Consider the following 70,642-nt stretch of genomic DNA (forward strand, 5'->3'; position numbering starts at 1 on the left):
CCTGCAAGACTGCCCCCATTTCAGGCGCCAGCTACAAACGGGGTCCCCAGACTACTGCACTTCTGCCAGGCCCACCTCAGGTTCAATAGAAGGACTCACAGAACTTAGGAAAACGTTGCACTTAGGACTAGAGTTTATTACAAAAAACACAAACGAACAGCCAGATGAAGGTACGTAGGGTGAGGTCAGGAAAGGGTCCCGAGTGTGGGAGCTCCTGTCCCTGTGGAGTCAGGATGGTCACACTCGTTGTGCACGGATGTGTTCACCAAACCAGAAGCTTCCTTGGTCTTGTTGTTTTTATCAAAGTTTCATTATGGGGACTTCCCTGGTGTTCAGTGGTTACGAATCCGCCTGCCATGCAGGGGTCACAGGTTCAATCCCTGGTCAGGGAAGATCCCACATGCCGCGGAGCAACTAAGCCTGTGCGCCACAACTACTAAGCCTGCGTGCCTAGCGCCCGTGCTCCGCAACAAGAGAAGCCACCACAGTGAGAAACCCACGCACACACAACAAAGAGTAGCCCCTGCTCGATGCAACTAGAGAAAGCCCGTGTGCAGCAACAAAGACCCAGCGCAGCCAAAAATAAATAATTTTTTTTAAAGTTTCATTATGTAGGTAGGATTGAATCAATCATTGATGATTAATTCACTCTACCTCCAGCCCCTCTCCCTGCTCAGAGTTGTGGGGATGGGGCTGAAAGTTCCAACCCTGTGACTACATGACTGGCTCCTCTGGAGACCAGATCCCATCCTGAAGCTACCTAGTGACCTCATTAGCATAAACTCAGGTATGGTCAAAAGTTATGAATAACACAAGACACTCCTATCGGGAAATTCCAAAGGTTTTAGGAGCTCTATGCCAGAAACCTAGGACAAGGAGAAAGTATATATTTTTCATTATACCACAGGTAAGGACTCTTATTATCCCCATTTCGCAGATGGAGGAAGCGAGGAACAGGTGTTAAGTAACTTGCCGTAGGTTACACAGCTAGGTATAGCAAGAGCAGGATTTGAACCCGGGCAGCTCAGCTCCAGCTCCACACCAGTTGCCTTGCTGTATGGGACTCTGGGGAATCATGGAGCGTGGCCTTGCTCAGAAAGGAACCCTAAGTGTAGCTCCCATCAGAAGGCAGGGCAGATAGCCTCCCTGTCGGGGAAACAGAGCGTAATCAGGTACAGTGCGGATGCGGGTAAACAACCAATTTACTGCAGAAAAACAAAGCCCGGATTTGTAGCCACTTTCTGTGGTGTAAATAATCTCACCCAGTAAAGTGATGGATTGGGAGATTGAGATTAACATATACACACTATATATAAAATATAGTATAAAATACATGTAAACTATGTATAAAATAGATAACTAACAGAGACCTACTGTATAGGACAGGGAACTCTACTCAATATTCTGTAATAACCTATATGGGAAAAGAATCTGAAAAAGAATGGAGATATATATATAACTGATTCACTTTGCAGTACACCTGAAACTAACACAACACTGTAAATCAACTATACTCCAATAAAAAATTTTTTTTAAATCCCCCCCGGGCAGATGTTAAGCTACCAATCTGCCATCACTGAGTGTGGAGTTGGGAAGAGACGTGCTGGGTTGGCCTGTCCTGCACTGACTGCAGGACGCCTGGATACCACATCAGGTAGAAGCTTCCTCTTATGGTGTGAGCTTAACGCCCACTCAGAGCTGGGCTGAGCAGGCAGCCTTGATTGTCTCTGGCTCATGGGCAGAGCTTTGTAGGATCCCTCCCCACTGATGGGGAGGCCTGCCCAGGGCTACAGTGGCAGTCCTGACAAGGGCATTAGAAAGTCCTTGACCCCTGACCTCACCCTACATCAAGCCCAGTCCTTCTATCCTTTCTGGAACCTGCGAACCTCCCATGTTTTATAGCTTAGCTATCCATTTAACCCACTGTGGGCTGTGTTATTACCCAGCATTTCCGTGTGTTGGAAGGATGGGAGTGTATATGAATGTGTGTGTGAGTGTGTGTGTGTGTGTGTGTGTGTGTGTGTATAAATGTGAGTGTGCTGGGGTAACAGGCTTCCCACTCATTTGATCCACCATATTGCTTAGGGTGATTTTTATTTTTACTGTTATTTACGTTTCTTCTTTAATATTTTTTTGGCCACGTGTTATGTGGGATATTAGTTCCCCAACAAGGGATCGAACCCAGGACCCTGCAGTGGAAGCATGGAGTCTTAACCACTGGACCACCAGGGAACTCCGTTATTTACTTATTTTTGCTTATATGTATTTTCTGATTTGTTACAATAATAAGAATCTCTCCTGTGCTTTATTTCCTGCCATGCTTTTCCCCAATAAATAGATTTTCTTTAAATATCTGCAATCATTATAGAGCAGGTTTTGTCTGTGTTTCCTGCCCAGCATCTATTTTGCCTTCTTTTGGTAACAGCACCCCAATTTCCTCTGGGGACCAACTTGACTACCACTTATAGGCCTTATGTTTCAGTGGAGCTGACCCCACGCCCCATTCCAGGCCTGACCTACCAGGGTTTTGTGCCCAAGCTGTATAGATTTCTTCAGAGAAGGCCACAGGAACCCATGAGGCTCAGGGCCTGAGGTCTGCCGTAACTAGTGAGGACCAAGGTGTCTACACTGGCCTGAAGCTGCTAGCAGCCTGCACCCGGAGGGATCTTCCCAAAAATCTGGACATCAGTGAGAAAGGAGAACCAAGGGAGGGAGAGAGAAGACTGAATCTTGACAGCAACACTGAACTCTGTGCAGAAACTTTCCCTTAGACTTTAGGTTTCTGTGAACCAAGAAATTCCTTTATTTGGATTATTTTTGCTCACAACGGTTTGAGTTGATTTCCATTCCTTCCAGCTGAGAGTACTAACACATCTACATAGTGCACATTAAATATTATATCCTGTGTTTAGGGTGATATTATGTACAAGCATTTTGCCATGTGTCTATGTAAGCTTTATACAGTGGCATAATACTCCATAAGCTGGGTTTACCCTAAGATAAGAATATCTATTTAATAGGAGAGTCATTGTCCCTATGAGACAGGAGTTGAAAAGAAATCAAAGACAAATTTTTTGAGACGAATTTCCTCTTCCAAACACTACGTAACAAAGGCAGGCAATTTTTGAACTGAACTAAGAAAAAAAGCTCTTTTAGATATATGTTCTTTTATATCTGTGTGTATATATGTATATTTCATGTAACAACAGAATATACATTATGTTCTACACCAACATTATTTAATACTTATTTATAAACAGACAATATTTTTGTCCCCAAATTTTAATAATCCTCTTTGCTCTCTGACATGAATCCCTCTTTATTCTCCTCTGTCTTTCCTCAGCACAGATTTTTAAGACATGTGAAACTTAACAAGGGTAAGTGTAAAGTGCAACATGTAGAATTGAAAATCGAATTCCAAATGGGAGGTGAGGACAAGCAGTTTGACTTAAGTGCCTATGAAGAGTGCCTGATAGCTGTAGCAGGTCACAGGCTGTCCATTAGGTGACATCAATAACTTGCTGTGTACTTAGTTTCTCTAAGTCTCAGTTTCCTCACCTGAAAAGTGTGAGAATAAAACCTGTACAGTGCCAGGTACACAATGGAATATGCCGACCTTGATTTTTAGGACAAGAAGATATCAAAAAAACACTGAACAACCACCTGACAGGAATCTCATAACTGCCAGAATTGGATAAGGATTAACTTTAGCTGCATGTAATAGAAGACCCCAAATAACAATAGTTTGAGCATCTATGTGATTATTTTCCCTCATGTAAAGGACTTCTGGAGGACAGCAAGAGTCTGGTGGCTGGTGTGGCATCTCTAACCATGGGGCCCAGATTCCTTCTATCTTTGTGCTCCACAAACTGTGTGGCACTTCGTGTGTCCCTGCAACCGCACGGTTACCTCACGTATCAAGATGGCTGCTGGTGCTCCAGCCTTCACATTCTTGATAACAGGATGACAAAGGGGAAAGAGCACAAAGGTGTTCTGCTCTTTGAAGGATCCTTTCTAAAGTTCCTCTCAATATTTTCTGCTTACATCTCATTGGCCAGAAGATCTTACCTAGCTGCAAGAGAGAATGGGAAATATACTCTTTGTCAAAGCACATAGCCACCCTGAATAAAACTGGGTTTCTGATCCTAAAGAAGAAGGGCTACTCAAGTGAGCAATGAGCAGTCATCTCCATGATTCTTCCACAAAGTACAAGGTGGTCCCACCCCAACAAAATTGGGTTTGCCCTGTGACTTCCGAGATGGCCACAGAGTATACATAGGGAGAAGAAATACTTATTGAGCATTGAGCCTGGTGCTGGGAGAAATGACAGCAACTGTTACCTACCGATGTAGCCGGATGATGGCAGGCCTCTCTCTGCGTTAGCCAGTATCCTTAGCACGCCAGTCATTCAACATTTTAATATCCCTTCTGGGTGTAAAATAATGCTGGAGAGCTTGACTTCTGAAGCCAGACAAGGTTCAAATCCCAGATTCAGTGCTTATTAATAGTGTGCCTTTGAATAAGTCACTTATTCCCTCTGAGGCTAAGCTTCCCCATGTATAAAATGGATATAATAATGGATCCGCACCTACCTAGAGACGACGGGGTAGTTGGAAGGATTAGATGTTTAGCTCCTTCTCCTGCCCGTGATAAGCAGGCACGAAATGTTAGCTGATAACCCCCAAGGGAAGCACAGACACAACAGACTAGAAACTTCACTGCAACCACATTCTTAATGAAGAGCACAAGCACAGGTAAGTTTATCTGGGTCTACAGGTTTCCAAAGAATACTCGAGGGTTTACAGATCTTTTGTTATTCTCTGCCCTCCCAGCCTAGTTAAACAGGGAGAAGATGGAGACTGTTTATCCTGAGTCACAGAGTAAAACTCTGTCTTAGCTCATTTGGGCTGCAGATTCAGTGTCCAGTGAGGACCTGCTTCCTGGTTCATAGATAGCAGTCTTCTCGCTGCATTTCACAGGGAGGAGGGGGCCAGGGAGCTCTGTGTTTTCCCTTTTATAAGGGCGCTAATCCCATTCATGAGGGCTCTACCCTCATGAACTAATCACCTCCCAAAGGCCCCACCTCCAAATACTATTACGTTGCGGATTAGCTTTCAACATATAAATTTTGGGGTGGGACACAAACATTCAGTCTGTAGCTCCCCACAACCAAAGACAGTCAGGGCTGGGAGCTGCCCAGGCCCTTAGCCTTGTTCCTACTCATCACTGCTGCGAAACCTATCTCTGCAGAAAGACTGGCCAAATCAGTCACCAGTGTGGACAGAGAGGTGCTGGGAGTGGTCCCTTATAACATTTATTATAAATCAACACCTGCATCCCATTCTCTTTCATCAGAGTCACAGCCATCCGGATTCCTCGTGGGCGCTGCTCCTGTACATAACCTCCATGCTTTTCCAAGACATTTGCCTCTCTCTCCTTAGATACCCGCAAACTTGGCTATGAATAGTCCCATAGACTCAACCCACGAGGGCAGCCACTTCGGAGGCTCAGGACCCTTGCTCTGCAGGTGCCTGTGACATCACCAGCTTCAACAGCCCCCGGTGACCTCACCACCTGGACAACTCAGCCCACTGGGGCCATGGCCACTCCCTCAACCAGCACAAGTGACAGAGGGCCTAGATGACCACCATGCCCTCGGGAGAGGCCAGAGCCTCCAGCGTCCCCGTGCATGGTGATAGCAGGTTTACAGACATCCCAACAGTGGGGTCCCAAAGTCAGGTCCCCCTCCTTGCAGATGTCCCAACAGCTCACGACACTGCACCATCAGCTGAACAGCAGGATGTAGATCAGTCTTCCAAGCCAGGCACCTTGGGGGCCACGTCAGCGTCTGGGGATAAGGACGAGCATGAAGCTGCCGCGGGGCATGCCCAGGAGCCCAAGGAGCCCACAGCCCTGCTCGCCCCCCTGGCCCCAGGTGCCCTGCAAAGGTCCATGGGCTTCCAGAACCTAGCGCAGAAAGTGCTGGTGCAAGATTCGAGTATGACTCAGAATCCTCAGATTTTCCAACTTTACTCCCTGATTAAGGAAGAGACTGCACAAGCGTCAGGCATCCCAGACAGGGAACAGGAACTAGCTCCATCTACCCCAAGCGCTGAGGTACAGCCCCCGCAAAATGTGGAGGCTCAGCCTGTCGTGAGCACAGCAGATGCCAATGACCAGCTTGACACTCGGGCTGCTGACACTGCTGAAGCTGTTGAGGAGAAACCTGAGGGTCAGGAGGCCTTGAACCCTGACATTGGTGCTTTGCCATCAGCCCCAGCCTCGCCAGGCCCTGGAGTGGGCATGGCCACGGGCACCCTGGCCTCCGGCCACGGCTCCATGGCAGACCTGCTGCACGACACGGGGCCCAGCCTGCGCTCCATCTCCAGCATCCTGGGGAGTGCCAGCTCCGCCTCGTCCTCCGGGCTGGCAGTGGGGACCGGTCGGCCCTGCACTCCGTCACCCACATGCTGGAACCGGTGCAGCAGAGGACCGTAGAGGGCATCCTCTCGGCCATGCACTACCTGACCAGCCACCTCGCCCCATGCCAGGCCCATGCTGGCCCCAACTTGGACGAGGCCCCGCGCTCGGCAGCCTCCCGAGACCCCGGGAGCACTCATGCCCTGCTCTCTCACGCATCCCTACCCTGAAAGGCTCTCCCCAGACCGGGCAATAAATCACCGGCGAGCGTTTATTTTCCAAGTGCCAGCCTTATACCTTGTCTGTGCAGCAGGCTCAGGGTGGAGGGACAGGAGGGGGCTAGGGTATTCTGGAAACAGAAAGGTGTTCCCTGAGGGCTTCTCGGGTTGTCCCATTCAGGGGCTGGGGGCCAAAGTGCAGAAAGAGCAGGGCCTGGGCAGGCCTGGGAGGCCAGGCGTTGGGGGGCTCAGACCTTCAAAAATTGATCTTGGCTGGACCTCTAACCAGGTAAGCGCATTTCTGAGGAAGTAAGATCTGGTCCTTCCCCAGGGCCTACTGGCTTAGCAGGCTCAGGACGCCCAGCCGGGCTCTCTGATTGTGGGATTGAGAGTGTGGGGTTGAGAGCGGGAACGAGACCAGTGTGGGCTCAGACCCCAGTGTGGCTACTGGCCACGGGCCAATCCCTTCACCCTCTGAACCTGCACCTCTCCTCTGCAGAACAAATAACGATCCCACGCCATGAAGATGTTATGAGATGGAAGGGAAACAACGCAGGTCCTAACGCATGATGTCTGGCACTTAATAAGCTCACACACTTCAGCTGCCATCATTATTATCCTCCAGCAGGCTGGGGACACAGTGGGATTCAGGGATCTACGTAGGGTGACCAACCACCCTGGTTTGCCTGGGGTTCCTGGGTTATGGGACTTTCAGATTGAAAACCAAGAAAACCCCAGGCAAACCAGGATAAGTTGGTCACCCTAGACCCGGGTCTCTTTACGTGGTTTTTTGTTTGTTTGTTTGTTTGTTTGGCTGTGTTGGGTCTTCGTTGCTGCGTGTGGGTTTCCTCTAGTTGTGACGAGCAGGGTTACTCTTCGTTGCGGTGCGCGAGCTTCTCATTGCGGTGGCTTCTCTTGTTTCAGAGCACGGGCTCTAGGCACATGGGCTTCAGTAGTTGCGGCACATGGGTTCCAGTAGTTGCGGCACATGGGTTCAGTAGTTGCGGCACACAGGCTCTAGGGCGCGCGGGCTTCAGTAGTTGTGGAAAGCCAGCAGCCCACCCTCTGGCTGGACACAGTGCCATGCTGGCCACATGACTTGGTGAGTGAAGATCTGGCTGGACATCAGCCCCGAGTCCTGCCCTTGGCTGGGTGCCTTATACAGATCACAACCCACACACCTTCACGCTGTAGCCCTGGCTGTGGATTCCTTCATTCATCCATCCCTCATTCCCAGCAGTGTCTCCAAATGGGAGACCTTGGCTGAAACCAGCCCACTGATGGATTTGCCCTACACGGTGTTTCTTTTCTTTTCTTTTTTTAATATTTATTTATATATTTATTTGGCTGCGCCGGGTCTTAGTTGTGGCACGCAGGATCTTCGTTGCCGCTTGCGGAATCTTCGTTGCGGCATGCGGACTCTTTAGTTGCAGCGTGTGGGATCTAGTTCCCTGACCACGGATCGAACCTGGGCCCCCTGCATTGGGAGCGCAGGGTCTTAACCACTGGACCTCCAGGGAAGTCCCCCTTCACAGTGTTTCTTAAATTGGGAATTAGTTGCTAACACTTAAAAGCCAGGAGATTTTAAATAAAAATATGGATTTCTGCTTCTCTTGAGAAACCTAGGGGCCTTATTTCTTCTGGGCAACCGGCAGCTGAGCTGCCCACTTTAGAGGGAACTACCTGACCTACGTCAGTACTGAGTCACCTGCCTGATCCCCAGAGGCATGCGTCTACCACCCTACCACCCCTACCCAGCAGATGGCTCCTGTGAGGAAGTCTGATGCCAGGCCCCAAGGGGATGAAAAGACAACCAGGCATGTCTATCCCCTTCCCTCAAGGAGCTGCCACTTTCTGTAGATGAGACGTGAACTGTCCCCATGTAGTGAAAGCAAAGAATTCAGAGGGAGATTGTCAGTTCAGATCCCAGTATCAGGGCCTCCTCGAGTCAGACCTAAAAAGAGAGGAGAGATGGTGTCCCCAACAGAGGCATGGACAACAAAAGTCGAGGCAAGCGTGATGGGGGCTTGGTTGGGGAGGGCGGCTGAGCAGCTCAACCTGCCTGGAGCCCAGAGCAGAGCATGGGAGACAGTGCTGCCAGGGTGGACTTCAAATGCTTTCAACAAGTATTTTCTGAACCCGGTAAGTGCCACTGTACGCCGGGCACTGCTAGATACTGAGACTGCAAAGGTGAATGAAAGATTGAAACCAAGCTCAACCCAGGTCCGGGGAAGGGCTGAGCCAACTAGCACAACTGCCAAGTGCGGGCGTGTTTGGACCCAGGGCTCAGCCGTGTCCTCAGGGCTCTGTCTTTCCAGTTCAGCCCCTCTGTGCTGGCTCCATTTTCAGGCACTCAGCCACCTTCCTGGAAAGAGAGAGGCCCTTGTTTCCACTGGATCTGGCAGGAGAGTCCCAGGTGAGGACACTGCCAGGCCTGGCTTGGCTCCCATGCTCTCTGCTGAACCAATCACTGAGGCTGTGGGAGTGAAATACCTCGTTACCTGACCTGGGCCTCATGTCCACCTCTGAGGCCAGGGTCAGCCCAGAAATGGGGGTTCCCCACAGGAAGGGCTGCTGGACCAACACCATTTTGTGTGTGAAAGCCAGTAGAGTTGTAAAGAGCATAGCTTTGGGGGTCAGGCTACCTTGAATCCTGGCCCTACCTCCTTCTAGCTGTGTTACTTTCATCCCCACCCCCGGGCTTCGGTTTCCTCATCTGTAAAATGACAATACACCTACCGCGTCAGGCTGCTGTGAGGATTAAATGAGTCAAGTGCTTGGAAGGGTGCCTGGCGCCCAGTTGAGTGCAATATAAGTGTCAATGATCATTGTGATTATTAGGACAGAAGGGTTCTGTGGAGCTATGTACTAAGAACGGAATTTCCCTGCTTGCTCCTGGCCTTCCTCTTTGCGGTGGGATTACCAATTGTGTTGTCAGATATGCCGGGCAACACATCTTCTCTGCAAGTGGGACCTGCAGGCAGCCAGGTGCTACTGTACCTGGGCCAAAGGTCGGGGCTGTGCACTCAGGGCTGAGGAATCCAACTTGAAGAGAAGTGGGTGCACCTCAGCTCTGGCCAGAGCGAGAAAGAAAAGGCCCAGAGGCAGGAGCTTGGAGAAATGCCCCGTTTTATAGGCAAGAGGAAGCAATTCATAAGACACAGGAGCAATCAGCAAGCGGGGGTGACCCAGCCCATCACAAGCCTGTGAGCCCACCGTGTTGGATGAATAAAAACTGAACAACTATTGAACCATTGGGGAGAGGCAGTTAGTAGAGACAGAGGTGGTGTGTAAGGGGAAAAAGAATGAGCAGTCGTCAGAATAACAGGGTGGCTGTGTGTAGGGTACTCTTTGGTGTTGAGAACTGAGGCACAACAAAGTTATAAATTCACCCCAACAAAGCTGGTGCCTCCGCACCCCTTCTGGTTTATATGTTAGGGTTAACACCTGACAGCCACCAGCGTTTCTCTAGGATCAACAACAGTCTTTTTGGTTGTATGTTCTGCCACTGAGAGATCGGCCAGTAAGCAGAGGTTCTGCTTAAAGAAACGTTTAGGCTGAGCTAAGAGCCATGGGGCAGGCACAACATCCTAACCTCTGAGTCCAGCTGGGGCATGGCTAACAGCAGGAAACCGACAAGTCCTGGGAGACAGCACAGGAACACTGTGGCTTCAAGGGTAGGGCTTGGCCGAGGAGTCTCTGGATGGGCTGTATCCACTGAACTTGTGCTGTGGAGTCCTCAAGTGAGCACTGCAGTCCTAGAAGATGGCCAAACCTCCATTTCCTCATCTACAAAATGCCTCACAGGGATGCTGTGATCAAGAATGCGTATAAAAAAACAAAAAACAAAAAATAGCATTTAACAGTAGGCATGGGACACATGTTAGTTTTCTTCCTTCCTTGTGGTTTTCTGCACTGTCTGTATATTGGGCAGGAGTCTCTTAACAGAAAGTGACAAAAACCCACGGATTTGGTGGGCTGGGCAGAGAAGGGCTGAGAAGGAGCCGGCTTTCAAGATGCCTGGTGTCAGGGACTCAAAGCTAGCAGGATGCCTCCATTGTTATGTCCTCTGCCTCCATGGCAGCTCTGCCCTTCCCCCAAGCTTCTGCTTCTCGTGGGGAATGAGGTTCCTGGAGGCTCTGGGCCCACAGCCTTGCGCTTCCCAGACCAAGAGGAAAGGTCTGGTTCCCTGCTCCAGTCTGATAAGTCCTAAGGGGAAGGACTCTGGTTGGCCCAGCCTGGATCACATGTTGGAAAGGCCTTCCTCAGCCAGTGCCCGTGGTACCTCTCTGAGCAGGCAGTTCTGGGCACCCTGAGCCATGCCCCTCCCAGAGACAAAACGAGGGAGCCAGGCAACGTGTCCTCTCCTGGCCTGCCTGGGTTCCCCACAGCAGGTGGCACAGCCCTGACCTCCCTCCGCACCTGCATCTGAAAGCCTCCTGGCAAATAATAGTCACTTTTCCCACAAAACCAGGCTGGCACTCCGGATGAGATCAGCTGTTTGCACAAGACCACACAGAGCCCAGTCTTAGGTTCTAAGCCCTGCAGAGCGCCCACTGCTACATGTGAGCTTGTCTGTGAATGTTCTGCGAATGTTCTGTGAATGTTCTGCCCACAGTCAGAACTTTCCCTTAACTGTGTGCTTCGGAAAGATCTGAGGCATTGTGAAGTGTTCTCCCTCCAGCTCCATGGATTGAAAATTATTCCTTTGGATCTCTGCATTTTAAATATCAATCAATGAGGGCTTCCCTGGTGGCGCAGTGGTTAAGAGTCCGCCTGCCGATGCAGGGGACACGGGTTCGTGCCCTGGTCCGCGAAGATCCCACATACCACTTAGCGGCTGGGCCCATGAGCCATGGCTGCTGAGCCTGCGTGTCCAGAGCCTGTGCTCTGCAACGGGAGAGGCCACAACAGTGAGAGGCCCGCGTACCGGGCCTCATTGATATATATATGTATATCAATGAGAAAATAGGATTCACCTGAAACACATGGTTTTGTTTCTGACCACCTGTATTTTATGAGTGCTTGTCCAAATGCAGTTTTTGATGGCCTCTGAACGATTCTGGGCCTCATCTCCCAGTCTGCACTTGGGGATTTCAGCACTTTATAATCTGCTACGGTGTGAAATGGAGATGGGCAGGGAGATGCAGCAGCCTCGGAGCAACACCCATGCCAGAAACTCCGCCAAGTGGTCAGGTAGGTCCCTCCCTCTCCCCCCACCCAGGGGTGGCCTGGCCAAACCGCACCCAGCACAGCAGGCACGGAAGTGAATGCCTCAGCACAGACGCCAGGGGAAGGCGCAGGAGTGGAGGAGGGGACCAAGGATGGGAGCAGAGTGCCGTGAGCAGGGCCCACTGTGTCCTCCGCCGAGGCAGATGGCCTAGCGCGGCGGAGATGGCCTAGGCGACTGGAGGGGAGGGGAATGGAAACGCCCCGTGCTGCCACCTGCTCCTTGTTTCCAGAGCAGGAACCCAGGTTGGGGCCTGGTGAGAAACACTGGAACCAAAAAGGGGTCAGTCAGATGGGTGACGGTGAACAAAGGCCTTTCTCTGGGGGAGAAATCCCGGCTGGCTGCGGGGCTCACTTAGGCCACCACGGGGCCCTCACCGGCCGGCCCGAGGCCAGGCGGCGCTGTTTCCTCGTCTGGGGCTGGTCCCCTTCCGTCGCGGGCAGGAGCAGCACCGGATCGGAACAGAGGGTGCGGCCGGGAGGGCGAGGGGCGGCGAGGACCGCGCGGCCGGGCGGGGTCACCCACCGCCCTGCCCAGTCCCGCCGTCTCCATGGCGACGGCTACTTCACCGCGGAGACTGGGAGAGCTGCAGAGAGTCTTTGCCGGTTGCTGCGCAACGGCCCAGTGACGTCAGGCGATTGAGTTTGGTTCCCAAGGTAACTGACCAGGCAGCTGGGCCCGGAACTATTTGTGTCTGTCCCCAGAGGGTCTGCGGAGCCTCTGGGGTCTGGCGCTCCTGGCCCGCGGGCAGGCGGGAGACGGAACACAGAGGCCCTTTCAGCTCTCGGAGACTGGCGACCCAGGCGGGGCGGGGTCTGCGCCCAAAGCCGGACGCCCCAACTTCTCTCCCTGCCGCTCGGGTTTTTTCGCCGCTCCTGCCCGGGTGGCCCCTGGACTGCCAGGCTTTGTCCTACTTATGAACGCCCTGCTGGGTAAACTCCTTGAAGTAAAGCGCTTCTGTTTGTAGCATCCCGGCCCGCACTGTCACCCTCACTGGCCCACAGCGGGCTCTCAGCGCGGCCTCTCCATGGGACTGTGGACGTTCGCTCCCCTTTCAGAGCCGCGAGACGCCTCCAGCACTCAGAACCCCTTGTCAGGTTCTGACCTCGAGCCCCGGTGAGCCGATCAGCAGACCGGCTCCATAATTTGGGGGCCACAATGCAAAAATAAAATGAGGGGCCCCTTGTTCAAAAATGACGGTGGGACAAGGTAGGGAACAGGCCCCAGTGCTGCCCACTGAGAGTAAACTGCGAGAGTGCAAGTGACAAGCACATGGGTAAACTGAGGCAGGTGGCATGAGTCACAGAGGAGAGAGGATACGGTTCAAACCTGGAGCAGCAGAAGGTGAGGCACAAGGCACAACAGTAGCAGAAAGAGCAGCCGGTGTGTAAGGACAAAGCAGTGACCTAAATGTGGGCCTGAGAGCTGGCCCAGGCCCGCCTGGGGGACCCCTCAGAACTCAGCACTGTAACTGGGTCTTGGGACTTAAGTGACGCAGTCTATCCAGGCCTCTCAGGCTCCTCCCTCGTTATGGCACCCGTCAAAACAGGGTAACACCCAAGCCTCTCACAGTCCGTCTCCAGGGAGACACTACCACCTCCCCCTGTCCAATGGGCCAAGCCAGGCTGGACTCAGGGACATGGATTTATGAACCCAGGCCACAGACAAGCCAAGCATCGACATCCAGACCAGCTGTTGACCCTCCTGTCCCATCAAGCGAGGCATCTGCTCCATCCCTGTGAATCTTCATGTCTCTTGTCAACAGTCTGACAGCTGACTGGGGGCTCAGAGGGCAGGAGGCATCTGGCATCTCTGAAAGAGCAGCCGCAGGGCTGGCTTTCCCGGGCAGTGAAGCTCCACAGCCTGATTCTCAGTTGAGAAAGCCTGCAGTCCTCATCCTCTCCTCTGCACTGGGTGAAGCAGGCTCCATGATCCCAGATTCACACATAGGACCTGTTCAAGGATTCAGCCAGGCCCACCTCCCCACCGCCCAGGTTCCCTGGTCTGTCCCAGGTGACCCCTCGGGAATGGGCCCTGGGCCTAGGAACCAAAGCTGTTGAGCAGAACCAGCTACATAATTTATGGGGCCCAAGTGCAAAATGAAAATGCAAGGGCCCTTCTTCAAAAAGTATTAAGAATGTCAAGACAGGGACAGCAATGCATTAAACCAAGCACGGAGCCCTGTGGGACTGCACAGATTGCAGGCTCATGAAACCAGGCCAGCTGGTGTGTCCTAGACACCAAGCAAGCCTCCTTCCCGGGCACAGCCCATCTCTTCCCTCTCTCAAGGTCCATCTGTTGGCCTCTCCCCACACCGCCGCTGGCTGCTTCCAGGACCACTGTCCTAACCATCCATTCAACACAGTGTGGGCATCTAGAGGGTCCTCAAAGAGGCCCACAAGATATTATATGTTGGGGGGAGATGTACCCAGTGCTTTCTTTTTTTAAAAATAAATTTATTTATTTACTTATTTATTTTTGGCTGCATTGGGTCTTCGTTGCACGCGTGGGTTTTCTCTAGTTGCGGCGAGTGGGGGCTACTCTTCGTTGCAGTGCGCGGGCTTCTCATTGCGGTGGCTTCTCTTGTTGTGGAGCATGGGCTCTAAGCACGTGGGCTTCAGTAGTTGTGGCTCGCGGGCTCTAGAGCGCAGGCTCAGTAGTTGTGGCACACAGGCTTAGTTGCTCCATGGCATGTGGGATCTTCCCGGACCAGGGCTCGAACCCATATCCCCTGCATTGGCAGGGGGATTCTTAACCACTGCGCCACCAGGGAAGTCCCCCAGTGCTTTCTTATCAAAGGACCAAAACCACAGAACACTTCCAGAAATGCTCTGCAAATGCTGGATGTTTGATTCTCTATTTTCAGCTGAAGAACACTTGCTCTTGAAACAATACCTGAGGGTCATCTACATAAGATGATGAAATATGAAGTGTAGCGGCTGATTGATGATAATTTGGCACTGGCTAACACTAAAACAGTATACAAGAACAAAAGTCAAGGATGTGTTTGTGGCCTCCTAAGGTCTACCTCACACCCAGGATTCATCCCACTCTGTCCTCAGGGAACCAAGGGAGAGAACTTCTGCCTCAGCCCCTCTGCTTCGTCTCCACCCTGGGATCAGGGCCTGCAAGTGCCCCTGCTGGACTCCCCGCTCCCTCTGCCAGCCTCTCTGAATCCTACCCTCCTGCCAAAGTGAGTCCCCCCATGTGGGCACTATGCTGCACCATCCAGCTCCCCTGTAGCCCTGAAGGACGAGGGTGCCCCTGTGCTGGGAGTACAGGCTGCAGACGCAAGGACCCTCAGCTGTCAGCCCTCTCTGGAGATCCCCTCTACTGAAGAAAATAAAATGCCTTGGCCAAAGCCAAGATCTTCACCTGTTTAAAGCATCACTCTGTCTACAGTGAAGAGAATGGATTCACCACATGCATCACCTGCTATCGGGTACATGTTAACCCTTCTGCCTGATTGTTAGTTTTAACCTGTATTTGTGCGAGATAACGTGTCTGCTGCTTGAGGTTGGAACCCAGCCCTTGGACTGTTTGGATCCTTGCATGGCCTTGCACTGAGTAGGTGCTCAATAAATATTTACAGATCGCAATCAGCTGACACTCCTGTTTCTGCAGTGATCTCCAGGAGTCTTGTTTCTCAGACCAGCATCAGTAGCACTTGGGAGCTAGTAGGAAATATGCAGTCCCAGGCCCCACGCAGGCCTCCTCAATCATAATCTGTAATTTAACAAGATATCCCAGAAATTCAGATACATGGTAAAATTTGAGAAGCACTTCTGGCGAGTAGAATAACTAGAGGGCTAGATGAGGAGGTGTGGGAAGTCGGAAGTGAGGCAGGAGGCGATCTCGGGTGCATACAGAGGGCTCACCTGGGGAGTCTCCCTTAAGAGTGGCGATCACCCTGAGTCACTGAGTCTGAGAAGAGACGGGACCAGTAATAAAGCTAACTCTCGGGTGCTTTCTATGTGCCAGACACTGGTTTCTCAACCTTTTACAGCCAATAACTACTTTAGTTTGCACAACAGCCCTATAACGTGGTACTATTAGGATCATCGTGTCCATATTGCAGATAGAGAAACCGAGGCCCTGTGCGGTTGAGATTATTCCAGAATCTTCAGCAGGTACACACATTTGGCTGTACCTGGTGTTTAGGGCAGGGTCTGCTCTGATTGGTCGCTGACTGTCCCACCGGTTATTCAATGTTTTGAACGTCGCCCTGGTTACACAGCTGGATGGAAGAGGCAGGATCCAAATCAGCCCGCTATGCTGGAGCCACGCTCCAAACCAACATCCTCTATCCATCTAGTGCCGTCACCACCCAGAAACAGCACACCTCAGGGACGAGTAATGTGTGTCAAAGTTAAGCTGTAAAGAACAGTATAAATGCCAAATGGATTCCTCCGGGGCAGAAGTGAGAGAAGACTGTTAAAGATGGAGAAGCTGGACTGTGAGAGGGAAGATGATGTGGGGAAGCAGAATTCTGCTTGCTCAAGGGGGTAACTGAGGCAAGAAGGAAAAGCCTCCCTAAGTGGAGCCCCAGGATCAGCCCACGGAGGCTCTAACTTGCCAGAGACCGTCAGGCACTAAGCAGGTTAGCTCGGGTGTGTCCTCACGGAATAACCGAGCTCTCCTGATATCGACCACCAGGGGGCGCTGCTCCCCAGCCTTCGTCCCACTGGACCCCACCTGCTCTCTGGAAACTAGGACTTCGAAGGAGTCCTAGTGAGCAAGCACCAGGACTTTGAGAAGTGGGAAAGGAGGGAAGGCAGATGTAACGGGTACTTATACCACTTTCAATCCCAATACACCCCTATGGAGAAGCTCTTGTTCCCACTTTACAGATGAGGAATTTGAGGCCCAAAGACGTTAGATAAGATCCCCCAAACCAGGAAGTTAGGTAGAGGTCGAGCTGGGTCATTTGATTCCAATCTCAGTTCCCAAGGGGACCACAGGTGGATGCCAGCTCATTTGACCCTGTCCTGTCGTTGGTGTACCTGCTTCTATTGACCTTGTATTCTGAGAGGTGACTAGAAATCCTACCACAACTGTATTCCCACAATTACAACAGCCAGGCCTCATAAAGGCAGTCTTCTTGAACTTGAACTTTTTGAGGTGGTGGGCTCCTGCTTCATTGCCCTCTGGCCTTCAAGAACCCTCACCTGCCACCCCAGCCGAGCAGCCTCCCCATTCAGGCAGAACCTGAGGTCTCTTCTGCTCCAGAATCTGGCTCTGGGTCCCTAGAACCATGTCCTGTTTTACATCCCCTCCCCACACCAGGGACCCCATGGGTTCAGCTTTTGCCCCCTGGCACCCCACAGCAGGCAGAAGCACAAATAAACAAGTGGACATTTGAGCCTGTGGCTGGGGCCAAACCAGGCACCAAGGTTTTTTCTCAGCTCCCACCAACTCCTTTTATGGCCTCTGGGTCCAGTTCCTTCTTCATAATAAGTCATAACTGGAAAAGGCCTCAGGAGTCACTGAGTCCAACTTGCGCCAACACTTTCCTTTTCTAAAGAGGAAAAAAAAAGTATGCCTCCCGGTCTCCAGGCGGGTTCCTAATACCAGGACAGGGCAGGAAGCGTCCTGAACGGGAAGGAAACTCCAGCCCTGAGACGGGACCTGGGCACGCACCTGTAATGTAGGGGGAAGGGGGGACCCTAACCTCGGCTTCTTCTACGGCCCTCCTCCCCAGCTCCTGAGGTTGTCACCTGCCCTGGAGACCGCCTAACGAGCATCTAATCCGCCCCCCTCGGTAGGACGCTTTCCTTCCCTCTGTCCTGGGAGCTGGGGGCAGCTCACGTATCTGGCAGCACGGGCGTGTAAGTGATCATGTGTGTGAGCCGCCACACACGCGTCCGCGCCATTGCCGGGGGGGGGGGGGGGGTCTGTGCACGCCCCCTAGGGGCCGGCCACCACCCATTGCCGCAGCTGCGAAGTGGCCGTGCGCAGCCGCGTGTACCCGGAGCGCACCAGCCTCGCCACCCTCCCGTCCCGGCCGAGAGCACGGGGTGTGTTGGCTGGCAGGCTGGCGCGGAGCACCCGGAGCCAGGGCGCTTCTGGTTCTCGGTCCCCGGGCCTCCCCTTCCCGCCTGACATTTTCTGTTTTCCCGGGCCTCCCCTCCGCCTGCGAGGAGCGCTCCGGGGCGGGGTCCGAGAGCAGCCCCGCCCGGGCCAGCCGGCGAAGGTGGCAGGGCTGCCTGGCGCGCGCCGCCCCTCCCTGTCGCCCCCGCCCCCGCCCCGGCGCCCCGATGGGTTTTTCCATGACTGCATCCGGCCCCGGGCCGTCTTTGTTCCCGCCATCCCCGGCCGTGCCTGCGAGCTGGACCGCCTCTCTCCCGCGCGCCGGGGTTTTTCCAGGGCTCAACTGGGGCACTGTGGAGCCGCCTCCCCGCCCCCGGCCTCCTGCGCCCCGGCCGAGCTGCGGCCCCCGCGCGACCCCGAGATCCCCTGCAGGGAGCCGAGCTTTCTCCATACCCACCGCTCCGTCCGTCCTGTCCCCGCCGCCAAGGCCCGCAGCCCATGAGCCCTGTATTTGGGCGCAAAGTTGACCGTCAGCCCTGGCGCTCCCGCGCTTCTTGAGGCGCTCTTGGCGCCCCGAGCCCCTCCCCGGCTTCACGGTGGGGGGCGAGGGTCAGGTGTCTGCAGAGCCGGGCCGCCTCTGCCTCCAGGTTGTGTTAGGGCCTCACATTTCTCCCAAGGGGCAGGCGGCGCAGGGGGGCACCCAGGGGCGCGCACACGGTCCGTCACAGCCTGAGGTCGCCATGTGTGCTCGCCGTCCCACCGCGCGCCGGCCGCTCCCGGGCAGAGACTCTCCCGCCCCCGCGGGAAAATGGGCACACTCGTGGGCAGTACGCGCTCCAGAGCGCGGGGGACTCTGTGCTCCTGGAATCCCCTCCCCGCCCCCCGAAAGGAAGGGGAGATAGGCAGAAAAGGGGAGGTGGGAGATGGGGGGGGTTCGAGGGAGTGAGGACAGGCACGCAGTCTCCGTGTGCCCCGTGGGGACTGTGTGTCTGCAGCCCGATCCTGCACTGAGCTGCGTTCATTTCGTATGTGTCTGCGAACCAGCGGAGCCTCCCAGCTATTACCCTGACATGTTGGCGGGAAAAGTGTAAGAAACACGGTGTTTGCTTCCGAGTGAGGTTTGCTAAGCCCTGCCAGAGAAGCCAGACTCCCAGCGTGGCCTCCAGCCTGGGGTACAGGGGTGAGGGGGCGTCTGGGCAGCGGAAGGGGTCCTGGATTAAGAGGGTGTCTGGCTCTGTGGGGTTTTTGGACTCCCTGGCTGGTCCCCTCCCCACATCCCGGCAGGAGGCAGCCTCACATGGCTAAAGATCAGGGGATGAGGGTGAGAGAAGGGTGCAGGGTAAGGGACCCCCAGATCCATGGAAGCCCAAAGCCACCTCGCTGTGGAGAGTGGGAGGGAGCGTCCCCAGAGTCCTTTGAGTGCCAACTCCTTTCCCCCCTCCCTGGTGCATTATCTTGTTTCCTAAGCAGTCGAGGGGGAGCCCAACTGTTCCGAAAGGGCGCTTTCTCCAGGTTTGTCTTTGTCAGCTGTGCCCGCTCTTTCCCTCTGTCCAGCCCCTTCCCCTCTTCTCTACTCTCAGAGGCTGAACTTTGCCCACCCCTACTCACTAGTCATCCCCGTACCAGGAAGTCTTGGTCCCTGGGCTCCCTCCTGCTCAGGGGTTAGCTCAGGTGCTCTTGCCCTTATGGAGTTGGTAGAAAGTTCCAGAAGCTGAGGTAGAGCCCCTTGCCCTGCACCACAGGGTTTCTACCTGTCCTTGGCCCTTGGCCGGGGTCAGCAGTGGGGACAGCAGGTTAGAAAGAGAATCCTCTAGCACTGGCATTCTGTTTGCTTCTCCTTTGTCCTCAGTTGTCTTGTCCACCACTGACCCTTCAATCTCCATGTTCTTGCTCAGGTTGAGAATCTTAGGCCCTGGTCTTAACCATTACCCCTCAGTTTTCCCATCTATAATCTGGGGGTAATAATGGTGCCTACCCCCCCGAGTGGTTATATGGGTTAAATGAATGTATATGAATTTCATGTATGTAAAGAGCCTGGCATATAGCAGATACTAAACAAACATTTGCTATCGTTATTGGATGTTAAGCGACTTGTCCAAGGTCACACAGTCAGTGGCTAAACTTGATGCCAACCCAGGTCACCTGACCTCAGAGCCTAGGCTCTCATACTGTGTTAGTGAAATTTTGCCCTAACAGAATCGGGAAACAGTATTTATGTACGTAGCTCATATGTAACGTAGGGGAAAACAATAGTTGCTGGGGGTTAGGAGACATTTTTTCAGGGAAGGGCCATATTCATAACAGTAATGTGTGACCTAGTTCCCACTTTATGGCTGTTAAATTTGTTTTATGGGTTTTTTTAGTTATGTGTGTCAATTGAGAAATTTATGACAATCAGATAATCACCTTGCTGGGGGAAAAGTCTAGGTCTTTCCAGCAGTAATATGAATCCTATAATGTTTTGTCATTTCATATTTATCAACTTGTTTGTGCCCAACATTGTAGGAGATGCCGTGGAGCCAGGGGGAGCATTCTTAGCAGAAAGAGCGCTCACTTCACTGTCTTCTTGGGGAAACAGTATGTATGTCTGTGTGACATGACACCCTTAATTGCCAAAAGGAGTAGTTTAATTAACCAATGGTTACTATCTGATGAGGACTTGCAGGGGACAGATCGGCGGTAGCTCCATGATCCTTCTTCCTGGTTCATGCCCTGAATGTGGGAGGGAGGCATGTACGTGTGGGACTTGTTCTAACCAATAAAATAGGGCAAAGTTGATGAGAGGTGTGATTGTGTGCATGTGATTATGTTACACAAGATTGTAACAACCGTCTTGCTAGGATACCTTCTTCCTTGCTGGCTTTGAAGAAGTGAGCTGCCATGTTGTGGACTGCCTACAGAGAGGGTAAGATACTGAGATACCAGCTGACACCAAGCAAGAACCGACACCTGTAAAGCACTGAATTCTGCCAACAACCATGTGAGCTTGCAAGCAGATTCTTCCCGTCAAGCCTCAGATGAGACCCCAGCCCTGGCCAACACCTTCACAGAAGCCCTGCAGAGGAGCTCAGACTCCTGTGAGAAACTGTGAATAGTAAATATGTACTGTCTTAAGACGCTATGTTTGTGTTTATGTTGTTATACAGCAACAGAGAACTAACACATGATCTACTGGGTGAAGAGTCCTCCATGGGACTGTTAGGGGGCATGAAAAAGTATAAGGAACCCAGCACTTCAGGAGCTTCCCGGCAGTCAAGGTGATAAAGGAAACACAGCACGATTCCACCACTGGACAAATGTTTCTGAAGAGGCAACTTGGCTCCTGATTCTAAGCAGAATTTGTCATATGGAACAGTAGAATGTATGACCAGAGCATAGAGTCTGTAGGGTCTGGACCTACCTTTAGTTCAAGATCCTTCTTCATCCTGCCTGACCTCCTGGGACACCATGCCCTCCCATTCACTACCCTCTTCCTGGACTGCCCTTCTTCCTTTTCTGCCTGTTGACTCCTACACTCAAGGACCAGCTTGGTCCTGTGGCTTCTACTGTGAAGCCTTCTTCAGTTCCCTAGCAGAATTAACTGCTTCCTCCTGATTTCCCAAATGTTTGTTGTCAAAGGCATTATGTCATATTATTCATTTCTAATTATGTATTGAGCACCTACTAAGTGTTAGGCCTCCTGTTAGGTGCAAGAGATACAGTCACAAATACAGCACAAGGCTGTCCTTGGGGCCTACAGCCTGGTGGTGGCATGGCTGTCATGGGCCCATCTGCTCTTCCACTTGGGGCCAGGCCCTCTCTGTGTCCTTAGAGCTCAACACAACACACAGCAGCCCTAAGTCTCAATGTTGGTTAAGTGAGTGACCGAGGCTAGGCAGGTCTTCCTCTGATTATCTCCTGATGGATTGCCAGCCTCCCCTCTTGACAGGCTTTGGGGGATGAGTTAACTATGAAATATGCCCCCAGAGAGCTGAAGCTGTTGGATATTATGATTTAGTGATGTCCATGGGAACTCAACATTCAGCATGTTGACAGAGAATGTCAGCAGAAACTGACTTAGTTTACCTGTAATTGATGTGGGGCTTTGGGGGCTGATGGTAATTAATCAGTAGGTTCAGCAGCATTTTAAGCTTGTCAATTCTCAGCAGTATGGAAGGAAATAGCGGACATCCTGTGCCAGTGATAAGAGATTTATGCATCTAATTTATCTTAAAAAATGAAGGTCTTGGGAATTCCCTGGCGGTCCAGCGGTTAGAACTCCGTGCTCTCACTGCGGAGGGCCTGTGTTGAGTCCCTCATCGGGGAACTAAGATCCCACAAGCCTCACGGCGCAGCCAAAAAAATTAATTAATTAAAAATAAATTTAAGGGACTTCCCTGGTGACGCAGTGGTTGAGAATCCGCCGGCCAACGCAAGGGACATGGGTTCGAGCCCTGGTCCGGGAAGATCCCACATGCCGCAGAGCAACTAAGCCTGTGCGCCACAACTACTGGGACTGCGCTCTAGAGCCCGTGATCCACAACTACTGAGCTCGTGTGCCACAACTACTGAAGCCTGAGCGCTCTAGGGCCCGCATGCCACAACTACTGAGCCCAGGTGCAGCAACTCCTGAAGCCCGTGCTCCACAACAAGAGAAGCCACCGCAATGAGAAGCCCGCACACTGCAACAAAGAGTAGCCCCTGCTCGCCGCAACTAGAGAAAGCCCGCACACAGCAACGAAGACCCAACGCAGCCAAAAATTAAATAAATTAATTTTAAAAATAAAAAATGAATGTCTTTAGCAGCAAGTTAAAAAGAAAGGGGGCCAGGGACTTCCCTGGTGGCGCAGTGGTTCAGAGTCTGCCTGCCGATGCAGGGGACACACGTTCGTGCCCCGGTCTGGGAAGATCCCACATGCCGCGGAGCGGCTGGGCCCGTGAGCCATGGCTGCTGAGCCTGCGCGTCCGGAGCCTGTGCTCCGCAACGGGAAGAGGCCACAGCAGTGAGAGGCCCGCGTACCGCAAAAAAAAAAAAAAAAAAAAAAAAAGAATCCGCCTGCCAATGCAGGGGACATGGGTTCAAGCGCTGGTCCGGGAAGATCCCACATGCCACGGAGCACTAAGCCCGTGTGCCACAGATACTGAGCCTGCGCTCTGGAGCCCGCAAGCCACAACTACTGAAGCCTGCACACCTAGAGCCTGTGCTCCACAACAAGAGAAGCCACCGCAATGAGAAGCCCGCGCACCGCAACGAAGAGTAGCCCCCTCTCGCCACAACTAGAGAAAGCCCGTGGACAGCAACGAAGACCCAACGCAGCCAAAAATTAATTAATTAATTAATTAATTAAAATAAAGTAAATAAAATAGAAAAAGAAAGGGGGCCAAGTAGTGGCCCTGTTAGTCCTTGTTGCTCGTTACCACCCTTAGGTGTTTATAAGGTGGGATATTCAATTCCCTGGTAACTAGTGGCAGCCCTTATTGACAAGACTTCAAAAGGGGCTGCCTGCCCACACCCTCAGGTGGAGTTTGGAAATGTCTCAGGAACATGGAGGGCGCAGACGGCGGCATTCGGGTGTTGCCACGGGGAGCAGCCCACTCCATCCTCCCACTGGCCCTCCCCTAATTTCCTGGCCATCGCAGGCAGTGTATGGTCCCCTTGTGCTCAGTCTCCTGAGAGCCTCCTTTCCCAAGTATCCAGCCCTCAGGGAAGGGCGGGACGCTGCCTCCAGTTCCCCCATCAGCGGGGTCCTGCCCGCCTTTTCTAGGGCTGCCCACCAGGTCCTGCCTCTTGCTGCATCTCGGATGGATTTTCCTGCCTGTGGCCCATCCTTGCACCTGGGGCCTCCATTATCTCTGCTCAGAATTTCCAAGCCACTGCAAAGTCCTCCACTGGGAACCTCCACTCCCCACACCCCGCCTCCCGACACTGACCGGGGCCTCTAGGGGCCTTTTTGCAGTGTGACGAGGTTCCTGGAATCTGCCTGGAGCTGTGCTTCATTCCCTGGCACTTGTTTACCGCAGCTTCCCCCAGGGAGCTGTGGGAGCCTTTTCCCCTGTGTGGAGGAACCTGTCTCTACTTGTTTCCTCACTGCCCCAGTGTGCCTTCCTTCCCTCCTGGGCAGAGCTGTTGTCCCCTTTTAAATTAAGCTGCAGGAGAGGTGGTCTTGGGAATGACCTAAAAAGTTGCCCCTCAGCCCCATAATCTAAAAGCTCCTCCTGTGAACCTTGTATCCTTTTTTATCAGGTCTCCGCCTCCCCCATCCTCCCTGGAGCTGCACCATCTGGGGTGTCCTATCTTCACACCCATTTTTCTGATCCTTGGGATTTGATGACCCGAATTTTGGCCTGACATCTTGGCTGTGGGTCCCCTCTCAGGCTTGGCATGAAGTTCTAGAAGGACTGCCCGCTCCACACTCTGTCCATCCTCAGGGCCCTGCCTCTCCTCCATGCCCCAGGATGTTGCTCCACTGAGGCCACTGTGATGACACATCTCCAGGCTCTGATGTCTTCCTCAACCAGACAGCTCAGCCCAGACAGTTTCCAGCTGATGGTATGGGATTCATAAACACTGTAGGAAGTCTTTATTGTTAAAAAAGAAAGAAAATTCTCTTTTAAAAAAATAGTGATGCACATGATAAAAAATTCAAAAAGCAAAAAAGAAACTCTCTCTGCTACCCTTGCTCTCCAATCCCACCCTGCACAGGTAACTATTTTGGGTTTCTTGTTTCTTCCAAACATTTTTTAAGCACTATTCTCCCCACCGCCCAGGCCACCCAACAGAATGGCCTGATTTGTAGTGTTTGCCAGTTTTCCTGGTATAAATACTCCCACCGTCGCTGACGTCAAGCTACTAATGTGATGTCGGTGAATGTGGAGTTGAGAAGAAATGCACACGATTGGTGAGGGATGAGAGCCACCTCCAGCTTGCCACTGTAAAGTTATGTGCACATCATCAAACACACAGCCAGACGCACACAAAGGTGTCTTACATTACATTACATTACACCTTGCTTCTTACATTGTATTGTACCTAACCAACTTCTCAGTAAGATGAAGCCACGTATAACAAGCACCACAGTGGAACGGATGTCTCCGACCCACCTACTCCCCATATAAGACTAAAGGTTGGGAAGGTCTGTCCTAGAGTCATTGAGAAGTGCGTGTGGCAGAAAACTATGTAGGGTCATGAGGTAAATTAGGGGGTAAGTGATTTTAAGAAGCTAATTAGTGGAATGTCATTTCTGAAGAATAAAAACTTTGTTTTGAAGAAACAATATCTTGATTTCTAATCGAGTAATTAGGAGTTAATTCAAGACAGGATTTAGACTGCTCTGCCAGGAAAAAAAAAAATCTTCACCTAACTCCTTTTAAAACTTCAAATGGGGCTTCCCTGGTGGCTCAGTGGCTAAGAATCCGCCTGCCAATGCAGGGGACACAGGTTCGGGCCCTGGTCCAGGAAGATCCCACATGCCGCAGAGAAACTAAGCCGGTGCGCCACAACTACTAAGCCTGCACACTAGAGCCCGCGAGCCACAACTACTGAAGCCCACGCACCTAGAGCCCGTGGTCTGCAACAAGAAAAGCCACCGCAATGTGAAGCCCACATATTGCAACCAAGAGTAGCCCCGCCCCCCTCGCTGCAACTAGAGAAAGTCCTCACTCAGCAACGAAGACCCAACGCAGCCAAAAAAAAAAAAAACTTCAAATGATCAAATTTCCCAACCAGAGAGAATTCAGGAATCTACAAAACCTGGAGAGCGGAGCCTAATGAGAGAGATCACAGGCAGATGTGTGACCGTGAACTTCCCGGGTCCTCTTCAGAAGCCATGGACAGCCCAGGCTGACATCCTCAAATGATCCACCTTGGTGGCTGCCCAGGACCCCCTCTGAGCTCCACTACGAAACATTTGTTTTTAGACAAGCACTTGAGAAGGGGATTTCGACTCTGGGTTTCTGGTGACTCCCTCTGTGGTTGGCCTGTCACTCTGCCTCCTGGCACCTCTGTCAGGCATTTTGAGTTCCCAGCAGCCTTTGTCACAAGGAGGATAATTAGGACTGGTGTCCACCTGGGCTCTTGGTCTGGGTTATTCTCCGAAAGGCTGCTTCTCATGGACAGCTGGAACGGTTTTGTGTACCCTTCAGGTGACAGAAGCTGACTCATGGGATGCCTGCCATGCTGGCCTCTGTGAACCCCTCCTCTCCCGTCTTAATCCCGGGAGTGGTCGGACAACAGAGCACAGGGTTGAGCATTAGAAGCGCAAACAATTAGTTTATAGGAAAGGGATCGTTTCTCATGCCGTCTCATGCTTAGAACTGAGCAAGGGACTCATTCCGAATGCTAAAATGTGCAGGTGTCAGGGTCCCTAGACTCGTCCCACCGGCCATTGTTCTGCAGCAGGTTATGCTCTGCTGACAGGTCTCTGGGTTCCCTGTGAAGCAGGTGATAAGCCCCCTTGGGAAGCAATCCTCTGGGCCCCATCTTTTCCAGGGATACATCTCGGGCAAAGCCATCGCCAATGGGCATAGGGGGATATACAACATGGGCATATACAGCTAACAGGTATACACAAAGTTCAAAAGACTGTCAGGTTGGAACCAGATAGCTAAGAAATCTCTTTGGCTTAAGATAGCTCCCTGAGGTCAATGGCATTTCAGTCTGTTTAGGGAGCGGCAGGAGGAGAGATGGGTCATTATGAGGGCCAGGTAATCAGAGATGACCTCCCTGTGGTGAGCGAGCCTGCTACTTTCACTGGATCTTAAGAGCAGGGGCAGGGGTGACGGGGTTAAAAACCTAGAAGGGAGGGAGATTTGGTATCTAAAAGCCACAGGCTGATAAAGAAATGAGGCTTGTCCTGGGAAGAAATGTCAGCCTTTGGATTTATTCCTCCATCCTGCCACTTTCCAGGATACAGTTTTCATTCATTGGCAGGTATGTGTTTCAGAATACCCTTGGGGACAGGAAACATATGGCCATTTATTTTTTTGGCGTTTGGGCCTGATTTACTCGCATCTTCAGTGTTAGACATGCCTCATTCATCTAGGCTGAAGGGTAGTAATGCAGAAGACTTCACTCCTCCCAGCAGGAGCCTCGCTGCACATCCACGGCCTTGCCTCGGTGGGGATAGCAGAGCTTCAGGACCGTACCTGGGAAGGCTCTTCCAGGGCTGGCGCAGATGAAACTCCACAGAGAGGGAATCTGGGGGGGCTGGGGGCGGGCAGCAGGGCACAGAAGGCCCTGGGTGGATGGTCCTTCACTCAAGATGGAGGAAAGGTCCCAGCTGCATAACAGTCAACAACAGACTGGGAGCAAAAGAGATCGACTGGAAATATGGAAGGAAAACTCATTTTTTTAAAAAGAGTAAATGTGAAAAACACAGATGCTACTGAGGAAGGGGGGAAATGGATTCTTTTAAACACAGTTGCCAGGAGGTACTGGGGACTGCATAGCAGTCCTAGTAAACTGAGAGTGTGTATAGCACATGCCATCCGCCCCCTCCACGGTTCTCCCACAAAGGTCTTTGGCACAGGTGCTCCAGAAAACAAGTACAAAGATATTACTCTTGGTGGTAGATACAGATGTTTATCCATATTACATTTTTGTACCTGTGGTGGGCTGAATAATGGCCCCCGGAGATGTCCATCCATGTCCTAGTCCCCAGAACCTATGAATATGTTGCCCGATATGGTTAAAGGGACTTTGCATATGTGATTAAGTTGAGGATCTTGCAATAAGGAGATTATCCTGAATCACCCGAGTGGGCCCAGTGTAACCACAGGGGTCCTTAGAAGATGGAGGCAGGAGAGTCATCAGAGCCAGCAAGAAAGGACAGGACAGTGGAAGAAGAGGGTGGCGGGATGTGCTCTGAAGGTGGACGAGGGGCCCAGAGCTGAGGAATGAGGAAGATCCCTAGAAGCTGAAAAAAGCAAGAAAACAGATTCTCTCCTGAAGGCTCCAGAAGAACACAGCACTGCCAACACCTTAATTTTAGGCTCCTGAACCTCTGGAGCTGTAAGAGAACAAATCTGTATTGTTATAAGTCACTAAATTCATGGTAACTTGGTATGGCAGCAATAGGAAACTAATCCAGTACTTCGGGGGTGGGGGATGTTTCGTAATTCAAAAATTTGTTTGTTTTCATTTTATGATGCTAAGTTAGGAGACTGGTGATAAGGCCGAAGCCCTGTCTTCCTGTCCCTCCCCCTTCACGGGAGATAGAGCTATTTGGGAACCTTGTCAGGTGAGGCCAAGCTGTATCTCAAGTGGGCTCTGGGGTTTCTGGAAGGCCTGGTTGTCCAAACATGTGCAGGGCGCTGGGGGGAGATGCACCCCAGGAGAATGTCTGGAGCTGCTCTCTCCCTCCCCCAAAGCTGCTGGAAGCTCACAGAAGTGTGAAGGTGACTGCAGAGGTGAACTGAGGGGCTTTGCACAAGGAGCTCCCCAAGACACTCCCGGCCCTTTCATCCACCTCCTAAAGAGGCCATGGATGGTTTGGGGTCCAGCCCATGTCTCAGGGCTTTGCCTGGGAGTGGAGAGTCCAGATGTTGGATGGCCAGGCCCTCTTCCAAGGCCAAAGCACTTCTGCCCCTATGGGGGAGGGGAATGAACAGCACTGTGCCAACAGGAGCCTCCACCCCCTTGACCTGGGTCAGTGCCTCCCCGGGAGGATGCGGCAGGAGGGATGCAGCCTGGGATCAGCCTGTTGCAGGTGTGATGTACGGTATTCAGGCAGGGAGCCCATCGGATGAAGCAGCTGGGCTGCAGAGGGAAGAGACTGAAAGGAGAGAGGGTTTAAAGGCATGTAAGGATCCAGAAAGAGTTGATGATTTTCAGGAAGAGGAACACCTGTATGCATTTGTGTGCATGTGTGTGCACAGATGCACACACAGAGGCCCAGAGTGAGGGGCTGCGGAGGGGAGAGCAGCTGAGAAGAGACAGGGGTGGTCGAGGCCGCACGCTGCCAGGGAGGCTACAGGGTCCAGATCTCAGCACAGGCAGAAGAGCGGCCTTGGTGGGAAGAAAGATGGCTCTTCTCTCTCCGGATCTGGGAACTAGGTAGCAGATCCATGGACAAGGGTCGGAAGGACACCCCACCTGCCCGGAGTTACCCTGGGGTGGGACTGGGGGAGGGGGAGGGTAAAGGAGCATCACTCCCTCTGGATCACCTGAATTGCTTTGCAATAACGATGTGCTCCTCCATTACTTGTGAAATTAAAAATAAGCTTAAATAGATTAGACCCTCTGAGCAGCACGGACAGTAAGCGCCAGTTGTTCAGAGAAGGGTCAAGCAGGTGCCAGACTCACCCAGGGGGTGAGCTGAAGGGTGGATTTTGACCAGGTGAAGGGGCACCTGGGGGGAGAGCTGACGAGTAAAGGGAAGGTGTGCCGGGTCGTGAAGGTGGCAAGACCCCCATGGCCTGAGGGGGGTCCCTGTTGGAGAGGAACTGGCCACTGAGGTGATGCAGGCCACTGAGCAGCTGCTTCAGAGTCTCTGGGAGGCTTGTTTACAAGCAGAGACACCAGGGAGTTCCCTGGCGGTCCAATGGTTAGGACTCGGCGCTTTCACTGCCAAGGGCCCGGGTTCAATTCCTAGTCGGGAAACTAAGATCCCACAAGGCACGGGGCGCAGGCACGGGGCGCAGAGACACCACACACACACACACACACACACACACACACACACACACACACACACACACACACACACACACACACACACACACACACACACACACACACACACACACACACACACACACACACACACGAGGCCTGGCAGGGGCTCGGAATTCCTGTTTGTTTAATTCCTCCAGTGATTCTGATGGTAATGGTAATGGGTCCACCTCTGTAAGGATTCTGCTGAGGGTGGGCGCAGGGGTCCAAGGTCTCACCCCGCACCCCAGACCAGGGCAGCTCAGCATTTTTGTTTTGCATGGGGGGCAGCCAAAACCTGGGTCTATGGCTAAAAATAAAGTGTGAACACCGCTAGGCTAGAATAAGAGAATGGAAGTCGTTGTGTCACTTTGAAGTAAATTGGACTGTACTGGGCACCAGCACATTTCTGAGCAGCCAGGCAACACTTGAGATAGCGTGGGCCCTAGGGGAGGAGGGCCAGGATGCAGAGGATGAGGGGGAAAGAAACGGCCAGGCCAAGAGACATTTTAGGAGAAGAATCAGAGGAAATGACTGACTGTTGGGGATGCAACAGTCATCAAAGGGCAGTGAGAAAGATGAGCCCTAGGCCTGCGCCTCAGAGCTGGGCTTGGTCAGGCAGAGCCGTCCAGAGGCAGCCATATTTTGGGGAAGATTCCAAGTTAGGGGATGACAGGGAACAGCAGTTCAAACCCTAGGCCAGGGTAAATCTGCTCTCACGGCCACCTTGAGGATGCAGCTGTGCTGATGGGGAGAAGGTCTCTGGAGAGTCCTGGCCGTATTAGGGAGCTCCAGGAGGACAGTGGGAGGAGGGAACTCAGGGAACTCACAGAGGAAAGTTCGGGTGATGGGGCAGCTTTTCCATAAAAGGGTTTCTCTGTGTTCTCTTTCCTTTCCAAGAGACCTTCACCGTGGGAAGGCCTGGGACAGCCCAGCACCACGATGACAGCAGGGTGGCTGATAGGAGGGGCAGAGGGTGTGAGACGCTAATGCAGCCTATTAACCCCATCGCCTCCTGTAAAGGACTTCTCACCCCAGCAGAGGGCTCAGCATCACGGCTCCAGTTACTGGTAATCCAACCGCCAAGCTTCTTCCCAAGAGCCTCCCTCCTGCTCTTCTGGCAACTTCCCTCCCCACAACCTCCTTGCCCATCTCATGGGCTTCATTCAACCCAAGGTCCCACACACGTCAGGGCAGGAACTGAAGAGGAAGACCCTTTCCACAGACGACGGGACCAGGGAGGGGCCGAGTTAGCCCTCAGGTTCACCCTGGCTCAGAATATTTATCAACTGAATTTTTCGTTAAGATAGTGAAATACAGGATCATGTTCTGGCACACGTGTTCAGAATTTAAATAAATGTAACATAAAACAGGCCCAGGAGTATTGGGTATACAATCAAGAAAGTGAGGACAAAATTATAAATGCATTTTTTTCTTTTTGTTCTAACAACAGTACTGCAACAAGCACTTTTGTACATGCATTTTGGACACCTTAAGGATTCCTTCCAGATAACTTCCAGAAGTAGAATTGACAGGTCAAAAGGTACCGCTTAGGGCTTCCCTGGTGGCGCAGTGGTTGAGAGTCCGCCTGCCGATGCGGGGGACACGGGTTCGTGCCCCCGTCCGGGAAGATCCCACATGCCGTGGAGAGGCTGGGCCCGTGAGCCATGGCCGCTGAGCCTGCGTGTCCGGAGCCTGTGCTCCACAACGGGAGAGGCCACAGCAGTGAGAGGCCCGCGTACCACAAAAAAAATAAATTAAAAAAAATAAAATGTACCAGTTAATTTTAAGGCTTAATTTTCCCTCAAAAAAAGCTCTTCCAACTATTGGGCATTCCTAGAAGTAATTAATAAGGAAGCCCCTACCCAACAGTGGGGATCCATTTGCTAGTCTGATACATAATAAGGGGAAATGTTAATCTCGAAGGCTTTTATTTAGCCTTGCTTTGAGTATTAAGGAAGGTGAAATTTTTCTTCTCTTATTAACCATTTGTTTCATTCTTTTGATAAATCTGCCTGCTCACATCTCCCGTCTTTTCTTTGGTGCCCTATACTTTATAAAAGCCTTTGGTATATTAAGGATATTTGCCTCTGTTGCCACATTTATCTGGAAAATATATTTTTCAAGTTTGCCTTTTGCCTTTTCAATTTGTTTTGTTTGTGGTTTTTTGTTTTGTTTTGTTTGTTTTTTTGCGGTACGCAGGCCTCTCACTGTTGTGGCCTCTCCCGTTGCGGAGCACAGGCTCCGGCAGCGCAGGCTCAGAGGCCATGGCTCACGGGCCCAGCCACTCCGTGGCATGTGGGATCCTCCCGGACTGGGGCACGAACCCGTGTCCCCGGCATCGGCAGGCGGACTCTCAACCACTGCGCCACCAGGGAAGCCCTGTTTGTGGTTTTTGACATATAGAAAATTTTCATTAAAAACGTTGAATCTTTTTTTGCTTTAGTTCAGTCTTGGGTGCGGCACTGAGGTATAAGCAGTAAGGACAGAAAGGAATTTTGAGGGAGGGGTGACACTCTCTGGGAGGAGAGGCTGAGTGTGGCTCACTAAAGGTAGCTGTTCCACGCCCACCCAGGACTTCCTGCCGGAGGTGAAGGTTCTTGATGGCAGGGCAGGGCCTGGCCAGACCCAGTGTGTAGATCCGTCTCTAGGTTGGTCCTGCCTAGTGATGGGACTGGAGAGAAGCCTGCCTGCCCAGGCCTCTCTCAAAAAACAACACAAAAGCCAACACAGTGTCTGAAACGTCCCGGGAAGGGGACAGAATCTACACAAGGGGGTAGTCTTTGGACCCAACTGAGGGCACAGCTGTCCCCTAGACGGGCAGTCTAAACACCACACCAGAAGTTCTGCCTAGTCACAAATGAGGCCAGACTGTGAAAACCAGAAGGTCAAATCCTCATTTCAATTCCTAATTAGTGACCCGTGCTGTCCAGAAGGAGTCTTTTCCTGTTGTTCACTCTACACTTTCAAAGACTCCCAAGTTGTTGCTGTTTTCCTGTCTACCTGGGTGGAATTTTAAGAATCATTTAAAAGTTGGTAAACTTGCCTTTCTCCTACATCCAAAAGCTGAAAAAAATCTCCAGCACAGTTTGTGAATTTTAAATCTAAAACTGTCCTCTAAGTTTTCACACTGTGTGTTTTGTGTTTGCATAGTTTGAATTTGAAAACTAAGGTCAGAGGCATTCTTTGCAACTTACTATAGGCACTTCAAAAGAACAATCTCTAGCTAATGTTACAGAAATAGACCGTTTGGTCACTGGCTGATTAAAATGGAAAAGCCAAAGCTTTTCCGAGAGGAAACAAAATGATGTGAGGCTTCTAGACTCTAGAAGAGTGTGTGTGTCACTGAGGTGTGACCAGAAGCTTTGGGGGGCTTGCCTCAGCACTAAATCTGGGTAAGTGTTTTAGGGGGTGAGTGAGCAGGATCTTTACTCACACAGCTGTTTCTGACTTGAAAGCTTTCCCTGGGGGCATATTCGTGTGGCAAGAGGCTGTGCATGGGGCAGCCTGCTTCATGCATTCTGCCTGTGCAGGAACAGTATGTGTGTGTCATCCTAGGGCTGGTGTGTTTCCCTGGGTCTGTTATTCCGTGTTGCCGGGCAACCCAGTGTGTCTGGGTGTGTCCTCTTAGCACGCCACGCTTTCTCCTCCTAAAGTCTTTGGGTACAACTGCGCGTGTGCATCTGGGCTGTGACCATCCCCACGTGAATCGGGTCTGTGACAGCTCCTGTCCTCTAGTCTCAGTGAATAAATGCCCAAAAGCACAAGTGGTGCATGGCTGGGGTTCTCCCAAGCTGCCGACCCTGGAGGTTGGGACTAAAACTGGAAGTTTCCATTTGGCCGTAAGTGTGCAGACCCCTCTGTTTGAGTGGTAGACTGTTTAAGACCCTAGCAGGACTCTGCTTGTGGCTGAGAGTTTGCAGAGTGGACTGGCCACTCCAGACACTTCTCACCACCCTCTCAGGAAACTTCTGAATTCGATATTTGGAACGAGCCCAGAGTCTCTCCGTACCATGGGCAGTGATCCCTCCAGGCAAAAATGAAATGTCTGGAAACGTAACCAGGCAGACTTGTGAGTGCCTGAAACTGGTTCTAAAGGAATTTTTCAGGAAAAAAAAAAAAAGACTTTAAAAATATTTTGCACAATGAAAGCAACATCTTTGGAATAGAGAACTTTGTGGGGTGATTCCTTTAGAGTTCTGTTCTATTTTGATCTTCAAGAGATCTATTTTCATACTGTAGAGGTGGAAAAATGGGTTCAGGAAAGGAGCTGATTCGCTCAGGCCACACAGGGAGTGGAGACAGCGGGAACTAGAATGGGCCTCCTGAGGGTCCCGGAGGGTTTCCCCAGGCTGTTTGTTTCTGTTTACATCTGTGTGTCTCTGGGCGTGGCCCCCTCTGGGTGGTGCACACGCAGGCTCTAGGTGTGTCCCATCTCGGAGGAGCTCTGCCAGTCTGGTGATTCTCCGCTGCAGGGAAATTCCAGGGGGCAGATCCTGCCTCAGCTGCGGTGAGACATTATTTCCTTGGGAGGAAACCAGCTCTCAGCAGCCAGAAAGCAAACAGTTTCCACTCTGGGAGGGAGGGAGGTGGGGGAGGGAGGAGGGCAGGAGGGAGGAGGCAGGAGGGAGGAGGGAGGAGGGAGGAGGGACGAAGTAGGAGGGAGGAGGCAGGAGGGAGGAGGGAGGAAGCAGGAGGGAGGAGGCAGGAGGGAGGAGGCAGGAGGGAGGAAGCAGGAGGGAGGAGGGAGGAGGGAGGAAGCAGGAGGGAGGAGGGAGGAGGGAGGAGGGCAGGAGGGAGGAAGCAGGAAGCAGGAGGGAGGAGGGAGGAGGGCAGGAGGGAGGAGGCAGGAAGCAGGAGGGAGGAGGGATGAGGGACGAAGTAGGAGGGAGGAGGGCAGGAGGGAGGAGGCAGGAAGCAGGAGGGAGGAGGGATGAGGGACGAAGTAGGAGGGAGGAGGCAGGAGGGAGGAAGCAGGAGGGAGGAGGCAGGAGGGAGGAAGCAGGAGGGAGGAGGGAGGAGGGCAGGAGGGAGGAGGCAGGAGGGAGGGGGGCAGGAGGGAGGAGGCAGGAGGGAGGAGGGCAGGAGGGAGGAGGCAGGAGGGAGGAGGGTAGGAGGGAGGAGGCAGGAGGGAGGAGGGAGGAGGGAGGAAGCAGGAGGGAGGAGGCAGGAGGGAGGAGGGGGAAGCAGGAGGGAGGAGGCAGGAGGGAGGAGGGCAGGAGGCCCGCACTGCCTTCCTGGAGCCCGGCCTGGAAGGGAGCCGCCCCAGGGCCCATAGGCCCCTGGCTCCTGAAGCCTCCAGACACAGTTTAAATTTAGACCTTCTATTCTGGTCCTTGCAGCCCAGGCCTCACCCTCTAGCTGTAGAACCAGCCAGTTTCCCTAAGCACAACTGCCCCTCTCAGGCAGTGTGTAGTAAGCTCCTCTCCTGGAGGAGTGTCCTAAGAATTGTTTTGTGGCGCTGTGGAATGGTGAGGCAGAGAGGAATGGAAGAAAGACCAAAGGCAGATCAATCCACCACCCTCACTGACATTTTGGAACCTGGGACCCCTATGTCCACATCGTGGTCCCCGTTCACCCTCAGACGAGAAAAGGGCTGACCAAGTGCAGCACTGTGGGACCGTGCAGGAGGGACATCAGCATAACGCAACCACGGTGCCTAGGGTTACCACTCCATGCGGTCTCTGCTGCGCGGATGTCCCCTCCCTGACCAGCCAGGTCGGCGCACCTCTCCCTCTCTGCCCCTCACCTGCTTCCTTTTCTCCTACTGTGCACTGTCCTCTGATAACGGCCTGTGTTCCTTTGTCTAGCAGGTTCCTCTCCAGAATGGAAGACCCAGGAGAGCAGGGGCTTGGTTTTGCTCAGCGCCGTATCCCCAGCACCCAGAGACGTTAGCTGTAATAACCGAGCACTTGCTATGTGCCAGGCACTGTATGAGGTGCTTTAAATGCATTATCTAATCTTATCCTCAGGACAATCCTATGAGGGTTTTTACCCAAGTAGGAGAAGGAAGCCCAGAGAAGTTGAGAATCTTGCCCAAGAACACACAGCTGGACCTCGGCAGTCAGTGGTCCTGTGCACGCCCTCAACCGCTACACCGATTTGGCCACGGGAACGCAGCCTTGCACATCCTCTGCTGAGGAGACCACCGCTCTCACTCAGCTTTTGCTCGCTTAGCTCCCAGAGCCAGCCTCAGCGATGCTGAGTCAAACCCCTAGCTCTCGCCAGCTCACCCCAGACAGCCTGGCCTTTGAGGGAGAGAAGAGGTGCATTCCTGCGGAGGGATCCAGAATATCCCACTGTGAAGGGTTTTAGTTTTTGGTTTTTGCTTTTTTCCCCCTTATCTAAAAGCAGTGCCTCCTCAAAGCACACAACCATCATAATTCCCCTCCCCAAAAGTTTTGCAACCAGGGAAGACTGACTCTTATCACTGGAGAGAAGTCTACACTGGGTTAAGAAATCACAGAAATAGGGAGGGGGAAGGGTAAAGTGGGACGAAGTGAGAGAGAGGCATGGACGTATGTACACGACCGAATGTAAAACAGAGAGCTAGTGGGAAGCAGCCGCAGGGCACAGGGAGATCAGCTGGGTGCTGTGTGACCACCTAGAGGGGTGGGATAGGGAGGGTGGGAGGGAGAGGCAAGAGGGAGGAGATATGGGAACATATATGTATATGTATAGCTGATTCACTTTGTTATACAGCAGAAGCTAACACACCGTTGTAAAGCAATTATACTTCAATAAAGACGTTAAAAAAAAAGAAGTCACAGAAATAAATAGTCACAAAACTATCGGAACTCTCATCTATTCTCCCAAGGGCTCTTTCCTAAAAGTCATTTAGTTTCTCATAAATGCCTTTTTCCCTCTCCCCTTCCCCTCCTGAGATGATATATAAGCCCCCAATTCTAACCACCTCCTTGAGTCATGTTTTTCTGTGAACTCCCATGCACACGTGTGAATTAGACATCTGTCTTTTCTCTTGCTAATCTGTATTTTGCCAGTTTAATTTGCAGGTTCTCAAGTACTGAACCTAAGAAGGTAGAGAAAAAGGTTTATCTCCCAGGTGATGCTGAGTTAGATCTGCAGGGAGAAACACTGGTGGTGCTGTCCTCCAGATGGGAGGGGGCCTATTTACCCCTGGCTGGTTGTGGTTTTGTTGTTGTTGTTGTTGTTTGTTTGTTTTACTTTTTGGCTGAGCCACAAGGCATGCAGGATCTTAGTTCCCCAAGCAGGGATGGAACCTGTGCCCCTGCAGGGGAAGCGCGGAGTCTTAACCACCTGACCGCCAGGGAAGTCCCAACCCCTGGCTGGTTGTTGATTGTCAGAATGGATTTGTGCTCCTTTTTCTTCTGCCTGGTCCCTGTGCACCAGAGGACACTATAATCTCTGCAACTGAGTTTCTTTCACACAAAGGTAATATATACTGGAACCGGCTCCCTCAGCCTCACTAACATGCTTCTAGCTGAAAGAAAGGCCCCACCAGGAAGGGCCACTGCCCCAAGCAGAGGGCCAGCTGGTCTCAGAGGGTAAATGGGCACTTACTGTGGGGAATTCCCCACAGTCTGCAGTGCAGCCCTTAGCTCTATGGGCCAGAGGGGATCCCTTTCAGCAGGACTGATTCACACTAACCAAACTCACCAAGCACTGATGTAAAAACCAGAATGCTATCTTCCTATTTTTCAGATAAGTCTGGCCAACAAGATGCTCACATGGGCAGGTCTGGACAGTCTCTCTCTCTCCCAGTGTATGAATCTGAGAGGAAACTACACCCCAGCAAGAAGGTTGCTGGGTGGGCCTCGGATCTGGAAGGAAAGAGAAGCTGGTAAAGTTTGAGGCTGAGGGACAGGAAAGGAGAGAAACTTACCACATTCTATTTTCAGCTTTTGACTGTTGTCCCATGTGCTCCTGTATCAATTCAAGAAACAATTTGGGGGTTTTTACATTTATTTATTCATTTATGGCTGCGTTGGGTCTTCGCTGCTGCACGCAGGCTTTCTCTAGTTGCATCAAGCGGTGGCTACTCTTCGTTGCGGTGCGCGGACTTCTCATTGCGGTGGCTTCTCTTGTTGCGGAGCACAGGCTCTAGGCAAGCCAGCTCAGTAGCTGTGGCTCGCAGGCTCTAGAGCGCAGGCTCAGTAGTTGTGGCGCACGGGCTTAGTTGCTCCACGGCATGTGAGACCTTCCCGGACCAGGGATCAAACCTGTGGCCCCTGCATTGGCAGGCGGATTCTTAACCACTGCGCCACCAGGGAAGCCCAACAATTTGTTTTTAAATTTTCATTTGGCCTGCTATTAAACTGCAGAGGCTCCTGCCTCTAGCTCTCAGACCCAGTTCTGTGCTCTGCCGCTAACCTGACTCCCAGGTCCTCATCGTGGGTCAGGCAGCACTGCACATCCGTGCCAGGGAACCCAGGACCCTGGCAAGGGAGCAGGTGCGGGCAGCAGCACACGTGGTCCTCTGGAGCGAGTTTGGAGCCCGCATCTTCATGGGCTTCCTCACCATGCCCAGAAGGGTCAGGAGGACCCCAAGCCCCTCACCAAAGCCACAAGCGTGCTGTGCGGGCCAACCCCAGCAGATGGCGGTGTGTGGCCAGGCGGCCAAGGAAGGTTGCCAGCCACACAGAGCGCACCGGAGTGGGGACTGGATGCCTGGAGAGAGGCTGGCAGGGTGGACTGTGAGGGTAGGCGGTGCCCTGGGCAGGCTGGGCGCGCTTTGTCATCTCTGTGCCACAGGCTCCTCTAGAGTCTGGTGAGGCCTCTGGACCCCTCTCAGAGTGAGATTTTTTTTTTAAGCCAGATCCTTTAACAAAAATTGTACATATATGTGTACATTTCATAAAACATGACAATTTAAATTAAATGTATGTATGATTAAGACCACCAAACATAATTACAGACTCTTGAGAGGTTAATGTTTATTTCCAAAAGATAGCAAAGGGGGCTTCCCTGGTGGCGCAGTGGTTGGGAGTCCGCCTGCCGATGCGGGGAACGCGGGTTCGTGCCGCGGTCCGGGAGGATCCCACATGCCGCGGAACGGCTGGGCCCGTGAGCCATGGCTGCTGAGCCTGTGCGTCCGGAGCCTGGGGTCCGCAACGGGAGAGGCCACAACAGTGAGAGGCCCACGCACCGCAAAAAAAAAAAAAAAAAAAAAAAAAAAAAGATAGCAAAGGGACTTCCCTGGTGGCTCAGTGGTAAGGAATCCGCCTGCCAATGCAGGGGACACGGGTTCAATCCCTGGTCCGGGAGGATCCCACATGCCTCAGAGCAACAAAGCCCGTGTGCCACAACCACTGAGTCTGCGCTCTAGAGCCCACAAGCCATAGCTACTGAGCCCACGTGCCACAACCACTGAGTCTGTGCTCTAGAGCCCACAAGCCATAGCTACTGAGCCCACGTGCCACAACTACTAAAGCCCGCACACCTAGAGCCCGTGCTCAGCAACAAGAGAAGCCACCGCAATGAGAAGCCCACGCACCGCAACGAAGAGTAGCCCCTGCTCGCCGCAACTAGAGAAAGCCCCTGCAGCAACGAAGACCCAACGCAGCCATAAATAAATAAATAAATAAATAAATTTATTTTAAAAAGACAGCAAACATTCTGAAGTATTAAAGTTTATCTTATTAGTGAGAACATTTACTAGGAGATTTTTTTTTTACCATCTTTATTGGAGTATAATTGCTTTACAATGGTGTTTTAGTTTCTGCTGAATAACAAAATGAATCAGCCATATATACATACATCCGCATATCCCCTCCCTCTTGCACCTCCCTCCCACCCTCCCCATCCCACCTCAGAGTGAGATTTTTAAATGCATAAAGTAAAATACCCAGGGTTACCAAGGAAGCAAAATATACTGAAATACAATGACCACGTGTGATTGGTAATTCTTTATTAATGTATTAAATCAGGATCAGATCTGGTGGTGGGCCTGGTAACGACTATGATTTTTTCACGATGAAGGTAGACGATATTCAAATTATCTTCACCAACTGCGCTGTGATATGAAAATAGCTGTGACTTCTATTATGACAAGGTCCCAGGAACCGCCTATACTATTATGGTGAGATGCTTACAGGCACAATAGAAGGAAATGCTAGATTTCAATTAAAGATTATTGAACATAGACATGTAAATTTTTCCTGTCCAAGTTCACCAACTCCTAGAACTTTAACCACAGGCTAAGAATCTGAGTGAAGATTTGACGGGGTACCAAATAGGGAAGAAAGGATGGATTTCTAGACCACCTCCCCAAACCAATGTTCATTTTTGCCATTCAAATCAAGTGTCGGAGACCGGAAGGCATAGGAGGGGCAGGGGAGATGAGGAATCCTGGGGGCTGGTCTAGCTGCTGCCAGGACACTTTGCCCCGGCTAGAAACAGGGGTGGAGTTTGCATGGATGGAAGCGCTGCCTCAGCCTCCAGGCCCTCGGTGACAAAAGGAAATCAGGGCTCCCATTCCTCTCCTTCCTCTGTCTCCCCTCCAAGGCCACCCCAGTTCACTTCAGGGGAGACAAAAAAAGAGCCCAGAGCCTCTCTTCCTCCCCTCAGAAGGTGGTTCACTTCCCCTCAATAATGGGCCAACAACAAGGAAGTGGGGGAAGTCCTTCCCCTCTGCTGTGCCTCCACCTGAGCAGGTGCTGAGAGTCTGAATCTATAAACAGGGAGGCCAGACATTTACATCTGTGGATCTGTGGGCTTGGCATATATATATATATATATATATATATATATATATACACATATATATATGCCAAAATGTATATATATATATTTTTTAGTTTATTTGATTTTCTTTTCCACTTTGTGTTTCAAAAAATTTTAAACATACATAAAAGTAGCTAAAATGGACTCCCATATTGTACAACTCTCGTCCTTTTGCAATAGTGGCTTTATTTGTCCCTTTCCAGCATAATAATTATCACTCCCCAAAGTCCTAGCTTGGACAACTACATGCAGTATCTGATCCTAGACTGGATTCTACACTGGAGGGGAAAAAAATGCTATTAAGGACATCTTTGGGTCCATTGATAAAATTGGGATATAAATAGTAGTGCAGATAGAAATATTTTGTCAAAGTTATGTTTACTCAAGTTGATTTTTTAAATTGTGGCTATGTAAGACAGTTTCCTTACTCTTAGGAAATAAATAGGAGTAAGGGGTCATGATGTATGCAACCAACTTTCAAATGTTTCAGGAAAAAAGTGTACACATATGTACATGTAAACATATGTACGTATATGTGAGTATACACATATTGTATATGTGTATATATATGGAGAGAGAAAGAGAAAGATTGAAAATAGGGAAAATGTTAAAATAGGTGAATGTGAGTAAAAGACGTAGGAGTGTTCTTGCACTATTTGTATTCTTGCAACTTTTCTTTAGGTTTGGAATTATTTTCAGAAAAACTTACCGAAAAACTTACCAAAAAACGTATTAGCAAACCAATGAGAAGCACTAGTATGGACAATAAATTTTACAACCATCCTACCTAGGACTCATCTAAAGTCTAAAATGGCCAATACAGCTTGACTGGGAAGCGGGTCGTGGGATTTAGGGGTTTAAGGAGTTCTGGTTTCACAATTCCGTGTTTATTCTCTGCCCCACAAACGTTTGCATCTGTATGAGACCTACAGAAAATATCCATAAAACCAGCGCTGTTACTGAGCAAGGACTACTTGCAGGGCCCTGGGCCCAGGGCAGCAGGGGCCTGAGACTGGATGTGGCCCTTGGGCAGGTGGACAGCTTTGGGGGCCATCCTGATAGGATAGAGCTCTTTGGTCCCAGGTTCGTCCCCACCAGTACCAGTCCTGGAGGCCCTCAAGTGCTGGGGTTCCACAGCCCGATTCCCCCAGTCCCTGCTACGGGGCTGGGGGGACACCAGGGCCCTGGCACCTGTGCTATGGCCTGCAGAACTTCCTGCTGGGCAGCATCCCAGCACCTCACTGACAGGACGCTGATGCCCACCAGAACAAACCAGAACAAGAGCCGACTGTCCACGCCCTCACCATCGCCTCGGCTTTTCATAAAGGGGTCTAGGGTCCTTGAGAATTCCAATGTCCAAGAAAAGATCTCCTGGGCAGAAGCATTCTGCTCCATCAAGCATTTTTCCATATCCATCGCTGGGCTGGAATTTAACATATTAACTCTAATCTCCCAGACGTCTTTATGTCAATTCGTGTGCCCCCTCACCCTGCACTCTTCTCCCACCCTTAAAACACATATGCATAATAAAATCAATAGCTACCATTTACTGACACTTTATGTGCATTTGATCATTTAATCGTCCCAAGGAGGTAAGTACTATTATTCCATTCTACACAGTTTAGTAAACATTAACTAAATTCATCCAGCTAGAGAGTTATGGAGCAGATCTTCCAGCACAGGCAGGCCTGGAAGGGGTGGGGCAGGCAGGCTGCACGTGGAAGGGGTCCCCCACCTCAGGACCTGGGAACCCAGAGGTTGAAAAGTCCGCTCTGGAAAGGACACACTGGTGAGGCACGGTCCGAGATTTATGAACCTCCATGAATGCAGCTGGGTATCCTGAATACACACTTGGGAACTGGCTGCTTGGATTCAAACCTCAGCTTAGCTGATTACTAGCTGGGTGGCTTTGGGCAAGTGTCTTAACCTTTCTGGACCTCAGTTCCCTCCTCTGTAAAATGGGGATAATAATTGTACCTCATGGGGTGGCTGTGAGGATTAATGAGTTACACACACAGAGATTTTAGGACAGAATTAGTTCTCTTTACAAAATGCTGCCTTCTGTGCATCCCTCCCTTAAAGCCGTTAGATCCAGAGGACTCACCCACTTTTTGAAAATCAGTTAATGAGTTTAGCCAATAGAAGGTTGATCACTCAAGTAATGATCTACTTTTGTTTGTTTGGTCGAGCCGAGCGGCTTGCAGGTTCTTATCTCCTGGGACCAAGTCCGTGCCCCCTGCAGTGGGAGCACGGTGTCCTAACCAGGGAATTCCCAAGTAGTTATCTCTTAAGAAGAAAGTGCAAAAGTCTGGTGGGAAGATTTGAGGAACCGTGTGCGTGTGTGCGTGTGCGTGCGTGTGTGTGTGTGTGTGTCTGTGTGTGTGTCTGTGTGTGGTCTTCTTAAATGCAAGGAAATAGACCTGCCAGGATACACAGATCCCCTACCTTGGGGGTTGGCAGAAGCAGGGAGCTGAGACAAGGGCTTTTGCATTTTATTTTTATAGATGTCAGCATTAAAAAAAAAAAAATTAACAAACATGTACGACCGTTGAACATAGAAAAAGTTATTAAAATAAGAAAAAGTCTTTTTCAAATACGTTCTTTTCCTCAGGTATTAGTCAGCCCATTGAACGTGGGGCTGAAAATGGGTTTATAATTAACACAGGCAGTTTTCCTCAAACTTTAAATTGAGGGCTTGGAATTTCCAGCAGGGAAAACAGAAAGGGATATTTTCAGCTGGGTCTTCTTTAGTTAAGAAGGTTCCTGGTGCCAAACCAGATGTAACATGAACGCACAGCCTGCCTTCCAACAGTCATTTATCAAAGATGGAAAGCTGTTGTCCAGCTAGTGAGCTGCCTGTGAATGCAGGTGTTGCTGGACTGTCTGGAGACCTCTTCTTCAGGACGCTGTTGAAGGAATTTATGCATCTTCAGGTAAGAGCTGCACTAGCTGCTTCCAACCCAGCATTGCTGGGGTGCCAACACCCCAAATCTTCCTTCCAACAGGTCCCACTTGGAGTGCTTTAGAGCAGAGCTTCTCCAACGTGAAATGTGCAAGGACTTGCTGGAGGCTTTTGTTAAAATGCCGATTCTGTAGGTCTGGGGTGGGGCCCGAGACTCTGCATTCCTAACCAGCTCCCAGGCCCACGGCCTCACTTGAGTAGGGAGGGTCTGGAGTACTTGACCTAGAGGGCCCCCTACCCTCCTGATCTTGCTCCTTTGCATTTCCACAGCCTGTCAATATCTATTAAAATGTGGCTGCTAGACAGTTCCTGGCGCAATCAGTATGAGCTGGACCACCACATCCCTTACTCCTGATGGACTGGCAGAGTTTGGAGACAACTTCATCATGCTACTAGTACCAGCTCCCCAGAGGGAGCCTTCTCATCCCATGCCTGGTCCCACGGAGTGGTCTGGGCTGTATGGAGACCGCAGCCCTCCTCTCCATCCCTACCATCCATGAAGTGCCTCAGCACCTAGGCAAGCATACATTTCTCAACCTGCCCATCGAACCAGTTTCCCCAGGTCCTTGCAAGATGGCTCCCACCTATTGGGTGTGTCTCCCCCATTCAGTTGTGGAACAAAAGTCATTAGTCAAGAATTGAAAAATGGGAATAAATGTTGTTGAAGGTACACGGGGAATCATACTCTTCTACTTTTTCATATGTTGAAAATTTATATAAATTTTTTACAATTTAAAGCAGTTTGTTCTCAAGGCAGATGACCTTAAAAGTACATATAAAGAAAAAGTCTCTTGGTTCATCATCACTCATAACAAATTTGAAAGTCTGAAGGACTACAAAATCCTAGATGCCTAAGGAAGGCATAGAAACAGCTATCTTCAATTCATTCCCTCTTATGTCAGATCTAGCTGTAATTTCCAGTTTTATAAAGTGGCCCTGTAGCCATTTGGAAGATTCTGGAATAAAGGGCAACATGCTAAGTAGTCATTAGGGAGCTCTGCACCTGCCAGCCTTTTTTTCCGCATAGGAACCACTGGACTTTCACAGCAGGTACTTTTCTAAGCCCTTTAAATGCATTAACTCATTTATTCATCAACCCTACAAGAGTTACTACCATTATTCACATTTATGAGAGGAAAATGAAGCTCAAAGAAAGTGACTTGCCGAGGTCACAGAGCCAGTTGGAGGAGAGCCTGGGCAGTCCATTGCCGTTTTAAGCACAGTGTTTTTCATACGGGGCCCCAGGGCATTGTCCCAACGTGGATATGAAAGCCTAACCCTCTAGAGTCTTCCGAGGCATATCCACACGCTGGAGTATTATTTAGCCATAAAAGGGAATGGAGTACTGATACCTGCTACAACCCTGATGAACTTAAAAACATTCTGCTAAGAGAAAGAAGCCAGACACAAAGAGCACATATTGTGGATTCCATTTATATGAAATATCTAGAATAGGCAAATCCACAGAGGCAGAAGGCAGATTGCTGGTGGGGTTGAGGGGAGGGGCAGATGAGGAATGACCGCTCAGCAGTGCTGGGTTTCTTTTTGGGGTGATGGCTGCTCGACTTTGTGAATACATTAGAAACAACTGAGCTACATATACTTTTTTAAAAATTTATTTATTTTTTGCAGTACGTGGGCCTCTCAGTGTTGTGGCCTCTCCCGTTGCGGAGCGCAGGCTCCAGACGCGCAGGCCCAGCCGCTCCGCGGCATGTGGGATCTTCCCGGACCGGGGCACGAACGTGTGTCCCCTGCATCGGCAGGCAGACTCTCAACCACTGCGCCACCAGGGAAGCCCCGTGCCATGCCCATTTTAATACACTTCTGTTTATTTTTCCCTTGGTAATCTGCCTTTTGTTAGTTTAGTGTTCAGGGCTCCCGTCAGAGAACCTAGGATGCGTAGGAGAAAAAGACTTTTTTTCTTCTCCTACTCTTGCAGAAACCTCTGCTGTCTGGCTCCTATGTGTCTGTCTCAGTACCTGTCACTCCCCCCCCCGCCCCCCTCCCACAATCCACCCCCATGCCACCTCCCATGCCCAGCCTTTCTGGACTCCTTCAGTTCCTCAACTTTGATGTGCCCTTTCCCTCTTCAGAGTCTAAGGGAATCACTGCCTCCAGGGAGCCTCCCTGGCCTTCTGCCTAAGTCAGGGCCACCGCCGCCTTGTGCACAGCCTCATCACCCTACACTTACCACCCTGGTAATTTGCTCAGGATCTGGCTTCCTTGTTCAACTCTAGGCTCCATGAGGGCAGGGATGGGCTGTCTTGTTCACTATTCTACCCCCTGCCACCAGCACCCGAACAGAGGAGGCGCTTACAAATCTGCTGAACAGAGACGTCAGGGCCCCGTCGCAGAGAGAGCTCTGTGGCTTTTAGAGGGCCCTGCTGCTTTGAGAGGGCAGGGGGCCTTCCCTCTCAGGGTTGCAATTCACCTTGAGCCCCATCCTTACATGGCTCCATTTCACATAGCCCTTTTGTTATTTACTCCAGATAACACACATGCCTGATTCATCAAGCAAGCAATTGACTTGTTTCTCAAGTGAATCTTAAAACTTCGCTTTCCTTGTCTTGATGTTGTTTGGGGTAGAGCTGGGCACACAGCTGTGATCTGCAGGCAGCTATGGTAATGTTTTCTCAAAGGCAACCAGCTAGTTGATCCTGCTTTTTTTTTTTTTAATATTTATTTATTTGGCTGCTCCAGGTCTTATTTATTTGTTTGTTTGTTTGACTGTGCGGGATCTTAGTTGTGCCCACGGGATCTAGTTCCCTGACCAGGGATCAAACCCGGGATCCCCTGCACTGTGGCACAGAGTCTTAACCACTTTCTTAAGAGAGAAGAGCCATCTGCCTTCCCCTCAACTGTTAAGAATAGACAATCTTGGGCTTCCCTGGTGGCGCAGTGGTTGAGAATCTGCCTGCTAATTCAGGGGACGTGGGTTCGAGCCCTGGTTTGGGAGGATCCCACATGCCGCGGAGCAACTAGGTCCGTGAGCCACAACTACGGAGCCTGCGCGTCTGGAGCCTGTGCTCTGCAATAAGAGAGGCGCGATAGTGAGAGGCCCGCGCACCGCGATGAAGAGTGGCCCCCGCTTGCCACAACTAGAGAAAGCCCTCGCACAGAAACGAAGACCCAACAGAGCAAAAATAAAATAAACTCCTACCCCCAACATCTTCTTTAAAAAAAAAAAAAAGAATACAATCTTTCACTAAGCAAGAGAAGCACCTACCATTGATCAGTAATGCTGGGTGTTGGGTTCCCCGCCTTGTGAAAGTTTAGACAAATAAGCATGGACTTAATTATAGATCCTATGGACGTGGCGGACCTGGAGACTGAGGTTGCAAAGCACATGCCTCAAGTTGGATGAACCATTTCTGCTCCACTGTCCATTAGCTGATGAACTTGGGTAAGACTCACAACCCTCAATCTCGGCTGCTTCATCTGTAAGTGAGGAATCATTCCTGCCCTCTCTACCTTGAAAGGACTCTATTCTGATCTGCAAAAAATTCAATCCTCACAGGAGCAAACGAGCTTGGGAAACTCAAGTAAGGCAGTTATGACCTGAGAACGTGCTATAGCAGGGGAAAGAAAAGACGGAGGAATAAGGAGGCTTTTCCTCCCAAGCCCCAGAAATGATCACGAGTCACGAGAATTCTCTGGGATCACCGGATGCCAACATTCAGAGCTGGGGGGCTCCTCAGACATCACTTAGTGCAGGGACTTCCCTGGTGGTCCCGTGGCTAGGGTTAAGACTCTGCGCTCCCGACGCAGGGGGCATGGCCCGGATCCCTGGCCGGAGAACTAAGATGCCGCATGCCACAAGTTGTGGCCAAAAAAAAAAAAAAAAAAAAAAACACCTAATGCTGTCTCCGAATTTCACAGGACCAAGAAGCCCCAGACACCGAGAAACAGGGGCACCAGGAACTTCCGCTGCCCCTCCAGGCCTCGGAGCCTTTTCCATTTGCCCACCTACAGCTCTCCCAGTTAATCAAAAACTGGGCATGTATAACATGAACCAAATTTCTTAAGGCAAAGAAAAACACTGGCGTGAGCCATGCCAGCTTATTAAAGAGTGGTTGTCTTGTAAGGTGGGTTCACTACTTTTCCTGCTTTCCTGTACTTTAAGTACTTTTTGTGTACTTAACCTCTCTATGCTGCACTTTTTCCATCTGTACCTGGTTATGAAAATCAAAGCACTTTAAAACAGGACCTGGCATATAAGTAGTCGGTGAATGCCGGCTATTATTTCTTGCGAAATATTCTACCAAGAACATGTATTCCTTGTATGACGAAAAATGGTTTTTAAAATGTTTTATTGCTCTTAACAAACCTCTCTTTAATGGAAAAAAGTTTACTTTTTGTTCATCAGTGTCCTCACCCTTCCCCCAAATCCACAGTCCCAATTTGAAGTAGGAAGTTGCAAACTATAGTAATTTGCGGAAGGTGCTTTTCTTTTATGAAAAACGATGCGAGTCACATCCCAAAAACTTCCCGAAGCGCCACATCGCCCCGCTTCCGAGCTAAAGTGCGTGGACAGAGGAAACAATTTTTGGAGGCCTCAGGACTTCCCGGAGGCGAGCCCTTGTTCCGCTCTTGGGGAAAGGTACGTAGCTCCCGCCATTAGAACGCGCGAGGGAAAATGGAGGCTCCTGGCCCGCCCCGCGGCGGCGGCGGCCAGGAGCACGGCGCCTGCGCCCTGCGCGCCCACCCCAGCCCGCGAGGCCCTTACGGCTGTTGAGGGCGGGCGAGGGGAGGGGCAGGAGCGCCGCACCACGCCCCACCCCGCGCCCAAGCGCGCGGTTCCGGCGAGTCCGGCTCCGGCCCTGCGGTCCGCTCCAGGCCGTTCCGGCCCGCTAGCCGCTCCGTATGTGCTATCGCGCTCCGTGCTTTCCCTCCGGCCCTTTGTGTCCTGGCGCGCGTCGGAGGAAACGCGGGAACGCGCGCCGCGCTGTGCGCCTGCGCCGGAGGGCGGATGGCGCGCCCTGCCGGGAGTCGGGAATGGGTACTGCTCCCGGACGCCCCGCCCTCGCCCCGCCCCCTAGCCGCCATTTCGTGCTCCGGCGCGCGCGGATACCGCGTGATGGATGCCCGGAAACCAAGACAACAAAGGCCCGAGCGCCAGGGCTACGGGGGCTGCAGGTCCTTCCGCTGCCCGCCGGGCGAAGATGGCGCTCGGAGACTGCAGCTATGCCCGATTAGGGGGGGAAAATGGACGCTTCTACCTCTTTCGGTTGGCGTCAGGGCCGCGCACGGCCTCGTGTGTGCACCATCGGGAGTGTGCACCTTTCCGTGTTTGCTCAATCTCTGAAGCTTGCACAGCCGTAGTATGCCCGAACTCGTGTTTGCACCCTCTGGCATGCACAAACCCGTGGGTTTCCACGCAGTATTGTGTGCACGACCTCGGGAATGTGCTCGCACCTGAGCATGCGCACTCTTGCGTTTGAACTGCCTGGCTGCTTGCACAGGTCTGGGTGTGCACGGACTCGTGTTTGCACCAACCTGGTATGTGTATAGACGCGTGGACTCATGAATCTGTGTATTCACCAACCTGTTTGCGTGGCCCAGGATGTTTTCAGACCCAGGAGTGCAATCCCAGCCTCCCGCGATCTGGGGCACCCGCGAAAACTATCCCGTTTATGGCCTGTTTTAGATTCTTTTCTCTTTTGCTGAGTTTATGCGCAAAACATAACCACTTGTCTGCTACCCTATGCTGTTCTTAACCTTTTCTATGTTTCCACCCCGTTTATTGGGCTCCTGCTGTGGACCTGGCTTTTCGCCGAGGGCATGTGGTGACAATGATGCAGGGCTAGTGAGGGAAACAGAAATGGGCAGTTAAGGGCATCATGCTGCAGCTTTGAAGGAGGCGTCTGGTCCAAAAAGGTCAAGAAAGGCTTCCTGGAGGAAGCCATGAACCAAGGCCAGCCTAGCCGGTCAGGCCTTAGCTGAAGAGAGTATCAGGGGTCAAGCCCCAAGTTCGGGCTCAAGACTGAAAACTTTATTCTAGGAGGCATTTCGACGGACATACCATCAAATTCGCACTTGAGAGAGCACAGGGGGTTGAAGTAAAGTGGGTAGGTGATGGAGAGGAGAGCGTGTGGGAAAAGGAGGCCTCTATGTGGAGCCCAGGAGGCCAAAGACCTGGGGACCCAGCTCAGCAGGGAAGTGGCCTCCCCAGGGAGGAGATGGGAAGGGAAAGCAGGATGGGGGACTGTGGTCTCTGGTTTACACCTCCTGCTGCTCCTGTGTTGCACACACTCTTCTCTCCAGGGGAGGGGCACAGACTCGAGCCCCAGCACTGCCCTTTACCAGCTGGGCCCCTGCGCAAGCATCTATGTCAGTGGGGTTGGAGGGAGATACTGCTTGCAAGAGGACAGCGCAGGCACGGAGGAAGTGTCCAGGGAACATAGGATGCTAGCACTTGAACTGGACCGACTTCACAAGTCCCCTTGTCTGGTTCTCCTTTCCCTTCTATCAGAGAACCCCCTCATTTGTGGATCTTTCCTGTGGTTAGGGGTATTCTATTGTGCTCAGTATTCCTAGGTACATTTTTAATCCATTGATTTATTTTTGGCTGCGTTGGGTCTTCGTTGCTGTGCGCCGGCTTTCTCTAGTTGCAGCAAGCGGTGCGCGGGCTTCTCATTGTCGTGGCTTCTCTTTTTTTTTTTTTTTGCGGTATGTGGGCCTCTCACTGTTGTGGCCTCTCCCGTTGCGGAGCACAGGCTCCGGACGCACAGGCCCAGCCGCTCCGCGGCATGTGGGATCTTCCCGGACGGGGGCACGAACCCGTTTCCCCTGCATTGGCAGGCGGACTCTCAACCACTGCGCCACCAGGGAAGCCCTGTCGTGGCTTCTCTTGTTGCAGAGCACGGGCTCTAGAGCGTGAGCTCAGTAGTTGTAGCGCAGGGGCTCAGTAGTTGCTCCGCGGCACGTGGGATCTTCCCGGGCCAGGGCTCGAACCCGTGTCCCCTGCATCACACTTGATATGTTCATGCTGGAAGTCCAAGCAGTGTGTACTACAGCCCATTGGGCTGCCCGATGCATCTTGAATTAAAACTGTAGGGAGCTGTGTGGGTGGGGATTGGATGGGCACACTCACCCCCCCACACCCACACACACACAAGGGGGGAGTGACCTTGTCAAGCACAGCCTCCATCTCCCCCACCCTGTTCACAGCTGCCCCTGGCCTGGGCATGGTCCATAGTCCATGCTACTGGGGGTTGGGGGAGCTGACGCATGCTCAGAAGCACCGGCCACTTGCAGAAAAAACCGGCAGGGGCCCTCCTCAGATGGGGACTGTGGGCACGGAGAACACCCCCGGCTGTCCTTACGGGTGGGGTGGGCCGCCTCTGCTGAGCGCTCTCAGCAGCCCCTTCTGGGCAGCCCTGCTTGCCTGGGAGGTGGGGCCTGGGGATCAGCAGCTATTTGTTGTTCCTGTGTCACTCAGGCTTGGGGCAAGTTTTGCCACCATTTTAATCTACCAGCAGGGCCGCAGGCTGGAGCTTCCAAGCCTGAGATCTGATCTCAGTAAACTCTGTAACCTGGGAGGAGGTGAGGTAATCTCACCTCCTCTCCTGCTGAACGGGCAAGCTGTACTGGATCACTGCTCTACATTTCACTCTTCCCAAAGGTCCAAGGATCTGGGTGATGTCACCCTCCCTCAATGGCCCTTTCCTGGAGCATGGGCTCCAGAGGTGGTCTCCCCGCCCTCCTGCCCCTGAGCAGGGGCCAGAGCTGCCCCCTCTGAATTCTGTGATGGGCATTGAGTCTGTGCCCAAGAAACACCTGGTGAGGAATTTCTCTAGTTTTCCAAGAATAAACCACAAGGACCTAGAAGGTTCCACCCTTGGGCAGCTTCTTACCTCCAAAGGGTCACATCTAAGAGGGGAGGGATCTCTCGGAAAAATGAGACTGTTTGCAGAAGAATAAATGCCACCTTGTGTCTGCCAACTTACTGCAGAGGTCTGTGGGCTTGTTCTGTGTAAATAATTTAATGGAAAACTCCAGAAGGGGACGCAGCCCATATGAGCCTGACCTTGCCAGCCAGCAGACAGGTTATGAAATGTTTCCTCTCTAAGCTGTGGCTGGGAGTCAGGATGCCTCAGTCACAACCCACAGAAATAAAACACAGAACTCTGGGCTCTTGGGGAGGGACAGCTTGGGGGGGGGGTTGTGCGGATTTCTTCCGGGAGACCATCGGGCCCCGCGGCCCCCAGCGGGTCTGGGTGGAGACTCCAGGGCGTGGCGCCTCTCAGATTGCAAAGCCAGGTCCTGGTGGTCCCCGTGGTGTCCGGCCCTCTCCCCGCCCCCAACCAAGGCAGCCTCGGGCTCTAGGCAGTTGGCTGGGGGTAGGGGGCGGAGGAGAAGGCTTCCGGCGGCTCTCTTCCCAGCCGGGCGGGGTGTCCCCTTCGGGCAGCGAGGCACGGAGATCACCGATCACGGCCCCTGCCCGCCCACTTCCCCGCCCTCCGCCGAGGCCAGTCGGGGGCTGGGCGGGTCCCCCCGCCCCTCTCAGGGCGGTGCTTCTGGGAGTCAGACCGCCCCAGCCCGGCCCGTCCGGGAGGCGGGAGGCGGGAGGCGGGCGGCCGGGGCGGGGCGGAAGGAGAGGGCGAGCCGAGCCACTGCCCAGAGGCCGCGCCGCCCAGGCACAAACATTGCCTTATGTGGTGGCTCCGAGGGCCAGGGCGGCGCCCGGGGGGCTGCCGAGGACGGCCGGACACGCCCCGGGTGATCGCAGTCTCGGGATCTCGGCCTCGTCCGGTGGACTAGACAGAGAGGAAAGGCCCCCTGCCCTGTTCTTTTTCCCCTGGAGCACGTCCCACGTTCCCCTAGGAGGAAGTGGTCACTGCTACTCGGCCGGACCCTCTCTCTCCCCAACTTCCCCTGCGTTTGTGGGAAAGTGTCCCTGAGGTCTGAGGTTCAGGCGGAGACCTCGGGCCTGGGCGCTGGTGGTGCGGACTGCCTGCCCCCCTGGTGCAGGGACCACCTTGGCGCCTCCCAGGCCCGTCCGCACAATGCCCACAATGCAGCGCCCTCCTTGGCCTTGGGAGCTATATTTGGCCATGGGGGGATAACAGGGTGACGCATGGGAGGGACAGCCCGGGGGTGGGAAGTAGGTGAGCTGCGTCCCTGGAAACGCCGTTGGTTTCTGTTCCAGGTGGGCTTCAGGCTCTAGCCCTCCAAGAAGGCTTGGCTATCAAAACATGGAGAAGGAGCTGCCTTCCCACTGCAAGGGCAGGACTCCAGGGTCCCTGCCCTGGGGGCACAGGGACAGCAACCTGCGCAAGCACCGCAGCTTCCCAGAGCCTGATGAGTGCACCCTTGTCTCTGACACCTCCCAGGCCAGGTTCTGGGGTGTCTGCTCTGACTCCCTGAATGGTCCTGGATTCTTGGGCCAGTATCTCACTTCTCCGGTACCGCAGACTTTGAGCAGACTTTGATATCTGACAAGGCAAGTTCCCTATGGCATATTTTTCAAATGGGGCTTTTAGTGGGACGTTCACGTCAGTGAATCTCTAATAGGCCTACTTTCAGGGAGTGTCATTTTTTTTTTTTTTTTTTCAGGGAGTGTAATTTGAGGCTGCATCTGAGAGATAATCCTCATCCAGTCAGGGAGGCTTTGCCTGCTGCACCATTCCCACCAGGCTAAGTGGGAAGAAACTCCCTAGGCCTGGCTCCCTGCCCTCCTCACCAGCTTCCTGTGACTCCCATCCCTCCTCCGACAGCCCCTTGATCCCTGTCTCCCTGGGCTCTGTTCAGGAGTCTCAGGGCACTCATGCCCAAGCTGCCTTCCTCAGCTACTGCCCTAACTACCCAACCCTGGGAGAATCATCTCCAGCCCTATGCTGGCTCAGTGGGACCGGGCAGGATTCAAGCGCCCCAATTAGAGGAACATTCTTCCGTAGGACATTAGGTTCCAGGAGCTAAAGAATCCTGTCAGTAGATGGCCAATGGCTGTCCTTTCCCAAGGCACTGAAACAGTACATTGGTGGATAGACTGTCCAGCTTTAAGACTCTCCTTTCACACTGGGGAGAGATCCCCATGGAATCTGAAGAAGGGAGATGGGGAAATGGATACTCAAAAGCACGAGACACTCTGTAATCCGTATGCGGATGAAAAGGCCAAGTCTTAGATTAGAAGGGATTTTAGTAGTCTCCTCATTCACCCCAAATACCTGAAGCGGAAATCTCTTCTACTGAATTGCTGGATTGCTTCCAGTGGCAGGAAACTCACTACTTCAGTGTTTTGTTTTGTTTTGTTTTAAAATTATTTTGGCTGCGCTGGGTCTTCGTTGCTGTTCTCGGGCTTTCTCTAGTTGCGGCGAGCGGGGGCTACTCTTTGTCGTGGTGCGTGGGCTTCTCATTGCGGTGGCTTCTCGTTGCGGAGCATGGGCTCTAAGCATGCAGGCTCAGTAGTTGTGGCTCGTGGGCTCTAGAGCACAGGCTCGGTAGTTGTGGCGCACAGGCTTAGTTGCTCCGTGGCATGTGGGATCCTCCCAGACCAGGTCTCGAACCCGTGTCCCCTTCATTGGCAGGCGGACTCTTAACCACTGCCCCACCAGGGAAGTCCCTAGTGTGTTCTATCTTATACAGAGTTGAAATATGCCTTCTTTAACATCCATCTTCAGAACTGTGTGTTCGTGAAGGCAGGGTCCCTTTGAGTCTTGCTGCCACCCACAGTGCTGGAGCACAGTGGTGTTCAGTGAACGTGTTGTCAGAATGAATGATGAAGCAATAGTGAATGTTTGCCCAAGTGCCACCTGGAAACCCTCCACTCTGGGCTAAACCACACCAGCGTTTCCCCCATCCCATATGTAATGCAGTTTCCAGAACATTCTTCATCCTTCCCACCAAGCTGCTGCATCCAGGTGGCAGTGTTTCTTCTCAGCTGTGCGCCCCCCCGAAGTGAGCAGCACAGCGGTGGAGTGGGGCATATCTCTCTCACTGTGTGCTTTGTGCTGTCATCCACACAGCCTGCCCCTGTAAGACCTTATTTTCAGCATCCTGCTGTGGTTGCTTCTCTCTGAGCCTGAGACTTGTCCTTTGTGTGGCACAGCTATAACTTTAACTTTCACAATTTTAACAAAGAGGAGGGCTGCTTGCTGCACGTGGCAATGGTGCTGTGTCCTAGGAAGGGCCCGTCTCAGGGGGCAGGGCTGGGGACCGGCAGCCCCGGTGCCCCTGTGCGGGACCTGTTCGTGAGGCCGACACTCTGGTTGTGGGCAAAGAAGATGCCAGAATGTGACTTTGGCTCAGCAAGCTTTGGGGCTCTCCCCAAGACCCCAAGCTAAGACCCGTAATCAGGTAATCAGCAGATCCCTGAGCATGATTGGTGGAGCCCCCCAGGGCCCCAGGGCTTCTGGATGCCGTGGCTCAGCTTTGCCCTCCCACAAGCTGAACAGGTGCAGGGTAGCTGTCAACACACAGCTAGGGGTTAATATGTGTTTGTTGACTGACTCCTGGATAGCTAGGAAGTGGGGAGGAGTCCTGGGTCAGTGTCCACACCTTGGACACCTGCTCCTTCCCGCCCCCCCCAACCCCTGCAGTTTGGGGCCAGGCCAAAAGCACACCTCCTGCCCTCAGTTTGTGGATCTGATGAAGGGTGGAGAGGGGAGGCTCTGACCCTGAGGCTGCCTCGGGTGGACTGGGAGTCCTCCTGGGACCAGGCCTGGCCTGAACTTGCAGACGGAAGGCAGGTGAAGGTCTACAAAGCCCCTGCAGGAAGGACTGGGGGTGGGGTGGGGGTGGGCGTGGGGAGGCTCTGCGCAGAGAGGTTTTCCTCCCCTGAAGCGGCTATATGCCACCCAGAGTGCCCACCCTCTAGAATGACTGTCAGCCAGGGAGGGGGCATTCCAGATCACCAGGTGCCTGATGGTGGCCTGGCCAGCAGGAGAGGGGCACAAGGGCAGAGGGGGAGGGAGGGGCAGGGTCACTTCTCCTGCGGACACCCACTGCAGGATCATTGTGACAGAGAGGAAACCCCAGAAACCAACAAGGTCAGTGCAGGGCAACTGAAAGGAAGATAAAATTCACCGGAGTCTAAGAAAGGAAGGCTTGGGGGAGGCCCCTCACAGGTCAGCAGAATCCAGCTCTGTCCTGGCAGAGGGCAGGGAGGGCACTGGGGCCACAGGCCCAGCTTAGCTCCCCGAAGACAACGGCTCAGCCCACCCCCACCCCCCGAGGGCTCGGTGGGGGGCAAGATGTGCCAGGGCGAGCAGGAGCTCCCCCAGAAGCCTCCTCTCATCCCCTGCCCGCCACCCAGCTCCCTCTCGATGACACTGTGTTAAGCTTTCTCCACTGGGCTGACTCTGAGTGCAGGCAGGTGCCTCCCTCCCTGCCTGCTAACAGTGGTATGGATTTGCAGACAGGCTCAGGCCCAGACCTCTGGTCCTGCCCCAGGCCTTAGAGAGCCTGAGAGAGCACCCTGGAACCTTTGGTGGTCCACCTAAGGCAGGCTGTGGGGCAGCGGTGGAGAAGAAACCTGGATGGGCTTTCAAGGCCAGGGTTGAGGTCCAGCTCTGATCCTAACTGGCTGGATGACCTCAGGCAGGTCACTCTGCTCATTGGCCCTCAGTCCCTGGATCCCAGCTCTGCTGGCCAATGTGTAATTGCTCTGATTCTCAGAGGGTGGGCCGTATGAGCCTTGCCCAGTTGGGAAGGAGCAGGGTGGAGAAGGTCAAGGTCAGAGCCCGAGTGAAAAGCAAATGGGAGCCCAATATGTAAATCAGTCAGTGTTTGTTCCTTCTCTTCTGACAAGACCCAGGGAGACCCAAATGCCTCAGAGAGTGCCTGTGACCTCGCACCCGGGTGTCCTCACAGAGAGAAGTGGGCTGGGCACCTGGGGTCATGGTGGCATTGACCATCCCTGCGCTGCCTGAGCCCACGGCCCTTGGCCCCCAGCCCAACGAAACACACAGTATTCTGCCCCTTCTGCAGTCTCTTGTGTCCTGTGTCATCCCACAGACTGTGGGTGGCATCTGTCCTCACCCCAGGCTCAAAGTGGAATGTCTTTCAGTCTGGGCCTGAGTTGGCCCTGTGGGTCTGGGGGCTCATATGGCAAAGACCTTTGAGGAGCTGGCTGGTCAACCACTAAAGCAGGGACAGCTGTGGCTTTGGGCAGCGGTCTCCCTGGGGCCAAGCTTGAGACCCTGCCTCAAGGGATGCCAGGCAGTCACATGAGACCAGGCAGGGTGACACCGGCACTGGGAGAGGGGGTGGTATTGCTGAGGCTGCTGGCCAGTCAGACAGCTGGGCCCCTGGGGCCACTGGGGAGACCCAGATGTTGTCTCTTTTCAGCTCGTTGCTTCCCGAAGTGGGAGGAGGAGACTGAGTAGGCCACAAGGAGGAACCAAAGGACCCCCCAGGGTTTACTGAGGAAGAGTCGGGGAGGGAGAGCAGGGGCCATCTGTTCCCCAGGCTGCAGGGAGCAGAATGGGCTACAGGGAGGGCCTTCCAAGCACCAGCATGCAGGGCTGCCCCTCAGGCCTCCTTCCTCTGGGAATGGGCTCCAGGGGCTCATGGTTGGGGGCTCAGTGGATTGAGGGGCCGAGAGATATGTTCCAAGACCTGCACAGAGCAAGCCCCTGGGAGTTTGGGGGAAGGAGGGAGTGAGGCCAGGAAAGGAGGGGCAGCCCCCATGGGAAGATGGGGGGAGCCGCCCCAGCTCCTTCCCTCCCCCTGCCTGAGAGAGGGCACCCAAAACACCTTGGACCTAGACCACCTGGCATTTTCAAAGCCCCTTCAGGCCCTGGACAAGGACAGGGGTCCCCATTTTACTGAAACTCTTATTTTCCACCCAAATCAATGAGCCTTCATTCTTGAGGGTCTCTGGAGTCCCCCTGAAGAGCTGGGTGAGAGCCTCAGAGGAAGGAGGCACAGGGGGTGGGAGGCCGTCTCTGGGCACCGCCCCTCAGGGCTCTCACGTCTGACCTCCCCTCAGCCCCGCCCCAGCTAGAAAGCCCCACCCTGTCCCCGTCCCCACCATCCAGGACCCAGAGAAGAGAACCCGTCCCCACAGGGCATCCCACTTCCTGCCTCTGTCACCTGCACACAGCTCAGATCCCTGTCCCCAAGGAGGAAGCTGAGCTGGCCCTGCTACTGCGCTGGCTCCCCCTCCCCCACCCCTTTCCGGCACCCGACTCCACATTTGATCTCAGTGGCGGCTCCTTCCCGTTGACACCGAAGCCACCAAGTCCCTCCACGTTAACGGGAGGGCCCCGAGCCTGCCCCTTGGCTCCCCTTGCTCTCAGCCACCCTCCTGAAAGAGCTGTCCACGCCTGCCTCTGCTTCCTTCCGGCCTCCTCCTTCCTCAGCCCGAGGCCGCCCTGGGACCACTCAGAGGTTTGTCTCTGCAGGGCCAGGTCCCGCTCGCCGTGCTCCCCTTCCCTCCTCTTCGCTGCTTCCCCGGCCCTTCCTGTCCTCCTTGCGGGTCCCTCTGTCTGCCTGGGTCTCGGTGCTAGAGTGGCAGAAGGTGTGTTTGTCGGGGGGGCGGACAAGGGCACTGGCGTCAGACACCCTGGGTTCCACAAGGCCTCGCTGCCTACCAGCTGGGTGGCCGTGGGCAAGGTCCTTCACCCTCTGCGCCTCAGCCTCCTCAGCTGTAAAGTGGGAGGCCAACATGGAGGTGACCTGCCAGGTCCCATGAGGGTCTAGAAGCACTTGCCGTCCCTCATTTGGGGCCGGCCCAGGACAGCTGCTTCTCCGAGGAGCTGGAGGGAGTACCAGCTCTGAGCTCTGCCTGCGGGACCCCGCGAAGTTTCACTGAGGCTGTCCCAGGGCGGCAGACAGTTTGGCTGACCTGGGAATCACAGCCATATGAGAAGTCTCACACACACAGACACACACACACACACACACACACACACACACTCCATGCTTTACTCTCCCTGAGCCACCACGGGAGTGGGTGCAACTGAGGGGCTCGGTCGTTGGCACAATATACCATGTTCTCCCCTCTGCTACCACTGCTTCCAAGGAGGTCAACCCCCCCACACACCAGCCCACCCCACCACAAAGCCGGAGGCCCCTGGAGCATAAGGGGTGGAGGCTGGCAGCAGATGGGTTAACTCCTGGCCGGGGTCCTGGAAGGGATGCTTCTTAGGGCACACAGCTCCCCCCTCCACTCCTGGCCTTTCCTAGATCCCCAAAGCAGCTGGCACCCCTCCCCTCTTCACACATCCCCCCTCCACTCCCTCTGACCGAAGGGGGCACAGGGCTCCCCCAGGTGGCCAAATGTGCCAGGGCCTGAATCTGGGGAGTGTGCAAGGACTCGCTTCAGACATCTTGCCCCTTCAGCCGTATAAATACTTCTGCATGGTCAGACCAGGCGTTCCAGTTTGGGGTTCAGAAAATCAGGTCACCTGGATGTGTATTCACAGCTGTATGAAAAAGGCAATGAGTGCGGTCCAGGTGTAAAGTACTTTTAGCCGGGCTGTAGGCAACTGCTGGCAGCCATTATGAACGCCGGTAGAGGATTGTCTGCAGGACCTGTCCTAACGCTCTTCTTTGTGTCATGGGTGACAGGACGCAGACATGGGGACAGGAAGCAGAGCATAGAGGCCCAGCTAAGAAGCCAAAAGCACACCAGCACCAGTGATCACTACCATTTATCACGAGCCTTTGGTGTGCCTGTCACCATGCCCCAGGCTTTCCATCCTTCAACTCTTTACTTCTCACAACAACCTAGGAAGTGGCATTATTAATATCCCCATTTAGCAGATGAGGAAACTGAGGCTCGGTGAAGTTGTTTAAATCCCTTGTTTAAAATCACACAGCTAGGTGAAGTCTGAATTTGAACTCAAACATGTCTGACTCCAAATTCCTTGCTCTTATGCAAGCCTGCCTATTCACAGGAAGATAATCTGGCAAAATAACTAGGAGAGACATGAGTATACTCATGAGATGCTCATGAATGAGGGCAGACAACTCCTTCCTACCCCAGGAGCACACACAGCAGGTGCTCGGCAGAAGCAAGTGGAACTACAACAGGCCAGTTATGCAAGCACAGTGAACACACATATATGAGAGAAAGGGAGCGTTAAATCCTCTTCCCTCCTAGGTGCACAGACAGGCCCAGGGTGACCCAATATTGGGTACTGTGTTACCTGGACACCATGCTGTACACGAAGATCCAGAAAGTTCCAGGGATGGGCTGCAGCCTACCCTCGGCTCAGTGGCAGCTGAGGCCCAGCATTCTCAACCCAGACAGGTTTTGGTGATAGACACACAGAAGCAGGGGACACACACATGAACACAGGCTCGGTGACACACGCCCCACCAACACATATATCTTCTGAAGACAGAACCTTCTGCTGCCATCTGTTCTGTGCAGACACAGCTGAACTCTTGGCCTCTTGGGCACACAGTCCAGCTCACACTGACGAGCACACACACACACAGAGCTCTCAGAGAAGGGGAAGAAAGGTCAAGCTGGCTAGGGGCTGGGAATCTTTGCAGCCACATAGACATTTGTGCCTAAGCCCTGGGATCAACCCCCCAGGTTGCAGTCTGTTCTCAGGCATGGCCTCCCACCTTCCCGGGTTTGAGACTGTTTTCTGCCTTCCCATTTATTTTAAAGAATGGGCCAAGGCCCGGAATGCCCAGGATGGCCACCAGGGGGCGCACGAGCATTGACTAATCCTTTTCAGCCCAGCCTCTTTCCAAAACCTCTTTCATTCATTGCTAAATATGTATTAAGCACGTATGCTGTGCCAGGTGAAAGGACCCAGAGAAGAAAGGGCGGGGTGGGGGGGAGTGGTTAGGGCAAGGGAACAGGCATGTACCTATGCTTCAGTAGGACTGGAGGTTGGATGGGGAAGGTGTTGGCAGAAGAGGCTGGGTCCAAAATAACAGCTAGATTGTACTGAGCACCAGCTGTGTTCCAAGGTCTTCGAAATTTTGATACGCATTAACTCATTTAATCCATAACTGTATGAAACAGGTACTACGTTATTCTACTTTTATTGTGGGTGCTGTAAAGTAGGCATAATGATAGTTACTTACTTCATAAAGTTGTTATAAGGAGTAAATGGATCGATATGATTATGTGCAAAGCACTTGGAACGCTGCCCAGTTGTTCATATCATCATATCCATTTTACAGATGGGGAAAATAAGGCCCAGTTAACAAGGAGGCCATCGTAAGCAGGCTGGTTCCAGAGTGTGGGCTTACCCCGTTACCAGAACTCCCTGGTAGGTCCAATCAGGGGTTCCTGGGGAGAGAGAATTTTAGCAGGGAAGGGACAAGACGTAAGTTGCATTTCATGCTGGCCATAGGGTGGGCCAGCCTGGTGGGAGGGGGACTGGTCAGGTGGAGGCTGTTACCAAGGTCCCAGATATGACTAGGATGGCAGTGGAGGGGAGAAAAGAGAAGACAGATTTTGAGAGACGTTAAGGAAGCAGCCTGGAGGGTCTTGGTGCCCAATTTCATGCCAGAGTTGGGGGAAGGAGGAGGCAGAAAGCAGTGGATGGGGAAGCAGAGTGGGGAGAGGGTAGGGACGTGTGGGTCCCCCACCTGCCTTCTGGCCTTGACCTAGGAGAGGGTGCCATACCCTTGGGGCTGAAGCTAAAGGAAAAGCAGCCCCCAGATCTTTCTGCCCCATCCTTCCCAGAGAGCCTGGGAATGGTGTGAGGGCCAGGAACCCTCAACTCTGGCTCCCTTCTGGTTAGGGCCCATGGGGCTCTGGGCTCCACGGGGATGGCCCTGCACTGGTCTCTCCCATGCTACCTGGCACCCTGGCCCTTGCCCACAGGGCAGGACCCAGGAGTCCCACCCACCCTGTCTGGCTACTTGTTCCCCAGCACTGGGACAGACTGCCAACATCCCTTTCCCCTCCTAAACGTTGAGGCTTCGGGCTCACAAAGCCCCCTCTTTTACAGGGTCTCATTTAATCCTCACAACAAACTGGAATCAGGCTCTTGTTATCTTGGTTTCACAACTGAGGGAGCCACCTTGGAGGTTAGGGGCCTGCCCTGGGTCCCACAGCTTGTGCCTGAACCAGCCCTCTGCCAGGACGCTTGCTGCAAATCATGGGGTTTGACCCTCTCCACTCCCAGCACCATTGGACCCTTGGCGGCCATCTTGGGGAGATGGAGGCAGCTGTGCCCTGTAGCTTAAGACTGTGCAGAGCTGAGAATGGGGCTGGGAGAGGGGCATGGTTTGGAGTCACTCAGGTCCTTGGACAGAAGCAGGGTCCAGCTTCAGTCCCAGATAGGGGAACCAGATGGGTGGGGCACAGGGCCTCCCAAAGGGTGGGGGGTGGAGTGGGACATGCCTGGGCAGGCAAGCGGGGACAAAGAGGGCGGCAGCACACCTGGCGCCCGGCAGCCCGAGCCCGCCAGGCCAGATTCAAAGAGGAGCCGAGGCTGTGATTGGTGGCCTGGTTCCCTCGCTCCACCCCTTCTCTCTCACCTCCCAGGCAGCTGGGAAAGAGGGCTGGAGTAGAGAAGTCCCCTCATCCTAAATCCTTAAGCACAAGCGGTGGAACGGCTGGCTGTGAGCTCAGTTAACTCCCTCCCGTGCTCCGAGCCCTGCCGGGACTCTACCTGGCGTTCTGGCGGCGCTATCAGCCCCAGCGACTCCCCAAGCTGCCAGGCTTGGGTGCCCGGGCCTCAGGTCATCCAAACACCCTCCTCTGAGCCATCCTTCAGCTCACGGCCGCCTCTGCTCGTTTTAACCCCAGCTCGTCCTCTCTGAGTGTTCTCCCTTCTCTGACCCCTCTCCCAGTCCAGCCTCTCGGAAGGGGCAGCTTCCTGGGCCCTAGCCCCTTTCCACTTGGGCACCCCGGCCCTCCGGTGCTGGAGACCCTGCCCTTCGGGCGTCCCCGCGGGGCGGTGGCCCAGGCCTCCCGGCCTGGGTCCCGGGAAACCCCTCGCGCAGCTGGGCGCCAGATGGGGTGAGGGTGGGGTTGCGTGCACAGGTTGCGAGGCTCTGAGAAGGGCCAGCCGAGGGGGGGTTGGGCAGAAACCCGACCCCCGCCTGCGCCCCACCCCCGGCGCAGATGGAGGGGTGCAAGCTGTCCCGGGCCACAGTTCGGTGCTCGGGTTTCGGCCGCGAGGGGCCTGCTGAGGTCGCGGCCAATCACCGCCCGACCCGGCCCCCCCACGACCCCAGCAGCCAATCACGGCCCGGCCCGGTCGCCCCCACCCTGCTGCGTCCTTTGTTCCCGCTAGCCCCGGCGCCCCCGGCGCGGCCCCTGCGGCCAGGCTCCCGGCCTCCGGCCCTGCGACTTCCGCCCAGCTCGGAGCGGGCTGCATGCAAGTGTCCGTGTATGCGGTGTGTGCACGCGCGTGTGTGCCGGGTCCGCCCTGCCTGCCCCAGGAGCACTCTGGGCCCGGCTGCCAAGCGCAGACCTTGCACACTCGTGTGCCCACAGCTGCCCCTAGTTGGCCTGGCCAATCCCAGAAAAGCTCCTTGGAGAGGCTGGAGTTTGATCACGGGCTGGGGGCTACGAGTGAGCACCAGAACTGGGCAGTGGTCCAGCCCAGGCCCCACCTTTCCTTCCTGGGCCACGGTTTTCCTCGCTCTCTCCCGCTTCCTTGCCTTTGCTCGGGCTGCTTCCTTGACTGCTGCCTTTCAGATCCCGGCACCTAATGAACTCAGAGCCTTCCTTCCAGACCTACCTTGGCGGTTGCATCCTCTGTGACGCCTGTGGGGTGGCACATGCCTCCCTCCCGTGTCCCCCTCACTCATCCATCACGTGGTCCCCTTTAGTCTGGGTCTGCGGCATCTGCATCAACCACTGAGGGACTTAGACTCGGCAGCAACAAGCCCTCATCCCAGATACTTGGGGGTCACACAGCACCTTCAGGCCTAATCTTGGTTCCACCTGAGGCTGAGGCTTGTTACCCCAGGCCTGCTGTAAGGATTAAAAGAGCTAAAATCTGCACAGAACAGAGTGAGTGCCTGGTCACCACACAGGCTGCAGCCCCAGCCATGCCATGGACTTGTCCTCCCAGAGTGCCTGCCACTTCCGAATTCCCAAATTCAGTGGACATTCCTCTTGCTCTTCCTCCTCCTCCTTTCAGTCCCTTCCCGTGAGCCCCGAGCCTTCTGCTCAGGGCTCCACCCTCAGTCCCCTTCGCCCCTCACTTCCTCTACCTTCCGTGAGCTCACCCACTCCCAGAACTCCACCTGCCCCGCCCGCACCTGTCTCCTGGGTCCCCTGGAGACCTCCACCTGGGCATCACTCAAGCAGCTCAAACCCAGTTTGTCGCAAACTCAGGGTCCTGATCCTGCCACACCTGCTCCTACATCTGTAAAGGACTCACGTCCTTGCCATTGCCCAGCCCAGAGACCCAGGTGCCATCCCCACCCCACCCCCTTGCTCACCATCCACTGTGACCACGTCTGTGGCCCCGGGTCTGGCTGCCCCACTCTCTCAGGGCCAGTGCCTTGGCCCACGCTCTTCTCCTCCTGCCATTTCTCCTAACTGGCCTCTTGCTCTCTGTCTCCACAGTCTGCAGGGCCCACTGCTTGCAAGATTCCTCCTCCCTTTGCCCTCAGCATCCAGTTCCAAATCCTGGGTGTAACTGACAGGGCCCTGCCTGCCTTCCTGTCACAGCCCCAGGCACACAGAAGTACTTCAGTTGAAGCCCTTGACACAGCCAGGAGGTTGGGAGTGGGTCCACCTTCCCAGGGCCCCTAAAAGGAGTGATGCCAGGTACTGGGGCGACCAGAGGAACAGCTAAGGCTGGGAAGTGGACTGGCTCAGCAAACAGGCTCAGCAAACAGGCTCTGCAAACAGGCTCTGCAAATGGGCACACCTGGGTCTGGGTTCTGGCTCGGCACTTGCCCACTCTGTGACTTTGGCTTTGTTACCTTCTCTGGCTCTCGTGTCCCAGATGGGTTTAATATCGTCTCTTTGAAGGGCTAAAGGAGAACTTAGGACCCAGGGCCAAGGATGGGCGGAGGCTGCCTCGCCTCCCAGGTACTCCCCAGAGCCTAAGCTTCTAAATCACCTGGGGGCTGGGCAGGGCCTGGGAGGGAAGAGCCAGTTGGGAGGCCTGGGGGAGGAGGAAAGGGGCAGGGGAGAGAGAGGGGGAGGGGAGGCTGACAAAAGAGACCAGCTGCTGTTTGCACACAAACCCCAAGTTGATAATGAGTGGAGGGGCGGGGAAATGTCTTGGCAGGAACCTCTGCCAGCTGAAGAGTCTGCCCAGCATCATCGTGCCCCTCCCTCCACCGCCCCCCACTCTGGGCCCTCGCTCCTCGCACCCAGCTGTACATCTGCTCCTAGGACTGCAGCAAGGGAGGGAGGAAGGGCCTAGTGTGGGTGATCTGGGCCCCTCAGCCCAAGGCTCAAATCCTCCCCCTCAGGCCACACACATCCTGAGAGCAGCCCTGGGGAAGCCCACAGGAAGGGCTGGAGCCCAGGGGAGCCCAAGGGCGCCCAAGGACTCAGAGCAGGCCCAGACCCCCAGTCTCTGAGCTCCTGGTCAGAATGAAGGCCCTTAAAGGAGCTCTGAGAGCCTGGAGCTTGGAGAGGAGAGGAGGCTCCCAGCCGTGAGGCCTGGAAGAGTTCTCTGGCCCTGGGGCCTCCCCACAGGGGCAAATGGTAGACCAGGGCTGGGGGGAAGGCTGGGAGGCTCCTGGCAGCTCCTTGGCCCCCAGTAAAGCCAGGAGGGCCCCTGGGTGGCCCATCAGACAGGGTGCAGATAAACAAGGCCCGAGGAAGACCAGCTGGGACCCTGGGTGTCAGGAGTGGGAACGCCTACCGGTGACCCACGCCTGAAGGGTCACGGAAGGTCCCTGCTCCATCGGCACCCAGGGTCTGGCTGGCCTGCTGGCCTCTCCCCAGGGCTAAGAGCTGCCCCCTCCCCACAGCCAGCTCGTGCCATGCGGGCTGTGGGTGCAGCTGACGTGCTGTGCCTGTGCAAGAGTGTGTGCCAGCGTAGCAACAGCTCCCAGGGGCTGGGAAAGGCAGCGCCAGGAGGGGTTGGCCGCTCCCGTGCATCCCCTCCACTCACCACTCCTCTCCTCCTTCCCCTGATGCTTGAGCTCCCTGTCGACACCTGCTCCAAAAGAGGGTCAGCCTGGCGCCAGGCTCCAAAGACAGAGGCAGGATCTGGCAAACTGCACGTCTTGGGGCCTTGGGCTTCTGCGGGCCGGTCCCTAAGGAGCTGGGGGCCAAACTTCATGGGGAGCAGCATCAAGGAAGCCTCCACCCTGTGGCCAGAACACAGCTGGGGAGAGGACTGTTCCCGTCAGTTTCCTTCTCAGCGGTTCACTCTCCTCTCAAGGCTGGAATGAGAATGGTTGCGGTGGAAGGGAAGAGAGGGCAGTCCAGGGAGGCGGGAGAGCAGGGCAAAGGCTTGGCAACGGGACTGGAAGGGGCACAGGAGCACAGCCAGCAGGAGGCTTGGGCCCAGGCGACAGAGGGGCCTTGAATGCCAAGGTGAATGAGGCGTTTGTTTATCCTGGACTCCGTGAGAACCACAGAGGATGCTGAGCAAGGAGCCATGAGATGGACAGGGCAGTGGGGAGACGGCGACCACAGCCCAGTGAGAAGAGGGAAGGTGGCTCTGGATGTGCGGGAGAAGGGGGCCTGGTGCAGGGGTAACAGCAGGGGCCCTGGGTGTCACACAGGCCTGTGTTCCAATCCGCACCTTGAGCCTCTCTGGGCCTCAGCTCCCTCAGCTGTAATTTGGGGGCACGATGAGGCCTCCCTTGCAGGTTAGTTGGGAGGATCGGATGATGTAACGCACGCGGGAGCTCTCCTGAAAGCGAACTCTTGTCACTAGTGGGACGGAAGGGTGGCTTGGATGGGGGCTCGGGCTCCTGAGTCACACGGCGGCCTCCGCGTGGTCAGAGGAGCGCGCCATTGCTTTCTGCCCTTCCTGGGGGTTGGGAGAGGTGGCGCACACAGTGAGAACGCTGATGGGCTGCGGGCCGGCGGGGGGCGGTCCAGAAGTTCAGGATGTGTCCCTGAGCCCAAGCTCAGCCTGAGCAGGGGCGTGGCTGAGCAAGAACGAAGGGTGTTGGAGTGGTGGCCTGCAGAGGCAAACCGCTTCCAGCTGCTCCAGGGCCCCCCGTGCAAGGCCTGGGTGCCACAGGGAAAAGGTGGGGGGGTGGGATCAAGAAGGCAGCACCCCACCATGTTCTAGATGGTGAACGGGGCTTGACGTCAAAGGCTGTTGGAGGGCAGGGAAATAAAGCTGTTCTTCTCCCATCCCAAGTGTGTGCACAGGTACCCGTTTTGTTGAGCCCGAATGAGTGTGTGTCCAGGGATTTCACAAGTGAGCACAGGACCAGCCTTGGCAGGGGGCTTCAGGGGCACCGAGCCCTAAGGATGGAGAATGCCCACAAGAGCCCAAGGCCAGTGCTGAGAAGGCCGGCCCGGTGCCACCCCGAGAGGGGACCAGGCTGGCTGCGGCCCAAGCCCTTACCCGGCCCACCCTCCCAGGCCCAGGCCACAGAGGAGGCATTGATGGCAAAAGAGGCGCCCGGAGGCCTCTGCAGCTGGTGCAACGTGGGCACCGCTGGGCCTTGGACGGGGAGAAGGATGATCCCCTCAGCACTCAAACCTCCATCAGACATCAGGGCCCAAGTCTGAGCATTTGTGGTCAGTGTGTGGGCCCCAAGCATCCTCAACCTGAGATGCTTCCGTGTGGCAGGCAGGGGTGCCTGACTCAGGGCCCACACACCCCGGAAGGAAAAACCCTGGACCTTCCTTCCAGGTGTTGCCAGGAGGCAGAGGGCCCCCATCTACGCTAATAATGGACAGTCTCCACCTTGCCTAGACTCCTTCAGTGACCCTCCGCCACCAGGCAGGATCAGGGCACCTGTCAGGCCTTGTTTTTCCCACTGGACTCCCCGAAGAGCCTCCGCCTGCCTGGCACGCCCCCCCCGCCTCCCGCTCTGACTCTCTGCTCTCTGTGCCCTGAGCGCATTGGGTCCTCACAGCCTCACCCACCTTGCCCGCCCGTTGAATTCTCAGGCTTTACCTCCCCTTCAAGCCTCAGCTCAGGCTTGGCCTCCCTATGGAGCCTTCTGGGATTGTTCCAGGCCAGTTTAGGCCCTCCTGGGCTCTCCCTGCATTTTGCAGGCACCTCCAGTGTCCTTATCATCTTAATTATTATGCTAGATTATAATTGCTCACATGCAAAGCTCCTTAGGGACAAAGGGCTCAGTATCTTCCTCTCTTTCTCCTCATAAGCACCGAATAAACATTAGAGTGGCCAGTGGCCAACTCTGCCCCTCCCAGCCTTCCGCTGATGCCCACATGAGCTGTCCACTCCAGGGACCACCTGGCCAGAGTGACTTCAGAACAGGCAACTGCTTCAAGGCAAGCCAGGCTCCTTTCACCCATACCCGAGCCCAGGGGGACGGATGTGTGCTCTGACACACACCCTCACACAGACAGGCACCCACCAGACATAGAGACACAGGCCCGCTCAGGCATGGACTCAGGCACTCAAACACACCTGCACACACAAACAAATACAAGCACAGATGTGCACACACTGACGCATTCTTATGCAGACACAGATATACACACACCTACACACACATATGCACACAGACATATCTGCAGACACGTGCACGAGACCCTCACAGACATGTACATACACTTGCACACACAGAACACACGTGCACACACTGGGACCCACCGGTGCACACCCAGCCAGGCCTTAGGGCAGGAGGAGGGACTGCTGATCTAGGGCCGCAGCTGCCACCTCCTTCCTCCCAGAGCCCCCAGGCCGGCAGAGGGCGCCCGAGGCCTCTTCCCTCCAGACCCAGCCCTGGCAGGAGGGAGAGTGCGCGGTTGCCACCCACCCTCCCAAGCTAGGTCGCCTTTGTTCCCCCACCCGGAAGGAGGCCAATGTGCCTGGGGAGCACCCAGCCATAGAGTCCTCCGGGCCCTGATCGTTCACACTCATCTCGGCCCCGAAGATGAGCCTGCGGGGGCCACCGGGCAGTGGGAGGACCGAGGCTCAAGGCCGGTGCCGGGCACGGGAAGAGCAGTGACCACAAGGAAGGAGAGCCAGCCCATCGCCCACTGCCTGTCCAGGCAGGACCGTGCAGCCCCCAGGGCCCGGCAAGCCCACACCCCTCACAGGCCTGCAGCCCTTCCTCCTGCCCCACCGTCTCCCTTCGTGTTTCAGTGTTCTCCCCTGGAGGGGGACTGCCCAGGAACGCTGAAATGGGAGCAAGAATCCCAAAGGCAAGCCTTACACCCTCCCCTTTTGCCAGTGCCCAGCTCTTCTGACCCCATCGAGCCACCGGTAAGGCCTTTGATTTCCTAAAGACAGACGCCTGAGGTCTTCCTCACCTCCCACCCCGAAACCCAGAATCCTGGAGTTGTGCTAAGTAGCTTACACACGGGAGTCATTCAAGACCTGCCTCTGCTGCTTACAAGTTAAGGGTCTTGGGTGAGTACTCTACCCTTCTGAGCCTCGGTTTTCTCATCTGTAAAATGGGCATCCTTAACAGTTCGTACCTCCTTGCAGGTGGATGTGAGGACAAACAAGGCAGCAGAGCCCTGGTTTGGGGCCCAGCACACAGTGTGTAGAAGTTGGTTCCCTGCTGCGATTACTGTGTGCTGACCCATCTTCTGGCTGAGCCTTTGGGGCAGCGTTAGGACGCCCAGCAGAGAGCCATGCAGTATGTGCTCACTAAACCCTGGGACATGAACAGGATGGGGGCAGCCTGAGGATGCCGCACCTGTGCCATCAGCAAACAGCACATGTCAGGGAGAGTCTGGCAAGACGCCAGGCCATGTTTTTCAAGCGGTTGGTTCTCGGGGATGTGAGCGTCTATTCCTGGTGGGGCTGAGCTCTCTTCCTCCTTCTTCCCCAGGAGGGGAGGGCTGCGCTGGGCCTCCCCATCCGCTCCTCCCCACCTCCTTCCCAGTTGTCCACCATAATGAGGCTCTTTGCAGCTCAGGAGAGGATGTCCGTGCCTCCCCTCCACTCCCAGACTCAGGCTCGCCCAGAGGAGGGGTCTCCTCTCCCCCAAGGGCAGTGCTGCCCCTTCTGCAGGCAGGTGGGGAGCCCTGGCCAAGCCTGCGGCAGGGGTGGGCCCTCCTGTCCCCTGCTGCCTGGCCCCTTGCTCAGCGGTCAGCCGTGCGTGGGGCTCGGCAGGGCCCAGGCAGGCTGCTCTGAGCATTAGCGGCCGGCCTCTCTCCAAGTGAATTAGCTGGTCCTCGGGGAGTGCGCGCCGAGGCCTGCAGACTCCTGGCACTGGCCAGTGATTCATTCACCACAGCCTCACCCCTGCCAGAGGCCAGCGGAGTCCCTGCCCCCCAGCCCACCGGCCAGACTGGAGGCTGGGGAGCGGGAGGCTGGTGCCCGGAGCAGCCCAGGCTGCCCGTCCAAATGCCCCACCATCCTATGAATCAGGCTGCTCCCCACTCCCTTGGGTGGCACTTGCATCCATCCGCGGGCCCCTCCCACACGCAGGCCTGGTGGCCCTGGACCTGCGCCCGGCCCTGCTTCCGCCAACCTGGCCCACCCCACCAGGCCCTGTATCCCGCTCCCTCTGTCCCCCGGGCACCTTGAGTGACCCAAGGGAGGCCTCCTCGTCCTTTGTCCTCCTCCCTTTGTGCCTTCCTGCCCCACTGAACCGAAGCCCTGGGATCCACTTAACTGGTCTTGATGAAAACCAGAGGCTCTGCCCATGTATAGGAGGCTCCTGGTAACTGCCTGGGGCCAGTCCCTGCCAGCCTCGGGCCAGGGCCCTGCTTAGAACTCAGGCGGGTGGGGAAGGCACAAGCTTGGTCTCTGCCACAGAAGCCCTTAGGAGCCCACACGCATCCTCTGATGGCCCCCCTCCTCGCTGTCATTTACTCAACAGGAGATAGATGTTCAGAAGCAGGTGTTGCTGAATGAATGACTGCCCTCCCTCACCACAAATGTGACTTCTCTTCATCAACGCGTGTGACTCATATCTTGTCAAATCTCTCTGGCTTGAAAACTGTCCTACTGCACTACAGAGTGGAAAGCACCCACATTTCGTGGCCAGAAACCTGAATTCCGGGGCCGGCCTGTTGTCCCTGCGCTGGCTGATCGCTCCTCTGAGCCAACAGGTCCCCGTCGTCATGTGGGGCTGGGCCGTCTCCAGGTTGGCTGTGAGGATTAGAGGTGTTTTATCTTGTGCAGGGAATGCAGGGCAAGAGATACCACCCAAAGGCAGCCACAGAGGACTCGCTCAAAGTGCTCTTCCTGGGGGGCCTCTCTAGCACATATGTGTGCAATTTCCCCTCTATTGTTCTATAATCCTTGATGGTTGCTCTGTAATTGCTCTCAAATGGTTTAATCATAATAAATAGCATCTGCAGAGCAGTTTACAGTTGGCAAACTGTAACTTTTCTCTCATCCCCTTCCCACCTTTACAAAAAGAAACTGAGGCTCAGAGAAGTTAACTGACTTCTCTAAGACCACACAGTGAGGAGGAGGCCGAGCTCCTACTGGTCCCCAGGCCACTGTGTCCTCAGTCCCAGGCAGGGGAGGGAGGCA

General features: G+C 53.8%; 1 protein-coding gene and 1 long non-coding RNA gene across 2 annotated transcripts; one reads left to right on the forward strand and one right to left on the reverse strand.

Annotated features, from left to right (window-relative positions):
- Positions 1–5,640: 5,640 nt before the first annotated feature.
- Positions 5,641–6,650, forward strand: TEX44 (testis expressed 44; the record flags this gene model as incomplete). The annotated part of the gene is given in 2 exon segments (XM_081241765.1): positions 5,641–6,439; positions 6,442–6,650. Coding segments are annotated over 2 exon segments (1,008 nt in total).
- A 7,433-nt stretch (positions 6,651–14,083) lies between these two features.
- On the reverse strand, positions 14,084–18,855 carry LOC308621601. The gene is made up of 3 exons (XR_014016490.1): positions 18,356–18,855; positions 15,459–15,594; positions 14,084–14,838 (listed from the first exon to the last, which is right to left on the reverse strand). It is a non-coding gene; the product is annotated as an uncharacterized lncRNA (long non-coding RNA).
- Between the last annotated feature and the right edge of the window lie 51,787 nt (positions 18,856–70,642).

This window comes from Mesoplodon bidens (assembly GCF_964165515.1).
Source record: "Mesoplodon bidens genome assembly, chromosome: 8".
NCBI classification, from domain to species: Eukaryota; Metazoa; Chordata; class Mammalia; order Artiodactyla; family Ziphiidae; genus Mesoplodon; species Mesoplodon bidens.